Raw genomic sequence first — 72,089 nt, forward strand, 5'->3', positions numbered from 1 at the left:
CTTAGTCCCTTTTAAATTATTTTGTGGAGTACAACTCAGTAACAATGTTTCTTGCTTTACGAATCGTCTTTGCAAAAGAATGGCTAATGACCACAAATTTTTTGTCTAACTTCGTTTATATTATAATTTTGTATTGGCTTCCTCCACCAATCCCACTCATGGCAAATTCGGGTGTATGGGGCTGTTATTTGGTAGTCAGATTCAACCTTGGCTCACATCTCAGTTTTAAAGCTCAAAAAATGGGAAAGATTGAAGCTGGAGAAAGGTTTATTGTCTATGTTGTGGTACCAATGTGGCCAGAAGGGATACCAGAGAGTGGATATGTTCAGGCAATCTTAGAATCGCAATAAGAGGACAATGGAGATGATGTACACTAACACTATTCAGGCTCTTGAGGCTAAGGGAATACAACCAAACCATAAGGAATAATCATAGTCATTAGCTCCGTTTTCGTCTCCTCAAATTTCGGCTAAGCACCACGGGAACACAAGGCCCGATGAAGCAATTGTAAAAGCAAGGTAGATTTATGGTTTGTCTTGGTTATTATTATTACTATTATTAATTTTTGCTTAACTCATGTCCTTGATGCTTCTTTTTGCAGTGAATACCCATTGTCGATTATTTTAGTGGGAGTTGGGGATGGACCTTGGGATATGATGAAGGAATTTGATGACAATATTATTCGCTTCGAGCTTTTGATAATTTCAGTGTCGCTAGCTGGGCGACAATCACACCCCTTACTCTGTTTGATTGTATTGCACGTCACATATTTTATGATCACAACCTTATATCTCTCTCTTTTAGTTTGTGAATTTTACCGAAATTATGTCAAAGAATATGCCTATATCCAGAAAAGAGACGGAGTTTGCTCTTGCAGCTTTGATGGAATTTCCTGCCCAGTATAAAGCGACAGTGAACTTTAATATATCGGGGTAACAAGAGATGTCTTTCCTTTAAAGGTTTTGATTTTAACCGTCTGATTTTTTAAAGCATATTCCATATAAACATAACAACAATGCACTTACTCTAGAGGCATTTTTTAAAGCAGTTCTCGGAATGAGAAATTTGTAGAAAGGGTGCCTCTTTCACCACCGCTTTTGATCTTTGCTTCATTTAGCACAAAGAAACCCTCCCCGGGTCCAAATAGGTTTCTAGCACAAGTGTGCCACCATATAATCCCCAAGCAACCTCTAGAGGCACAACTCCACCTGAAAGTTCAACATTCGATAACAAGGTCAAACTTTCATGTTGCCATCTTATCTCTTATAACTTCTAGAGTGATTTAAGGGCCCTGTCATTGTAGGTTCACTTATTAATTTCGTTTGATACATTTTAGATGCAACATATTTTCCCAAACTTTGTGCACCAAACTATTGTTTATATATATATAAGAGCCTACTGACCCTCCTTTGCTTAGCTATAATTTGAGACTTTTAAATGATTAAGTCTTAAGAAAAACAATGTAGGTCTTCTATTTAACCTTTTGTTATTCTTGTGTAGGTTTTAATTATAAACATCAATGCATTTTCATTTGATTTTTTTTTGCGTGCATAATGTTTGTGTGCTGGGTGGTGATGACTCAATTCACTTGCCAACCAGATGTTGCATTCATTTATACTTGAGGAACTCTTAATTGTGTCTTTACAAAAGAAATTCTATGAACACAATTTTTACGATAGATTGTGTTCATAGAATCTTTTTTGCGTACTGTTAATCTTTTTTGTTCTTTTTGAGTTTTCATAGATTTTGTTGTGTTACTTTTGTACCAGCTCAATGTGTGTGTGTTTTTGTTACCAACATTGGATGAACAAATCATATTTTAGGCTTCGCGTTGGACTCTCCTAAATACATTACACTGTTAAAAAGAAAATGAGAAATTTCGTGATATAAGCCCTGTTTGTGTTTGTACTTGCAGAATGTACCAAGTGACAAAACTTGCAGAATGTACATGATGCCAAAATGATAATTGGACTAAAGGTTAATACTCTGGACCTACTTGGTGGACTCTATAATTTTCAAGCAGTGCTTCCACCTCCACTATATTAAGAAGCTCAATAACATCCACTATATTAAGAAGCTCAATAACAAGATTTTCCAATGCTTAACATATAATGACCTCTTAGGTCATATATAGTTTAGTCTACTATGTGCCGGAGCTAATATTTGATGTGTTTTTTCCAGGCCCAAGTGGTATGGTGGTCATTATGAAAGTGACGAATTTCACGACTGGATGCACTTTGTTTAGCAACACAACTTGGATGAGATTATGTTGACGTCGAGCTCAAGGTATCTATCTGTTTAATTGCCACTCAAAACACATATTGTGAATGGAGTTGATATAAGTGACACGTGTTTTGTTTCTTTTAGTTCTTCGTTTTTCATAGATGTTTTCCAGTTCTACCAGGCAATGCGAAGGAACTTACTGTTTTCATAGACTAATGTTTCAAATGTTTAAGAATTAACATACTTGACCCATCATAACTAAACTGCATCATGTTTTATAGGTAGTTAGATGGTCTTTGACATTAAAAAGCTTCTACAAGTTATTTATATCATGAAAAATAGCATATGTGATTATATTCCCGCTTTCTTCTCTCTTTTTCGGATTGTGGGTGACCTTTCTTTCCCTGAATTAGTTGCGCCCTTAGACCCTTTTAACTTCTTTTGTAGAGTACAACTTAGTAACAATGTTTCTTGCTTTATGAATTGTCTTTGCAAAAGAATTGCTGATGACCACAAATTTTTCGTCTAACTATGTATATCCTATAATTTTGTATTGGCTTCCTCCACCAATCCAACTCGCGACAAATTTGGGTGTATGAGGCTGTTATTTGGTAGTCAGATTCAACCTTGGCTCACACCACAATTTTAAAGCTCAAAAAATGGGAATATTTGAAGCTGGAGAAAGGTTTATTGTCTATGTTGTGGTCCTAATGTGGCCAGAAGGGATACCAGGGAGTTAAAATTGTTCAGGGAATCTTAGACTGACAGAAGAGGACAATGGAGATGATGTACATTGACATTATTCAGGCTCTTGAAGCTAAGGGAATACAAGCAAAGCCTAAGGAATATTTGACATTCTTCTGAACTGTCTGGGGAATCGGGACTTGAAGAAGAGTGGTGAGTATGTACCCACCTGAGCAAACGTAAACTCGACATGATTATACAGAGATCAAGCAATTTCGGAGTTTCATGATATATGTTCATGCAAAGATGATGATAGGTAAGTGAAGGTTTATTGATTACCCAGAAATTCATTTTTAACTCCTGCTAACTTTTATAATCGAAATTAATCATGAAAACTCTCCAAATCAGTTAACTTGAAGCTCATTTGTAAAGAGAGTTCTTTTGTCAACTCTTTGTACAGCACTATTAAGTTTTAGTGCTTTCATTTCTAATAACAAGTGGTGTTAATTTCTTTATTGGTAATATCTTCTTGCAGTTGATGATGAATACATAATCATTGGATCTGCCAACATAAATTGAGGCTTACATACCAACAACATATACTGTGTATTGTTCTTCTTTTTTGTTCATTTTGAATTTTGAAAGATTATGTTGTGCTACTTTTGTACCAGCTCAATGTGTGTGGGTGTGTTTCTGTGTGTTTTTGTATTAGCCTGCTATCAATAGTGAGTTAAATGTTAGTGATTCAAATTACCAGATCCGAACCTTTTATCTACTTTGTCGCTTCTTATTCCGTTCTTGCCTGCGAAAGTACTATTAAGCATGAAATTTGATTTTTTCGGTATATGTTCTCACTAATTACTCGAGTGATTTCCTTGAATAAATTGAGTGCCAAGTTTTAGTCAGTCAATTCTGGCTTTCAATTAATACATACTAAGCAAATGCAATTCACTATAATTAACGCCGAATATCAAACCGTGTCGTACAGCACGGATTATACCTAGTTTAAAATAAACCAAAGACGAACACTGATTTGCCATGTGGCCCAATTTTCATTTATTGATGTCTATAGTGTATAGTCTATATTCGTTTGCGTCACTACGTTGGAAAATTCTTCCAATCGATATCGTTCATGGGTGGTCTCATTTGAACTGTTAAAAAATTATAGGATCTGAATGTAAAAAGTAAAACAAATCAAGGAAGGAGCCAGGAATCTGAGATGAGGGGGTAGGAGTACAAAGTATAAACGTTCAAAATAGGCTTAGGAGTTATATATATGCTTAGGAGGGGAGTGCAAGCTGCATACGCTTAGGAAATGGTTCGTGACTTCTGACACTGCGTAGTCCAGATAATTACAAGTTAATTAGGCTTCAATTGGATAAACTGCACTAACCTGTCTCTTTAATCTACCTAGATGGACATTCTAATCAACTCAAGGTACAAGTAGAATTCCTTTAGTAGGCACTCTTAATTCTTTTTAAAGACTAAATTAACAGAGGAAGGAACTCATGTTCTTTGCTAATAGTAGGAATGCCATTGCCATGCAATCAAAGACAATTTTATCTGAGCGTACAGGACCAAATAAATTAGTCCACAACGACCAAGTACAAGTATCACTTCATGCTTCCTCCCAAACAAATATTTTCTTCCAGTAAGAACTGGAAGCAAAATCCCTTCAATAAACATTGGAAGATCCCAGCTCCTTTTGGTTGTACGCCTACTCTTGCCGACGGCAAGATACTGCAGGCTGCAAAAATGGGAGAGAGCTCCTTAGTAGACCAAACCTTCGATAGTATCTTGAGCGGAAAAAAAAAAATCAAGAGAGGGACCCAGATTTTTTAACTAGGGTATTCAAGTCGAAATTGACAACGAAACAAATTACTTAAATGTTCAGTTAAAAAAATTCATAGGCAAAAACAATTAACAATTACCAAACGAGTCAAAATGAATTTCATCGATCAATAAGAACAGTTGAGAACACTAGAGCCATACAAGTTTTGTGTACCATACACGTTTATGAATACATTAACTGCCATAAATAAGAGGGAGATGAGAAATGGAAGATGAATGGATGGAGAAACTGGTGAAAATAGACTAAAGAGAATTGGAGACTTCACGTAAGTATTGTAAAGTTTGTCTTTCAATTGTAAAGAAGTGGTGTGTGATGGACTGGTGATCCTAAGTTAAAGTTCGAAGGGCATCTCCATTCTCCAATTGGGGGGTAAAATTACACTTCCACGTAGGTGCCACTAGGTAAAGAACAACTCCCCTCATGTATTCATCCAAAATATACATACTGGATAGTCTCCACTAAAAATTAGTACGGTGTGTATTCTAAAACTTCGGACGTTGGTTAAAGTGACGTTTGAGAGAAAGATGTCTTGAAGCGCCACTAAAAATGGCATCCCTCCTTTTCCACGTCAACACCCATGTCTTGTTTCTAGTCAGTCAACCTCACTTTTTCATTTCTTCTTCTCAGCTTCTCAACCCATTTCTGTTCCTTGTTCTATGTTTTTATTTTTATTTTTTCAGATCGACCTCCCTCTCTCTCATTCTTCAACAGCTATTTGCAACTGATCATCATCATCAATCACTGTTTTTCATCAATTCACTGTTTTTTCAATACTAATTTTCATTCTGAGACAAGAATCTAGAGCTTATTGAGTTCAAAAACACCGAAAAGTGTTCACTTTCACTCTAAAAGATTCTCTTTCAATACTAATTTTCAGTCTGATACTTTTGAATTCATTTCACTCCAACTCGAATATATGATTTCATTGGCAATTTCCGTAATTTTGATTAGTGTGAAGTTTTGAGGTGTGATTGGGATATTTGAGTTGTTGAATCAGTGGTTTGATGGATTTTGAGATTGGTTGAGAGTGTTTATTGGATTTTGTTGATTTTGAGTTGTGACGAGTCAAACGTCCGAAAGTTTTTTTGTTCGGTCATTGGCTAAAGTCTCGCCTAAGTGTTTTAGCAACTAATATCTGGATAGGGAATTCCCCACCCCCTCTATTAACTACTAGTATATTACCTAAGATATACCACCCCATTGGAAAGAGTTTTTGACACTTGGGGTGTAAACTTTACAATATACGGTTCTATACAGTTTACACCTCTGATTGGAGATGTCCTAAGGAATAAGGATCCAACATGTTGAATATGAGTGGACTTTCACTACGAAATAATAAGTGCTGGAATAGTGGGCCAAGTTATATGTTATGGGAGTAGTAGTTTTACTTTTATGGAAACGCGTGGGTCCGTCCTTGGGAGAGACTGAAGTATACAAGAATGTGAAAAGTATTCAATTTTCAGCTAGGCGATAGCTGCAAAAGTTGATGACAAATTTCCCTTGGTTTTGAGTTTTTTCTGAGATAGAAAAAGATACATTGGACCGATATTGAAAGTAGGGGAAAAAACATGACAAAAACCAAAAGAAGTGGAGAATAATCAAAGTAAAAGTATAGACCTGGGCACTCAGATTCTCTCCCACTCGGATGGCATACTATTGACAATATGTAACTACAAGTATACAAAATATTGTGGCTGGTAAAAAAAAACGAAGTAACAGAATGCAAGTGTGACTATGGAAGAAAAATTTACAGTATACATGCTACAGACAGACAATTTAAAGATTGTAAGCTCCAAAATATCTAACTTTGTTTGGCAAGGTGGTTTTAAGTTCAAGGGAGTGCTATACTTTTTGAATTCAAATCAGTGATGAAATGAAAAGCAGAACACAAAACCACCACAACAACCGATCACCATCCATGACACGTACGACATATGGTGTGACGAAGGTATGACATGTTTTATAGCCCGCTTATCCGGGTATGATGACATGAGCTAAAGCTATAGGCATAATGATGCATGAGCATGGATTATTAATTAATTAGTAGTTTCTATTTTATTTGGTTTCCTAATTCAATTAGGATTAGGATTTAGGATGGTTTCTATTTGGTTTCCAATTAGGTTTAATAGTTGTTTTCTATATAAAGGCATCTAGGCCTTCATTGTTAGGGGGTTATTATTGATTATTAATTCATAATAATCTTTGTGAATTGTTCTTCATGTTTGAAGGTTTAAACTATAGATTTAGGTGTTTGTTTTATTAAATCTTATTGATGTTCATCCATTGTTGAAGCTTCCGCCAACAAGATACATCAAATTTGGTATCAAGAGGCAATCGATTTTTGGGATTTTTTTTTAAAGGAAACACAGCCTCTATAAGCTCTCGTGAACGACAAGCTTGTGTTGCCATTGATCCCATGACAGACAAACACACTGACCACCAACCGAATGATCCAAGGAATGCTTCAAAAGATTCTACTTCTACACCAACTGAAGATGATACAAAATCCCAGGCAGATCATGTGGTTCAGGAATAGTATCTTGGTAAGTGAGGACAAATCCAACCAACTTTCAGCATATGATACTGCTGTAAAACATCATCTATTCCCTTCTCGTCAACAATTATTATCAATTGAAGAGGAGAAACCCCTATTGGATTCTACAATGGTGCAATTTTCACCGGGGCCAAAAAAAAATATTACGAAAGAAGTTAAGAAAGATGAACTAGATGGGATTGATTTTCAAATTGCTAATTTGCATGTCATCTTTAATACCCCACTTCCGTCATCTCCAAGATATGGGAATTGTAGTGAGTTACGTAAACTTTCTACTCGATTATGTGGGTCCCAGATGTATCCAATTTCGAGGAGGATTTTGCTTGCCCCTACAAAGCAGTTCAATGTCTCTTTCGTGACTTCCACTATCCGTTGTGTTTCTCGACAAGAGTACTAGCAATATTTTGGTGCCATGTTATTTATTTGAGTTGATATTTGGGCAAAATTCGAGGTTGAATTTTCTGCCACTATGGGAGGGTGACGTATACGACTATGAAGAGCTTTTGTGCGTTGATGGATTTTTATAACTCCAAACTCGAGGACGAGTTTATTTCAAGCCGAGGAGTATGATGCATGAGCATGGATTATTAATTAATTAGTAGTTTCTATTTTATTTGGTTTCTTAATTCAATTAGGATTAGGATTTAGAATGGTTTCCTATTTGAGAAAGTTGTAAAAATAATAATAATAATAAGAATACAAAAATAAATACAAAATCTTTCTGATGTATCTTGTTGGCGAAAGGTTCAACAATTGATAAACATCAATAAGATTTAATAAAGAAACACCTAAAACTAGGGTTTAAAATTTCAAACATGAAGAACAATTCACAAAGAATTAATAATCAATAATAACCCCCTAACAATTAAGGCCTTGATATCTTTATATAATAAACTCAACTACTAAATCTAATCGGATTCCAAATAGGAAACCTCCTAATTCCTATTCCTAATTGAATCCTCCATAAATAATAGAAAGTACTAAGTAGCTATTACTAATTAATAAAATTAAGTAGCTATTACTAAGTAGCTATTACTAATCATTGAGGAGGATACAAGAGGAACAATCTATGTAAGATTTTGATTAAGGAATGCAGGTAGGGGTCCGCCTAACCCCATAGCTATCATTCAAAAAAAAAATTAATAAAATTAAGTAATCTTCTTCCATGCTCATGCATCACTTTCACATTTGCACTGATCACAATACAATAATCCTTACCCGGTTACCCATCAATATTACAATTTTATGTTCAACGAATTAGCATAAATCATGCCCTCACGGACAGAAATAGTGACTATTCCATCCTATCCAACATATACACTCAAAATAACTCCAACTACCAGATTATACCATCAAGACTTTACTTGGTGCTACTAAGCGGTTATATATACTTTCAAGTTTGCATAATGTAAGAAAAACAATTTTTTTCCAATAAGCACTTACCAGGGCACCACCATAGTTACTGATCATAGCATGAGCCAAAACCAATTGGAGGTCTCCGGGCATACATATTTTTACGGAGAGCTTTAACTCCACGCCGAGTCAACAAGCATCCAAGTATTCTAGCCGGGCAACACCATCACGCTTTATATTTCGGCAGAATTCTCTCTCCGCTCCACTTCCTACTGCAAAGAGAAAAAGAAATGAAGATAATTATATATCGTATCAATAATTCAATAGAGTTTTTAACTATTTAGTACCATGAACTTTCATTTTTATTCCTAAATGGTACCCTAACTTCTTTTCATGCCTATCAGTACCATGAACTTCCAATTTTTTATGATTTGATACATTTAGATATTTATCTGACCAACAAGAACCCGTGTGCAGAACTCGGATAAGAAATGATCCATTTTTTTAAAGCACAATGGAACATCTTGTTAGGTAAAAAGTGAGTCCAAAGTTGATTTATAAGTTATATTACAGGAGAGATACATAATGAATTTTTCTTTAAGAAAGGTGAGAACTTAAACAAAGAAAGCGACAATGAAGTGCTCAGTCTAACAAGTGAACGTTAAGATGACAACAACTCAGTCCCTTAGACTCTTAATTTCATCCTCATGTTCAAAGCACGAGTGTAACGGGGAATTAGAGTTTAACTCTATAGAGAAACCGAGTTCAAATTCTGTGGTAGTGTTGTAACTTATGAAGCACCGATACGTCCCTAAGGGTGAAGTATCCGTATTTGACATGGATACGCCCCGATACGCGTCCGATACGTGTCGGATAACGCGATTTGGAGTATCCGATTTTATAATTAATTTTTAATTTCCAACACTTGAGGGGGACAATAATCTCACACATACAAGAATTTTTTGGAACTTCAACAAAAAAACAAGTGAAATAAAATCTAAGTTATGAAGAGATGCAAGAGAAGAAAGATGAAGTGAATCCAAGTTATACATGTAAATTGCTGCTTAATGTGTTTGAATTGGTCATTTTATGAAGTAGAATTGCCATTTTAATTTGAATTTGGTGAAAAAAATATATATATATATATATATATATATATATATATATATATATATATATATATATATATATTATATTCAAAAGCGTGTCCATGACGTATCCGTGTCCTATATTTTTGAAAAATGCCGTGTCCTCGTGATCCCGTCGTGATCGGGTATCCGTGCTTCCTAGGTTGTAACTAAAACGTGCAACACTGCTTCTTAGATCCCAGGGATCACAGACCGACCATAGAACCCTGTTCAATATGTGGAATGCATTAGGTGTCTGCTCGTAGGTTGGGTCGTCAAACGACTGCAGCTTGCAGCCTTGGTAAATAGAATATCTCTGGCCAGAACTTGAACAGTCACAATCGAGTGAGGGAACTTTTTTAATAAGGTGCCCAAATGGGTAGATCTTATGAATTTTTCTTTCCGGACTTGGATCTCCTGAGAATATGAGGTCGCTAATACCAAAGGTAATACAAAGGAAAAATATCCTTCAGCAGCAGAAGAAAGAAAACTCATAATGAGGACTACAAATTATCTGAACGACGTAAAATCTAGACAGATAATGACAAATGACCAAAGAAGGTAGGGCCCCAAGTATAAATGGAACCCTATGTATTAACAATTTAACAGTCTTGTTTTGGGCTCGAGAGCGAATATAGGTCCGTAAGATGTCCATGGGAAAATCTTGAGCGAGTAGATGTGAAGTGTGAACTTCCCGTTAGAATCGGATAAACATCGAGAACTGCCAATAGTAAAATACACAAACTCACTACATGTCATTACTATAAACAATCTTAAGCTATCGTTTCATCTATTTATTCATTCTGTCTACAAGTAACTTCCCGTTTTTTGGTTGGTTCAGAGTGATATAAACTGACTACAAATAAATAACCACTCAATAGTTATTTGAATAAATGACATGCACACCTGAAGCAGCTGCAGCACGTGGCCATATTGTTTGCTGAACATCTGAGGGATCAGCTGTCTCACTCCACATGCAAACTTCTCCGCCAAGCACAAGTTTTTGTTCTAAAACGTCATTTATTCCTTCCAAAGGGTCACTGTTATAGACACCCTCCCAAGGGACATCCAAATGATCAAGGTACCATACACCTTGATTGCTAAAAATGCATCTGAAACCTTTTGCTACAGCTTGTGGGCAAACCCCTCCACCCAACCTGTAAAGATAGATAGATAACAATTTGTTTCCTTAACCTTAATACTGTAACACTTGAGAGTACTTCGAAGTAATTGAATTATAAGAGGTGGCCTCAGAAAACTAACCAATTATGCACCACGGTCCTTGGGTTAAGGTTTTCCTTGAACGTATTGAAAGTCTCTTCCCTGATATCAGATGACAAGGTTCAGATCTATAGTAAAAATTTAATGATTTAACTTTTTGTGTTAGTTGTTGCACCAGAGTAGCAGAGCTGTAATGAGACTTTCACAACTGTAATGCATCACATATATAAACAAATTTGTCAAATTGCCAATTTCTCCATAAGCTCAAACTTATGTAGAGGGGCAAATTCTACTTAATATGAGAGAGGAGGCCGGGGGGATAGAACATAGGCAGGATGCACCTAGAAATCGGAATTGGGGTAGAGTGACCTAAGCAAGAGTGAGAGCATGTAAGAATATTCTTCCTCACATCCAATCCTTCCAATATATTTCTACATATAAAGATACACATAAATTTAAACAATCAAAATAGCCATGCTCTAGCATCTCTCCTAGAGTCTCAAGTTTCAAATAATTATATTTATTTTTTCTTTTATCTGTAAAACAGTAACATTATTAATTTAAAAAGTGAGGGGACGTAGATAGAGTGAGTGAGCAACACTACTTTGCATTTGTTAGAGTTCTTTTTTATTTACGGAACAATTTCTCAAGGGCGTCCACAGGCCTAGGTGTGTCCCCATGCTGCTTGCGGATGGTCTATTAGGGGATCGGGGAAATCACTTCGACCCAAATTTTTTGGATGCAAACTGATGTAGATTAAACTGGCAAGGAAACTTCAATTTATCATAATCTACTCTTGAATTAAACAAAACAACTAAAACTAAAACAAATCTTTATTTCTCTTTGAAATATTCTCAATAACACAACTATCTTTTATTGAATCTCATAAATTCTCAAACAAAACAACTACCAATGAACCCTAATTACAAGCCCTTATTTATACTAACTGACAACAAAGCAAAACCAATAGGAATAAGACATGTGGCCACTACTAATTAAAACAAATCAAATTGGACCAACTAAATTATATGGGGGCTCGCCTATGCGACCCATGGGCTTGACATGACTTTGACTTGACTCATGTCCACATCATTCTCCCATGTTGAAAGAATTCGTCTCGAATTTTGAAGTTTCAAGAATCCACACAATCGTCTCCAAATCATCACACATCACCCTCCCAGTTTTGAGAAGAATTTGTCCACGAAGTTTTACCCTTGTAGTGAGTAAAAAAAAATATTACACCAAGTCGCCCTAGACATTGAACTTGAAAGATGAAGGAATTGTATTACTGCAGAAACATGCGCATCATAGTGTTTAACAAAACCCACCCATATTGAATTCACATGTAGGATAAATAATCTCCCGGGCACCAAAAGAAGTCTTCAAATATAAAATCAGAAACTCAGACTTTTGATCTATGGGTAAGACTTTTGCAGAGACAAAAACTTCAACTTGCTCCTCAATCACCTCCCAACACAGATCAATAGATGCAATCTCTAAATTAGCAAATTTGTAAGAAGTTTCACAAACAACTTCATCTCCAAAAATTGAATAGAAATCAGCAATACCATAAACTTCCAAGTTTTGAAATTTTGTTCGGGTTGTCTCATCTTTGTCTTCATCAAACATGCTAAAAAAATAATCAAATTCTTCTTTTTCCTTGAGACTTTTCTGTCAATCTACAACTTCAACAAGATCGTGCTTGATATTTTTAGCGATTCTATTAAATTTAAAACTTTTCCATTGCACGCTTCAATCAAATCAGTTGTTGAATAGTTGGTTCAGACACTTTCTCAAACATGTTGCTAACATAATCTTGAAAATACCGTGCGACTATCGTTGGAATTGGTGGGGTATATATATATTGGAAGAGGGTTGGGATAAGAGTAAGAATATGCATTAGGTTGCACATATGAAAATACAGAAGGATATGCATATGGATTTTGAAAACATGGTTGGTAAGAAACGACATATGGATACAAGTATGCCATGCCAAAATAAAACAAATGAAAACCCTACTTCTTGACAAAATCCATAAAAATGAAATCTTTCCTAAGAAATATCAAACCTTTTCCCGGATTCTTAGAAAAATTGAATCTTTTCTTTTTCCCAAAAGAGCGATTCGTGCTCCGATACCAAATAATGTAGATTTAAAAAATTTGGAAGAAGCAACAATTTAGCAATATCTACACTTTAATTCAAAACAAATAAAAAAACCCTAAAAGTCTCTCTTTTATTGAATCTCATAAATTCTCAAACAAAACAACTACCAATGAACCCTAATTACAAGCTCTTATTTATACTAACTGACAACAAAACAAAGCCAATAGGAATAAGACACGTGGCTACTACTAATTAAAACAAATCAAATTAGACCGACTAAATTATATGGGGGCTCGCCTATGTGACCCATGGGCTTGACTTGACTCATGTCCACATCACAAACCCTATTACTTTAACCACTCCCTGTGTACAATCCTGTCTTGTGGAAGTACCCCAGTAGGAATTTCAGCCTCACGAAAAAAAATTAGCTCGTTTGAATGTCGAGCAATATGAAAAAACTGAAAATTTGTAGACTGTTAGATTAATCCTAAAAACTTCAAATGTCATACACAAAATTTGATAATGTCATACACATTCAAATGAGTTGATCTTTTCTGAGGATGATCTTCACAGTGAAGAGGGTATATCCACAAATACTAAGTGCTGAAGTGTAGGTCCAGTTCTTTTTTATGGAGTGGCTCTAAGGGAGTGCTGTAACAAAGAGGCTATATCCTTTAATTGCCAGACTCGTTAATAATGCATGGAGCTCCAGCTTTAGATCATAATGCATGGAGCTCCAGCTCTAGATCTGCTAAATGAGAATAGTGTATCATCCACGCTCCTAAACCCACAGATCCGCAACTCAATGTCAAAAGAACCGTGAACTTTTCTCTCATTGAAGTGGGATCTCTGTGGTTTCTTTTCAAAAGTTTTATGCTATTATATTGTCTTCTTTATTGAAATACTGCTTTACTGAAAAGTTGTCTGTTTGACTTTGACTTCAAATGCTTTTACTAACTCCAACCTACCCACCTAACCCTTTAACCTCATGTTTCTACCTAAGCAGTTAAAATTGGTTTTCGGAAGTAATCGGTCTAGGAGCGGGATGCGATTGGTTAATCAGTTTTATATTATTATATACATAAACAATTATTTATACCTCCAAATTATAAAATAGCAAAACATATCACTAGCTTACCTACTTCACAGACAAAAAACAAAACATCTCTCTTAATCACTGCTGACCATTTCAAGTGCTTTCTCTTTTTGCTAAAAAGGTAACACACTAAGTAAAGAAAGAGAGAACTCACCACAAAAATCGATGAGTCATAAACAGGAAGAAAGGAATACCAACCATCTAGTCTATTTTAGTTATTTCTTTAAATATTATATTCTCCTTCACCTTTATCGCTTACTTCTCTCTTCGTTCTCAACTATTACCTTCAAAACCAGAAGCACATCCAAATAATTTTAAGCCCAAAAATTTCCCTAATCTGTAATATCTCAACCCAAATAGCACGAATAGTCTCAACTTTACAAAAGATGAAGATAAAATTTTGTTCTTCCCTGCGACTACAAGTGCAACAGCAAGATGCTCACCACCAGTTCAATTTCATCTTCTAAATTCTACTTCTAAATGAAGATGGTACAGGTACAAAAAGGAGTTTTTCTGCAACGACCTAGAATCGGAAGTTGATAATTGTTGGGTTCCGATAATATCGGTTTGATGGCATCTCTATTTCGCTTAAGAAGACAATTCTCTCGATAAAAGCTTTGTTATTTCGGTAGTCTAAAGTCTTCAAAAAGTTTAGAGGATGCTTCTTTGAGTCTTTTGTTGCTAGATGGGATCATCTTTATTTTTAGACATGGGGGTGATAGTGTATGTCCGGGGTTTTTGTTTTTCTTCTTCTTATGTTTTGTTTCATCGCTTAAATATTTATTTTTCAGTTGTTCTCTTGTAATGTAGGCCTTCTCAACCTACTTTTATTTTACTAATGGAATATCACTTTTTACCGAGCAAAAAAGAAAGATAATATCGGTGAGTTTTGCTCATTTGCCCGAGAAAATCGGTGTTCAATCACCGAAGATCACCGAATAAACCGCCAACTGAGTAATGATTGAGAAATCGGAAAATATAATATCGCTTGACCACGATTACTCACCGATTAAATTCGATTTTAACTGCTTAGGTTTCTACATACACTTTCTCCAAATATGTAATTCTCCTTCCATCAAATAATCATAGTCCATCCTTCTCTCTCCCATTCCATATTAACCACTCATCTCCAGTATTTCTCTCAAATTGATAGTCACACTTGCTTGTCGACGTTAGGCTAAAGTAGCACCAGATGTGAGGGAGCATGTTGAGATGTTCAATATAGTCCCGCACGGGACATTGAAACCCTTGCATAACAGTATATGAGCTCCTGGGCCTCTCCACTCATTTCCAATTGGTTTCGAATTGGGTGCCCAAGTTTAATAGAATTTTATTTTTCACCAATTTTCATTTATATATACATAATCCCCCGATCATTATAAACATTGGTAAGTTTTAAAACATCTGCCCCCATCCCACTCCCTCGCCCGCTTCTTTCCAGTAAGATCTATCCCTCCCCATATTTATATGAGAGAGGTACCTATTAGTAACGGCCCCATCTTTGTTTGATTCTCTTTAAGGAATAACAAACATACAATTTTACTGCATTGTCAGAGTTTGCACATACACATAATTTTTATAGACTTTCTTAGTGCGAGACAATGATTTTTTATCTTTAATTGACTGAAGAAGTAGGGTGGAAAAAAAAACACACTCGAAGAAGCAGAGTAAATGGATTCCTAAAATAAGGGTCAGGCGACATCAAGAGTAAAGCGAGAAAAATATTTGATAATTACTATAGAAAAATTAACACATACCAGTTTACAGGAGTCCAACTTCTAGCAATAGCTATCTCTTGACCTCTTAATACAAAGTATTGATATGCATCTTTGGCAGTCATGTTGTGCTCAAGAAGCCTGGAGTCAGTTAAAAACAAAATACATTGATGACTACAATCATGTCAAATTATCAAATTGACTAAGTAATCGAAGGAGTTCGTGTTAACAACTTTCCCACGTATCAAGACATGGATGCCTTCAGCTACAAGAAGTTCTATGTTTTTATTGTATACACAGTCTCTTTTATTGTTTTTGAAAGGGTCCTATAGTCCCCTGTGTGTATAAGATCTTTTGGTTTTTTTTTTTTTTGGGGTGGGGAGAGACGGAGGGAGACTGTAAATTCAATAAGACATAAATATCAAAGGCATCGGAATGACTAGTCAAGGGGTTTCTTAAATAGATCAGTTTGCATAATAAAATATGCTGTCAAAGGTGGTGCCAACACTACCAAGGTGCACTGGCGGCCAATGTGGTAATTTTAGTGAAAATAGTGGTAGGTCGTTGTCAAAGATGTTCCTAAGCAGTGCTAAGGCGGCCCAAGGCACTAGTTGAGAAATTTAACGCAGTAAAAATTGTATTGTTGTTAGAAAAAGTTTGGAGAGAAAAGAGAGAAAAAAGAGGATATGGCCATGAAAATAAGAGTTAACAATGACAGAAACTTCCTAAAAAACAGTCGGTCTACCGGCCCTAACGAAATAAGTCATGCGGGGACATCTCCCTCGGGGGCTTGCACCATATAGCTCCTCTGGATATGTCCCTTAGAACTTTAACAAACACATTGCACCTCACCTCGGCCCAGACAACATAGGTTACAATTGAACGGCCATTATAACTCTACAAAAGAAAGATAGCTAGCTTTCTCCCAAATATTCAATCAGCCTCCAAAAGGCAAAGGGTTTTGGAGAGTGAAGAAGAGAGAGATTAGCAAAGCACTTACTGAGAAATGAAAAATATTTTTAGCAATTTGACTAATGTGTCAGAGATGAATCTGAAAGAGAAAAATAACAAAAATCATTACATTCCTGGGGAGGACTTCTATTCGATCAAACAGTTCCTTTGGCAGGACTTCTCACATACTTTTCACGGTAAGTTGAAACCAAATATACCTAAGTTACATTGACATCGATACGAGTGTCGGCGTCCGATACAGATACGGAGTGTTCGACACGGCGTCTATATAAAGTAGAACATGGGGACACAGCTAATTAAAATGCAAACTAATACTATTCTCTAGCTACACAATGCTTGGGCTGAAGAGCTTTCCAAAGTGCCTCCTTACAAATAAATAGCTATGAAAGTGGCATATCAAGTTGAAACCATGTTACTAGATTATTGTCTTGGTCTTCTAGGTTTTAGAAGAAACCCCAGTTTAAAATCGTATACACAAACGTGTCCATGTGCCTGAGATCGACAAGGATTTTTTTTTTAAAGAATATGAAGTGTCCATGTTACTTAGCAATATACCAAAATGACATTTGCAAGAAAGCACTTCTAAATCCCAGCATTACTAATGAAGAGGGACATACCATTGATTCACGTGTGGAGTTGACTTCCAACAATCTGGCAAACATAGACCAGTTTTACCATAGTGAAAATAAATAAATAAATAAAATAAAATACACATTGTAGGCCAAGACTAATTAAGATACGTACTAAGAGGACATCCATGCATGCACAGGATAATAAATACTTAAACAGGTAACTCTAATGGTTTAATTTGAACAACCATGATAGCTTCAAATTCAAATGCTTTGCAAATTTGACGTTAGAAAAAAATCCAGGGAATTTGTTGCACGACTTTTCATTGCCATGACCTTTATTGTAGTCTAAAAATTGACATATACTTTACCCTGGTACCAAATCAATGTTACAGATTTTTTCCTTCTCATTTGTCCCCTCTCTTGTCAAATTTCAAATAAGTTATAATTGCAAGAGTTTTCTTATTGATAATGACAAGACAGTAACAGATGTTATATACTTCCAATAAACAGATTATCGCGCAATTTTGAAACAACAAAACCTTTTCGCAAATGTTGGATTTGGGTAGGAAATCCTGTTTGTCCATTCAATTCTCTCCAATACCAGCTTATTTCATGGAATAAATTCATAAAACGGTATCTTACAATTTCAATTTTTCAATAGTGCTAAATCAATTGTCAAAAAAATATAAATTCATGGAGGAATTTGCAATGTTAGTATTTGTGAGGGTATAGGTGAGACAAGACGTTAGTGATGTTTCACTATACTTGAGTGGAAAAGTACGAAGAGTACACTGTTCATATAGGGATAGACTAGGTGGATAATAGTAAACAAGTAGTGTATGGAGGAGAATAAAATATAGGCAATAGTAGTAAGTTTTATTAGCTTTTAGCTCTTTTGGCTCAAGTACAAAGTGAGGTACACAATGCCTATTTATAGGCTCCTTGTGAACCGATTTCACCAAGTCTCTCTAACATTTCTAGCTACACTTTTCACTTAAGCTAGTACATCCCTAGCTAGATACTAAAATAGAGCCTAACAGCTGTCACATATCTTGACACATGTTATCATGTTCTAAAATTGCCTACATAGCTAGATATTTCTAGCACTACATGCCTTGATATTTTTAGAAAGATACGAATTTCTCAAGAAAGAACAAACATGCATTATTTTTTCAACACTCCTCCTTAATGCTCTTTTGTGTTACACCAAGCATGCTTTGTAGTACTTCAATTTGTAATACTTCAGTTTTAGGTCTTGTTCACACCTTAGTAAAGATATATGCAACTTGCTCGCCTGTCTTGCAGTAGTTAAACTCTATCTTCCCTTTCCTTGATACTTCACGTATGAAGTGATGTTTGATAGTTATGTGTCTTGTCTTGTTACGAGACATTGGTTTTTTGCTATTGCAATAGCATACTTGTTGCAAACAGAATAGTTTTGTAGCTCTATTTTGACGCTCGCCCATGTCTTTGAAAATTCTTCTTAGCCATATTGCTTGGCTTGCTGAGCCTGCTATAGCTATGTATCAACTTTTGTTGATGATTGCGCGATGATTTCTTATTTCTTAGAAGCCCCCACGAGAACATACCCTAACAAGAATGTATACTCTGAAGTGCTTTTCATATCGTCAACTGATCCAGCTTGGTCACTGTCGGTGTATCCATATACAAACTAGGATTATACCATATACCATACTCTGATACTCCATCGTACCTTGTAAGTTTTTTAATAATCTCTTTGCTGCTCCATAGTGTATCTGACTTGGGGGTCTGCAGAACCATAAGTAACACATGAAGCAGAATAGATAGCAGCAGCAGCCTCAGCAAGCCAAGCAATATGGCTAAGAATAATTTTGAAAGATACGAGGGAGCGTCAAAATGGAGCTACATAAATATTCTGTGACAACAAGTTTGTTATCGCAAAAGCAAAATATTCAGTATCTCACAACAGGACAAGACACATTGCTAGGAAACATCACTTCATACATGAAGTATTAGGTAAAGGAAGATCGAGCTTAAGTACTATAGGATAGACAAGCAACTTGCAGATATCTTAACCAAGGTGTTAGCAAGACTTAAATTTGAAGTACTACAAAACATGCTTGGAGTAAAATAAAGCGCATTGAGGAGGTGTTAAAAAAAGTAATACACATTTGTGCTCCATAGAGCAGTTTATATCTTTCTAAAAATTTCAAGGCAAGTAGTAAAAGATGTATCTAGCTACGTAGGCAATTCTAGAACATGATAACATGTGTCAAGATATGACACGTGTTGTACTTTAGTAGAGTACCTAAGGACAAATGTACTAGCTGAAGCAACAAGTTTAGCAAGAAGAAAAGAGAGCAAATAGTCTATCTCACCTAGTACCCTCACAAATAGTAAGATTTCTTAGAAAAAACAAAACCTTGTATGGTATCTAGAAATCGAAAAAATAAAAGAGAGCACAATAATGGAGTTCTCTAACCAAATCCATGTTCCAAAGACAACCTGATTAACAATCAGACAACGCTAGTCACTGGTTCAAGGAAACCAATTGTGGACCCCGGTAGTTATTTATACTAGCAATAATATTACTCTAAGCAACCCCACCATGCTTGCACTATGTGCCAATACAACATAATAATATCTACATCCAATGGTATTGTAAATAATCTTCTTAGATGTTCCCTTGAACGATTGATTTGAGAATTTAAAGTAAGAAACATATTGCTACCACAGATAAAAGGTAAGTAAACTCTGCAAATACAACTAACCTGTATTAACCTCATCACCTCCCAAGTGGAAGAACTCAAATGGAAAGATTTTCCTCATATCTGATAGGAACATAGACTCTAATCAATATGTTATACCAGTACCACGTTAGATCCAAATGTAAAGAAATTGTTGTACCAAGGCCTTTTTCACAAAAAGTTCAAATATTACCGATAAAAATAAGGGAAAAAAGAGATGGCAAAGAAAACGTGAAAAATTAATAAATAAGACTAGGGGAAAAATAGAGGAAATAAACATAACGTCTAGGGAAAGAGCTCATACGTTGCATTGGATTCATTACATGCTTAAGCACTGTTACAGTTCAAACTTCAAATGACTGATTCCGATAGCTGAACTGTATTTAATGCAGATCCAGACACGGACTGCCAATGGAAACCGTTTAATGAGTCCCCATTCTATTGAAAACAACCTTTATTAATTTGATTATTTCTTCATGTTAGAGTTCTTTGTTAGTCATTAGATAGGTGGGGCACTAGATAGTCATTATATAGGCTTTTCATATTGTAAACAGACTATTTTCCTATAAAAGAAGTGAGAGAGAAGGCCGAAACTAACTAAGCCAAACTCTTGTTTCTCTCTCAACTTTCTTCTCCATTAGAATTAATATAATTTTACTCTTCATTTAGCTCAACTCTTAATCTGGTTTCTTATTTGGTATGGACATATGTGTTACTATTAAAATCTTGCATCCCTTCACATCTTCCAACTCAGCCAAAAAGCATCCTGAAGGGTAGTCCACAGGCCCATAGACATTAGTTAGAAAAACATCATTGTTGGTCCTTTTCCTACCCACGAGGACTAACAGAAAAGGTCCTCTCTAGCACCTCCTTATTCCATAAAGAAATTATACACCCGCATATCCGCAACGAAGGAACAAGGGGAAAGACCACATTACCCTTCCCTTCCCCCAAAGTTGCATCACCTTTCGTTTGTCCATACTATCCCACTTTGACTCTTATATCATAAGAAATCCAACCTTCCACTCCCTTCTCATTCTCCCAATCCAACTCCTCTTTCCTTAAATCCCCCACACCAACCAAAAAAAAACTAACATTCCATAACAAAATTGTCGGCTTCATTGACAACAAAAAAATTCCCCCAACCTCCTCTTCTGAGCACTCAAACTCCATATCAAGTAACGATTCCGAAAAATAGGACATAAATAGTTCCAGAAGCGCATCCCTTGTTTCCCCCACCTCCCATTCTCCTCCACATTTGCCAAGAGGTTGGAAAGTTTCTCTTGCTTTTTATTCCACCGCCAACCCCCATCTCTTCCCAAAGACCACCTAGACTCCCTCGGCGTATCATCCCCCCTTCCTAACTACTTCACACGAACGAGTACAAACTCCAACAACCAGACCAACCCTATTTTCACCAACTGCCCCTTTATTTCCCCCCTCACCAAGTACAAATACTTTTTCTGACTGCCACATCTGCCTATCTATTTTCTCCCTCACCACCCTTACTCAAACAGGTACAGACATTTTTTTTTCTAGCCATCACACCTGCCTCTCTATTTTCTTCCTTACCACCCTCACCCTTGTTGAGGATAGAGTTTGTTTAGTTTTCATTTCAAACTTTTGTATTGAGTGCTCTCTTTCCTCCCTCTCTATACAATCTTCCACCTTCATAAATAAAATTCCAGTTTGAAGTTTATATTGCTGTTAATCGATTTGCTTTACTTTTTGTAAATATTTATTAATTTTCTCTTAATATATATATATATATATATACCAAAAAGAGAAAAGAGATTAGGTAAAAACACTTGATAATTGCGGAAAAATCAGTCAGCAGCAAGAACACTCTTAAAACAAACTGATTTTTATTATATGGGTGAAAATATGTTACAGAGGGAAAAGAGAGCACACTCGATACTAAAGAAAATTAGAGCTGGAAATGAAAGATATCCCTCAACAAGGGTGAGATATCCCTTTATAGTAGTCAAATTTCAAAACATAATTTGAAGTCCGCACAAGAAGTTGGCTACATGTGCTGAAATAGTTGCAGTCGGCAGGCCACCTTGACAAAACATTATTGTCTTTTATTTCTACTGTAAAGGATAAAAATCCTTATCTTGAGCAAAATAATGCGTCTTAACTATTCACCTTTTAACTTTTGTGAATAATGCGGCTTTATGTCTGCTTCATGGGCCATAGGCACTAATTATGTTTGCCAATAAGAAGTATTATTGTGCAGAAGGCCTTATCTTACTGTGCTAGAAATTATTGTCCTTATCCCTCCTTATGTTTTAGAGGAAGTAGTCTTAATCTCCTGTTGTGCCTTATATGCCTTTTGAAAAATGTCCCATATAGTATCATAGTATCTTTAGTAGGTTCCTTTGGAGGATTAGAGGAAACTCGATAAATCTGGGTGAGGACTTTAGTAAGATTAAAATTGTCACCCAAATCTTCCTCTGGCTGACATTCTCCTGCTAGGCAAGCAAATTGATTTGCCTCTTGCTGACTATTATTAGAGGTCATAGAGACATCAACTTAACTTGCTGAGAGGACAATATTGTATTTTCTGGAGGTGACTTATCCTTAGTGCTAGAGGATGACTTAGCACTTGAAGGTGGCTTGAATGAAGTCATAAAATGACTCGAGTTTTTCCATACATAAGTCAGTAATTTGGCTCTCGGAAACATTAGGATTCTAGAATCGAATTAGATTCTTCATAATTTCAAAATGATTCCCTGAATCATCATTTCTGAAAGATTGTTTCTTGAAGTCTGTTCAATGAATGATTTTAAATCATTCTCAATGCTAATAATAGCTTCGTCTGTTGGAAACGTGATCCACCATCGGAAATAGAATTTTCTTTTGAGAACTGGAACTCGGAGGTGATTATATTAACATTTAAAATCCCATTTAAAAATCCAAGGTATACCATATAAGGTATAAAAGATTAAGAATGGGTAATCTCAAGAGAATCTTTGCTTTCCCCTTTAATTGAGGATAGTATTCTATCCATTTTAGAAAAATGTCTAAAAGTTTTTTAGGGAGAATTTATAGTTCAGGACCAAAACATTCCCACCATTGAAAAATCCAATAAGGGTAATTAGTATTAATTGACTGAGGACAGAGTTTAATAAACCATGAGTGTTTCCGGTGAATATTTTGATATAAAAATGTATTAGTACAAGCCGAAATATAATCCCAATAATTATAATATATGATTGTCAAATTTGACTTTTTGCATTTGTTGGGATCTAGACCCTATTCATTGTAAGAGATAAATCTCTTGAATATAGCCTTGTTATAAACAATAGGACTATATTCAGCATCAGGCTTCTGACCAGTGTGGGAAATTTCCACCGTAGAAGTAGCCTTAGATAAAATTTCCTCATAGGTTTTCCTCATAAAATTTCCTCATAGCCTTAGATAAATCTCTATGTTTACCGTCAATATCAAAATATCTTCGCTGAATTTCCCAAGGATCAGACATCCACTTTGTTGAAGATAAATATCAAAATATCACCTGGTTGAAGATAAATGACTGTTTGATCTGCCATTTTATTAGGGACATAAAGAGTTTGAGGAGTAAGAACAACCTCTTTCATAGACTTTCTTTTCTGCTGAGATAACATATAAAAAAGGAAATTCTTTTTCATTATTAAGGAAAGTATATTTTTCTTTATTTTTTCCTCGTCCTTTAGTGTTATAACCATTACCCCCTCTGCCTTTTTGAGAAGTATTCATGACCCTATGTAAAATTCTCGCGTTAGAAAATCTGGCAAAGAATTAAAATCACCTTTGATATATTCAATCTCAAAATCAAAGGCAGAGCAGATCAGCTTGCCATTTTGTAAAAATCTGTTTGGATGCAATATTTTTAATGTCTTTTTGCAACACCTGTTTAGCAGCACTACAATCAATTCGAACAAAGAATTTTTTATTTAATAAATCATCTTGAAATTTATGAATACATTTTACAAGAGAAAGAATTTCTTGTTTTATAGCAAAATAATTAACCTGAGCCTTCTTCCAAGTTCTAGAGGTAAAGCGGATTAATTCTTCTTTTTACTAGTAAGAGGGTTCTTGTGTTTTAAGATACGGGAGAAATTGGCCTGAAAACACATATCCTGCTTAAAGTGGCACTATAGTCCCTACACGACTTGGGTGACGTCCCAGAGTTACTATTACAAATAAAAAGAAACAATAATGATCTGGTAGAAAACTACAGTCTTGTATTATCAAGTATGAGATCAAGTAAAATCTTAATATTCATCTTTAGCAAGTTACTATTTATAAAACTGGAAAGGAAGAGACAGTAGTACTTCAAAAAACCGGCAGACGGTCTTGTGGTCGTTATCCGACCTTTTGCAAGTAGTCCCTCTCGAGTTTAACCCAGCTACCGTGTTCCTTAAACATACTGGGGCTATCCCTTACTCACATCCTCTAGGGAAAAAACAATTAAATATAATTGTAAGACATTTCCTCACCTAAAATTACACTAACCTCAATTTAAGCTGCCATAGTGATATCTTAAAACAGAAGAACCCTCTTACTAGTAAAGAAAAATTAATCCGTTTTACTTCTGGAACTTGGAAGAACGTCCAGGTTAATTATTCTACTATAAAACAAAAAATTCTTTCTCTTGTAAAATGTATTCATAAATTCCAAGATGATTTATTAAATAAAAAATTCTTGGTTCGAATTGACTGTAGTGCTGCTAAACATGTGTTACAAAAAGACATTAAGAATATTGCATCCAAACAGATTTTTGCTGGATGACAAGCTGATCTGTCTGCCTTTGGATTTTGAGATTGAATATATCAAAGGTGATTTTAATTATTTGCTAGATTTTCTAACGCGAGAATTTTTACAGGGGTCATGAGTACCTCTCAGAGAGGCAAAGGTCGTGGTTATACCACTAAAGGCCGATGAAAAAACAAAAGTAAATATACTTTCCTGAATAATGAAGAAGAATTTCCTTCTTTATCACAACATCTGATATCTTAGCAGAAAGGAAAGTTTATAAAAAGAGGCTATTCTTACTCCTCAGACTCCTTATGTCCCTAATAAAAAGGCAGATCAAACAGTCATTTATCTTTAACCAGGTGATGAGCAGTGGATGCCTGATCTTTGGGAAATTCAGCGAAGATATTTTGATACTGACAGTAAACATAGATATACCTCTGAGGAAATATTATGTAAAGCTATTTCTACGGTGGAAATTTCCACACTTTTTAGAAGCCAGATGCTGAATATAGTCCTATTGCTTATAGCAAGGCTATATTCAAGAGATTAATCTCTTACAATGAATGAGGTATAGATCCCAACAGATGCAGAAAGTCAAATTTGACAAACATATATTATAATTATTGGGATTATATCTCGGCTTGTACTAATACATTTTTATATCAAAATGTTAACCGAAAACACTCATGGTTTATTAAACTATGTCCTCAGTCAATTAAGACCAATGTTGTCAACTCCTGAATCGAAACGGGAATCGAGTCGTAAATCGTAAGATTCAAGCCAGATTATATATAGGGGTTGTAAAATTTTTACATATATAAATATACCATAAGAAAACTACTAATCACTTGTTTTTTCTTATTTGCACAGCACTTGAAGAGTCAGAGAATAGTTCTTCCATCATTCACAATGGATATACGCACATAGAGACCATTCCATCAAATCATCAACAACAAAGATAGTTTATTTCAACAAAGAGAATTTATGTGTTATTGAAACTAGTGTTGTAATGCTATTAAAGCTAAATGAATATATCATTGTAATTAAATTAGATTTTTCAAAAAAAAAAATTCAATTACTTCTTCTCAATGATATAGCAAGTTTTTATCACCAAGTCTCACAAAAAACAACAAAACAAGAGTTTGAGAAGACAATCTCTACCATAGACATAGAGTATTTTCCTTTTAAAACCACAAAAATATACTACTAAGTTAGACTTAAATAACCGTAAGTCATAACTCATAACACACTCAAAATTCTAAAAGACACTAATCATCAATTCCCAATTTATATATTCTTCAATCATCATCCATGCTAGACACATCCTCCTCACTTTCGACTCCATCATCATCTTCACTTGTGTCTTCTTTCTCCTTTTCAACTTCTTGGACTTTCTCCTTTCCTTTATCTTTCAACCTTAAATCTCTCGGCCCTATAAAAAGATTGGAAATGTTTAATTACTTAAAAGAACATTATAAGAAAGACTTAAATAGAAAATTTTACACTTCTTTACCTCTCTTTTTCTTCTTTGAACTTTCCCCAATCTCAAAGCATTCATGCATATCCATCCATGAATTATCGGTGGGAAGACACGGTGTTTCCTTTTCCGTGATCCATTCATCATCTGATTCCATATCTTCCAAAGAGATTGGATCATAAGAGTCTCCATTCTCAACTCTTGTCTCTTGCCTAGCTTCCAATTGAAGATTGTACTTTACATACACCAAGTTACTAAGTCTTTGTTGCTCCAATCGATTTCTCTTTTTCGAATGAACCTAAAAATATACAAAACCATTATGAGATATAGACTAAAAGATAGCTAAATGCCTATTGAAACACTCAATAAGTTTGGTTCTCACTTACATGATTAAAGACACTCCAATTTCTTTCACAACCGGTGGCACTACAAGTATAACTCAAAATGCGAATGGCTAAAGTTTGAAGTTCTAGACAACTCCCTCCATAAGTGTCCCACCACAATGCCGATTGCTTCTTATCCCTCAATTGAATAACCATGACACTACCAAACAAGTCTTCCGCATTGTGAAACTTCTCAAGTTGTCTATCTACCTTCAATCTCATTTGAGGTGTTGGACACATAATTTCAATGCATTGGATGAGACCTTTTTTAACTTCATGGTCGGCTAGAAAGGTAGGTGAATAATGAAATCTAAAAAAAAAAAGTATGCAACAAAATCCAAATAAGTGTTAACATAAGAAAAAACATTACCTTGTGCATTAAAACAAATATAAGTTATGTAGTTAACTTACGTTGGATTAAGATAATATGCCGCCGCATGGAGAGGCCTATGCAATTGAGTTCCACCTCTTTAGAACAATTTCCAAAACATCATGACATCTACTTGCTACTCCCTTGAAGTTGCTCAAAATCTTTTCTCTTGCTTTGTCCATTGCCTCATAAATGTAACCCATGGCCGGCTTGGCATCCCCATCAACTAGTCTCAATATTTTCACTAAAAGAAGCATACACTTGAGGCAATACTTGATGGCATCCCAAAAACGAGCATTCGCTAGAACTATTTGTTGGACATCATACCCAAGAGAACCTTTCTTGGAAAGAAGACTATCTTGCCATTCTTGACATGTAAACAATTGTTTTAATCCCTTCTTTCAAGTATGGATGCTTCTCAAAGTCAAGTAATTAGTTGCAAACCTTGTAACTCTAGGTATAAGCAACTCTCTTCCTTTTGTACACTTCCTCATCTTGTTTAGAACCCATCCATGCCTATATATGAACACCGTTATTTTCTTTGCTTTTGAGATAGTATTAACATGTGTAGGCAACTCACCAATATCTTGAAGCATTAAGTTCAAACAATGGGCGGCACATGGGTTCCAAAATATTGTCTTCCTCTTTTCCATCAACATTGCACCCGCACTAACATAAGCCGAAGCACCATCGGTTACCACTTGTACAACATTCTCTTCTCCAATTTCTTCAATAACACCATCTAAAAGCTCAAAAAGATAATCTCCACTATGAGTCTCATCCGAGGTGTCAATGGACTTGAAAAAGAAAGTCCTTTTGGGACTATTGACAAGAAAGTTTGTGATTGATCGATTCTTTCCATCGGTCCACCCATCCGACATAATGGTACACCCTTTTAGATTCCATTCTTTCTTGTACTTTCCCATCAAGTCCACTTTAATTATATTCACTTCTCTCACTAAGAATGTTGTCCTCACCTCATGGTAACTAAGGTGGCTTAAATCCATTCCCAAACCTAGCAACATTTTGCAACATCTTGATAAAATAGTGATTCTTGACCAAATGGAATGGAAAAGCATTAGCATACAACATCCTAGCTACATCCACACAAAGATCATCTCTATCTTGCTTCTTCCAAATAAAATTCAAAGTAGTTGTAGTACCACTTGATTTCTTTTTTAATGGTTGAAACGTTTGAGCAAAAGCATCTAAAACAAGTTTCCTTTTCTCACCTACAATTTCTGCACCCCCTTCTTCATCTCCACCAACATACTCATCACCTAACAATTGCTTTTTCATCTTATTTTCCTCTAACAACTTAAAGAAAAACTCTTTTACACCACTTTCAACTTTAGCACATGCAACACATTTTCATGAGTACAAGCTAAATGATGTTTAATTCTAAAAACACCTCCGAAGTACTCTTTCCCACAATAGTTGCACTTAAGCTTTGCCTTTTTCCTATCACCCACCTTAGTGCAATGCTTCCATATAACATCATTTTGGGTTTCTTTCTTTTTCTTAGTCATGTTCAAATAGAAAACTAAAATACTAAAGAAATATAGTAGGAAAAGAAACTTTGAACTTCACCTTAAGAGAAATGTTGAAAGTTTTGGAGTATAAGAAAGTAGAAACCCTAAGAGAAATCCCCAAATCTCCATTCCACACTAATAATACTCTAATTTTCGAAATTTCTGAAAACATGTAGACATAATGGTTGAAATTTTTGAAAAAGGCTGAAATTTCGTTGAAATTGGTCTAAATTTCGGAATGGAATATGGGCTAAAGTTATATGGACCTGACCCAGGTCTTATTAGGTTGGGTTGGACCTAACCAGGTCCATATAAGTGATATAACCAATAAAACCCTTCATGGCTTTGTCAAAACAAAAGAAAAAAGATTGAGAAGGAGGAGAGTTATCGAAAAAAAAAAAAAAAAAAAAAAAAAAACTTACCTGTAGAAGTAGAATTAGAAGAAGAAGAAGAAATAGAATCAGAAGTAGAAGAAGAAAAAGCAGTAGAAAACTTACCTGTAAGTTCTTTGATTTCTTTCTCTTTTTTCTTTTGTTCTTGATTTGTACCTGTTGCTGTTTTTTTGAATTGAAGGAATTGTTATTATTTTCGATTCCTACGATTTTGCGATTTGAATCCCGATTTTGTAACGATTTCTGTCATTACCGATTTGTTGGTACGATTCTGATCTTTTTTATTACAACTCGACTCGAGTCGTATGATTCAAGTCGAGAATCGTACTACTTTGATAACACTGATTAAAACTGATTACCCTTACTGGATTTTTCAATGATGGGAATGTTTTGGTCCTGAACTATAAATTCTCCCTGAAAAACTTTTAAATCTTTTTCTAAAATGGACAGAATACTATCCTCAATTAAAAGGGAAAGCAAAAATTCCCATGGGATTATCATCCTTAATATTTTATACCTTATATGGTATACATTGGATTTCTAAATAAAATTTTAAATGTGAATATAATCACCTTAGAGTTCCAGTTCTCAAAAGAAAGTTCTATTCCCGATGGTAGATCACATTTCCAACATACAAAACTATTATTAGCATTGAAAATGATTTAAAATCATTCATTGAACAAACTCCAAGAAACAATCCTTCAGAAGTGATGGATACAGGGAATCCTTTTGAAATGATGAAGAATCTAATTTGATTCCAGAATCCTTATTTTTCGGAGAGCCAAATTACCGACTTATGTATGGAGAAACTCAAGAGCCATTTTTTAACTTCATTCAAGCCACCTTCAAGTGCTAAGTCATCCTCTAGCACTAAGGATAAGTCACCTCCAGAAAATGCAGTACTATCCTCTTAGCGAGATGATGTCTCTATGACCTCTAATAATAGTTAGGAAGAGGCAAATCAATTTGCTTGCCTAGCAAAAGAAGGCCAGCCAGAGGAAAGTTTGGGTGACAATTTAAACCTTACTAAAGCCCTCACCCAGATTTATCCAGTTTCCTCTAATCCTCCAGAGGAACCTATTGAAGATACCATATGGGACATTTTTCAAAAGGCATATAAGGCACAAAAGGAGATTCAGACTACTTCCTTTAAAACATAAGGACAGACAAGGACAATAATTTCTAGCACAGTAAGATAAGGCCTTCTGCACAATAATATTTCTTATTGGCAAACATAATTAGTGCCTATGACTCGTGAAGCGGACATAAAGCCATATTATTCACAAAAGTCAAAAGGCGAATAGTTAAGACACATTATTTTGCTCAAAATAAAGATTCTTATCTTTTCAGCAGAAGTAAAAGACAAGAATGCTTTGTCAAAGTGGCACAGCCAATTGCAACTACTTCAGCACACATAGTCACTTCCTGTGCGAACTTCAAATTATGTTTTGAAATCCGACTACTATAAAAGGTTACCTCATCCTTGTTAAGGGATATCTTTCATTTCCAGTTCTAATTTTCTTTAATATTGAGTTTGCTCTCTTTTCCCCCTATATTTCACCCTTATAAATAAAAATTAGTTTGTTTTTAGTGTTCTTGTTGCTGACTGATTTTTTCCGCAATTATCAGGTGTTTTACCTGATCTCTTTCTCTTTTCAGTATATGGAATATGAACTCTACCTTATAGTGACTCCAAAGTTACTCCACCCCTAAAAGTGGACTTACAAGATGAATTGAGGGCTGAATTTTGGTGGAGGTATATATCTTATAAAGAAGAACACTCCTACAAAAATTTAGCTCAATTGAATTTGTTTAACTTTGTCAAAAGTTATATCGGAATTAGAATAATCTGGACAGTTAGATCATTCCATAACATTCCAAACAATTTTTGACAAGGTTGTACATTTTCAAATGAATTGATTTTGTTTTGAAGATGATCTCTATTGTGAAGAGAACATCTCCACCAAAAATCAGCCTCAAATTCATTATTTTTAGTTTTGGAGTTCGTTTTAGTGGAGTTCATACAACCATATAACCTAAATTGAAAATTTGAAGCGAAGATTGATCAACAACAAGATATTGCAAATTTTCAAACTGGTTTTTATATATCCGGTTGTATGATCGATCAACAAGAAGATATTGCAAAAACTTTCAAACTGGTTTTTATATATATGCATGGTTGTATATTACCAAGGGGGGGGGGAAGAGAAAAAGAGCACTCAATACAAAACACTCAAATTGAAAGTAAAATTTAGAGCTAAGAAAGTAAAATGTGTCCCGAGGTATCCCTTTTATAGCTATGGACTTGAAATTATAAATTTGAAGTCCGCATAGTAGTTGCGACGTGTGCTTGAATGATTGCAATCAAGCGAGCCACCTTGACTTAGATAATTTTGTCTTACTTTTGCTTTATGGATAAGATTCCATAATAGAACTATTTGCTTTTTGACATTAAGCAAAATAACTATTCACTTTTTGACATTAAGTGAATTATTGTTCTGCTTTAGACTTTAAGTCTCCTTCATGGGTCATAGCCATCTTCTTTTGTCTAATAAGTTCATATCTTCAAGTTTTTGTCTTCTTATGGACCACTGCCTTCTATTTAATATTTTGAAAGTACGAGTTATTTATGGAGAGAAGTATGAGTCACAACTAACTGCAGAAACTGCTATCATGCTTGGTGAAACAAGGAAGTCCCAGACCAAACAATCGCTAGGTTGTCGAGAACCTAAACATAAAGTCCTCAAAGGAGTGTGTCTTTCCACTCCTCCCAAAGTCCCAAAACTTCAACCAAAGGAAAATTATACCTTTGATCGATATAACCACCTCTCCCATGGATGTCACATGATAGCAAAAGCCCACATGATAGCAAAAAGCACGATGTTCAATAGTTTACACCCTTTCGGAGAATGCACCCATTTAACCCAAGAAACCAACACACATGTCAGTGACCAAGGAACAACCCAATCACCCTTGATTGTTCTAGAAAATGACTCCAATCTTCAACAATGAATGAGAATGTGGCGAACTGATTCTCTAATAGCCACACACAAAGGGCAAAAGCTGACAATTATCGCACACTAACTGAAAAAGGAGACATGACAAGGCACCAATTGGGAATAACAACTTAAAACCAATTATCACACCCCATGATTTACATATTTGAGTACAAGGCTTTAAGCACCCAATATAGGATTATAATCTCAGCACGCCCCCTCACGTGTGGTGTATCTTGAGCCGAACACATGGACAATTTTTAAACGGGTGACTTGGAGTAACATTGACCATTTGGGCTAGACAAATAGCATGTTCTAATACCATATTGAATTTGGGTATCTAACTTAAAACCAATTGGTGATAAGTGGAAAGCCCCATGATTTACATATTTGAATCATTGAATGCAAGGCTTTAGACACCCAGCACGGGATTATAATCTCAACAACTTCCTCGGAGATTAACAGAGGGATGAGAACAAAAGTAAAACTAGAATGATTTGGCTTAAAATCTCCCATCCTTGCCTATAGCTCAGAGACGACGAACTATATCCGGTCTCACGTCATGACGTGACGAATCACCTCCATACTTAGCAAGAGAGTGGCCAAACTCGCGATATCCGGATCTGTCAAAGCAACATGAATTCCTAGATCCAACCAAGATTTCCAGTATTTAGCCGCATGGATTCGCTAATAGTGCGATATTTGAAAACTGGGTAGTCTCAGGAAGACTAACTAAAATGGTCAATCCGCTACCCATTTATCATCCCAAACCTTGTCCTAGTTCATACTTGAACACTCAAGACCTCTTTGGACCCCTTCCAAAACTCCACACTTACAGAACCTGAAACCATTGTACTCGGGCACTTACAGTCTAGAATTTGAAAATGCCAAGAACTGTAAGGAATAAAAGGTTATTACAGTTTCACCTGTCAAAATGCCCGAAATCACATCAAAGGTAAAGTTTTTTGTGACATCAAGCGGCTCCCTACACGTACGAGAAGGCCAAAGATCAGGATATCCAGTGCCCCTGGCAAGGAAGAAAGAATCAGGTCACACAATTGAAATTAAAAATGCGCACAATCAGATAACTCAAGGTCAAGCACTAGCTAGTCGAAGAATTATTTCATTAGCTTAATATATGAACAACAGAAGTCAGAAGCTGAACTAACGAGATTTTCAACTTGTATAAGATTACAAATAACATCCTTGACCAGGATCACTCATTTTCTTATCTAGAGATAAAGTTAAAAAATAAAAATTCCATGCATCCTAAATTAAAAACTTATAGTAGGGTGCAGATGATACCACTAATATATGTTCAGACAAACTAGTTGTAAGAGCATCCCTTTAGTGTATTCATTTATATGGTATTTGTGTTTTATATATATATATATATATATATATATATATATATATAGTATAGTCGGCACATGCCATGCACATGTCAACTTATGTAAGTATTATATATATACCTCACGGAGAAGAATAAATCAATTCATTATTTTCTCTTAGACTTATTCTCTTACACTAGTAGCTGAACATGAACCCAACTTTTGTTTACGTATATAAGCACGTCCAATGTCATCTATACAGTAGTTGTCAGAGGCAGCTCTCGCCCATTCGGGAACTAAGTTCTTTCATTGGGTCCCAATTTTCATAGTGTCCTTGCAAAAGTTCCGTTTTTCCTTATGTTACATAATATGATAATAGTATTCCTGAGAGTTAGTTTGTTTACTTTTTATTCTTTTCATTGTAGTTTTTATTTCAAAATATTTAATTTCATCTGGCTGCTTTTAAGATACTAAACTTATTCTACTCGAAATCAAATGTTTCCAAATCTTTTAATCCATAAAGGACTCTCATTATAGTCTCCTTGTCCTCAACCTACACTGGGATGCCCCTGGTAGTTGGGTATTATGTGAAAACTAGTAAATTTTTCCAAGGGGGATTATTTGAGCTTATTTCCACCTCTAACATCAAATAAACTCTTTACTTTTTTGTTTATTTATTTATTTATTTTCTATTATTATTTTGAGCACCAATCTTCGTTGCTGTATCAAAGCACTAATAAAAATCCCATATGAATGAGAAACACTTTTTAAATAACTATTAGAATATAGGCTATGTAGTAAGGGTAGTAGGTATATAGACCAGTTGAATCTACGGTTTACACATTATCGAATAGAAACAACTTCACGGTATCAAAGCAAGAAACATTGTTTACCATGACTCTGCGTGGCCTGGAATATCTATCTCTGCCATAACATTAATGCCTGGGACAAGAACATATAAAACATTCAAGATGAAGAGAAACAAGAAATGATAATTTCCTAGACTCAAAGTGGGTTATTTCAGCTCTGATTGAATGCTGATCTTAAAGTTGTTTAATGATAGATAATCTGATCAGTTTGGTTCTGAGTTCTGACAATCCCAAGATCCTCCTAATTTAATTTAAGAAAAATCTTAACTAGAAAGTTCTTGGATTCAGGAGACAGAACATACCTCTCATTTTCGCAAAACTTCAGTGTACACATGTACCACAAAAAACAAACACAAAAAAAAATACAAAACATAAGTGAGAGAATTTAAAGAACACAACACATAATTATATCACTACTAAGTTAGGTTAAAATTTCCTGAAAAATATAATGAATACACTCCAGGTTGTCTTATGATCGTTAGACAACAGAGTCTGTGGAGTAAAGAATCTAATTAGTCCTGTCTTTCCTCTTACATTGTAAAATCTCATGGAAAACGTTTTGACTTTTGGAGGTTGATTCAAAGGCATAACACATGGGCAAAGTTTAATCTGTCAAATTAGCACCTAAGCTTTGCATTGAGACTGTTAATTTAACTAATGATGCACGGATACTACTGTTTACCTATTGCACTGGTGTCCACTGGGTACAATACTGGTACTGGGTACACTTCGGATATTGCTGAAACGTATTGTTCCATATCCTCACATAGCTATGAATACAGGGAGTACACACAAACATAGATGGAACAGAATAAATAGAGAAGGATGAAGAGGAACTCATACAGACTTCGTTGCTAATCAATAATCACACCACCACCTTATGTTTGAAATCATATTAAAATGCTATTTTTGCTAAGAATTTTATATTCCTCTATCCGTGCCCGTATCCTAGATTTTCAAAAATTGTACCATATTGTATCCAAACCCATATCACCGTATCGGTATCAGTGCCCATATCCATGCATCATAAGTAACGTTGCCAAAATGGACACAGGTGGAACACAATATAGACACGGCATTTCATTCAAAAAATTGTCATACGGGGTATGACTACTGTTTTGAAGTGTCCATGCGACAGAGGGCCATTACTAATTCATGCTTCGAACATGCTTCTCTGAAGGATAAAAACCACAAAAGCGTCCGAAATTTCCCCAGAGGGACTTCAAGTATTACATTAAAAATAATAATAACAGAAATGTGTGAGTAACGGGACATGAGAAGAGAAGAGCTCATGGAAATATGTTGTTTCTAAATAGTTTTGTAACACGTAGTTGAAAACGGAAATGACCCTACATCAGGAAAACCTTGGTCTTTTTCGAAACAAATAGTTTTTCGATACTCTCATACTCTGATATTGCATATACTCAAAAGCATATACACTGTTGAGTAAACTTTTTATATCACAAGGACAAATAAAATATCACGGGACTTACTCGACAATATCGTAAGCATCCTCAACTGTATATCGCTCCCACTTTGAATATGAACCTTTCCACAAGTCTGGATATGAAGGTACCTCCAAAGGAAATGACTCCTCGTCTATAATGTGCCAGTGAAGAACATTCTACTGAACGTGATTTTCAAAATCAGATATGCATTCAGAAATTTAACTGTAAAAGCAGGGTGTTAAGAAAAGAAGTAGCAAAACATTTTTTAACACTCTAGACGTAGTAAGGCTGCATTTGGTTATGCTATATTTATAATCTCTCTACTTTCTTTTTTTTTTATGGAGACCAACATACATCACACAATCTCCATTTTCTCTAAGAACTTGTGATAATTGCAGTCGTGAATAGCACAATCATTTATGAAATAGCATCCTCTAATAACTTTTTGCGACTGCAATTTGCATCTGTATGAGTTCATCAAAAAAGATGAGTATACTCTAACTGAAGTTTAGCTTAATTCTTTCAGCTCTAGATAAATGTGAAAGTCATTTCTTACAAGTTTAGCGTAAGACATAGACTCGATCACTTGTTTAATCACAGCAATTGGTAGATAGTGCCGCGACGTATCTGTGGAACAACAAATACACTATTGACATCAGCGAAATCGAAAAAAGGAATACGTAAAACATAACTTGACAACTTTTCTCTTTCTAAATAAACTTTGTTTACCAAGAAGAAGCCCACGAAATGCAAATTTTGGCTCATCTTGGATGTACCAAGGTGCCTTGTACACTTCAACTAATTTGGTTTTGTAGCTGAAAGTACAAAGTTGGCTGAATGTCTGAAAATGATTAAGAAAAAGTGGGTAAATGTATCAGATTATTGTACTGTTTACAGAACTTAAACTTCACATTTCTATCGAAGTATACTAAATAAACTATAAACGACAGTGTAAAGAGACATTTACACTAAAACATAATATATAAATGACCAAGATATCTGAAGCCCAGGTTGTGAACCCCAAAAAATATACTTTCATTAACAAATACTCATAATAGATAATAATAACAGACATCCTTACAGAGATTCTCATGACTTGTTTATAGGTGGATTTCAAGTACGGAGTTTCCAACATGGCGAAGTACCAAAACTTAAAGTATACCACATATTATGAGTGTGCATCGTGTCCAATACGGGTCGTGGACACATAACCGACACAGATTATTTTTGAAATATAGTGTGTCCATGTAACATAGCAAAAAACTTTATTTTTCTAAAAAATCCTTTTACTTTGGGCTTCTTGCTCTTTGCCCCCCCTTCCTTTTCCTAGATCCTTGTCTTTTTTTCCTAACCATGTTATTTGGGGTTCTTAAGTCCCTTCCAAGGCTGTTTTCTTTGTTTGGTGTGCTTCTTTGGGGGTATTTTTTTCTTTTTTGGATTGGCAAGCCTGTTTTAAATGAGATTAGTAACTCTTTGATGCTGGCGGGGTTCGAGCCCCAGACTTTTGGTATCATCACCCAAAGGTTTTACCGACTTTGCTAGTCGGCACCTGCAAATGTGTAGGCAAGCCTATTTTTAAAGAGATCAGTAACTCAATAGTGTGTAGTGGGGTTCGAACCCCAGACCTCTGGTATCATCACCTAAAGGTTTTACCAACTTAGAAGGCACTTACTGGGTCGTATTTTAACTATTGATAACCTTCAAAAGAGACGTTATAAGGAGTTTTTGATCAATTGTTGTCCTTTATGCTTGTTTGATTGCAAATTTGTTAACCATGCCCTTATTTTGTGTCTTTTCTCTTGAAGGGTATGGAGTGCTTTTATTTTGATGTCAGGGATTCATTGGGTTTGTCTAGGATCGGTGAAGTTGCTACTAACCTCTTGGAATTTATATGTTCACTCACGAAAGGGGAGGAGAAGTTGGAGTATGGTTCTCTTTGCCATTGCCATCTTGTGGGGATTATGGTTGGAGCGAAACAAAAAACACTTTGAGGGAGTTTGGACATCTTTGGAGATCATTATTGGTCATAAAAGGCCTTCTGTTTTTCTGGTCTAAGGTGCATGAGGAGACACATGACTTCCCGTTTGAGCAGCATTTCGCGTGTAGGTGGGAATCTTTCATGTTCTGAGTTGGAGATGTTTCGTGGAGAGATCTCTCGTTTTGTTGTTTTTTTAGATTGTTATGTGCCGGGTATAGTAGGAGTTGGAGGCGTGTCTTTGGAACGATCCTTTGTCTTTTAGTTTCTTTTTGTTCCTTGTATTTGTAGGATATCTCTTCCTTCATGTAACAATTTTTCTTTATTAATACAAATTCTCATTTTACCGATAAAAAAAACACTTTATTTTGGCGAAGACTAGGAGATTCTAGAAATCTTACAGAAATTGGAAACTAAAATAAGCTAAAACAATATACTTAAACGCGTAAAAGGGTTTAAATGCTCACATTCCCATTCTAATAGGGTTTTAGGATGGGAGGATTTTGAAGTACGGTGTCAAGATTTTGATGCGAAGCAGAGCGGAATCAGTTTGGGACATTTTAAGTCAAGTTGTGCGTGTGTGTGTGGGGGGGAGTGTTGTTATTTATGCATGTTCAAAATAGTCGCTGCCACGTCGCATATTATTATATGGAACGGTTCTAGCTGCAAAGTTAAGTTTGCAGTGAACAAAGTCATTCCAATATCCACTTCCCAATAGAATTTTTTTTTACTTTTTTTTTATTCTCAGTGAGCTAACTTTTGTATTAAAAAAAAAAGGAAGGGGGGAGGGGGGAGAAGTAGTGTACAATGTGGCTGTTATGCCTACATAAATGCTTTATAAAAAGCACTTCAACACCCAAACCAAAACGATCTAACTATCCACTCTGAAGTGGCTTAAGATAGTGAGCCTATAGACTGCACTGTCAAAAAAATCCAACTTCCAGCCAATGCGGGCTTCGTTCCTCTAGTCCAGCTATCATATCCGTAGCACTGGCTCCCTCCGTAGCTACTCTATCTGCTTAGATCTAGTGTTTGGTGGTCAAACATGGGACTGCTTCCACCCACTAGTTCTCTGGGCATTCTTCGCTTTCTTTTGTTCGGCATAGCCCGGATGACTTCTCTTTCATCTTCTTCCCTAGCCCCCTCGAGCCTTGAGTTCACCCACATGAGAATTTTTTGAGCTTCCTTGTCCACTTGCTCCTGAGCTGGAGCAACTCTACCAGTCTCAACAGATTGGGGCAGTGCAATTGTTGGGACCACTATAGAAGCATCCCCAAACAATTCAGATTCATTTTCTGACAAATCATCATCAAGTTCCTCATTTCCTGCAACTAACCCTTCATACTTGTTTCTTCCTCTGCTATAAGGTAGTTGGTCAAGAGGAGTATCGGTAGGCTTGTGACTCTGAATAGGTGTAACCATGTTATTCTTCTCAAAGTCTACACGGTTACTAAGAACACCACCTTGTAACTGTTCACCATCTGTTTCGACCTGAGTACATACCACAACTCCTAGTGAAATCAATTGAAAGTTGCTAGTAGATGCTCTCTGCATGTGAGGGTCTGAGGACACCTTTCTATTAGCTTGTACTTGACTAGCCTCACACACTCTAGCTGGTTGCACATCTCTTTGAGCTTGGAGCTGGGGTGTTGTCCCTAAAACACTAGGCAACAACCTAGGGAGTGGGCTTTGCACTTGACTGGTATGAACAACCATCGCAGTTACACCAATTGCCTCTTCCCTCACTAAGTTTGTCTCGATAGCCACAACACTTGGTGTAACAACTCTAGAGTTAGAGTTACTCTCGTCTTTGAGCCCCCTCTTGGCATATGTTTGTCTCTGTAACCACTTCAACAGGAGTAACACTAGCAATGCCAAAGAAGATGCAAAGTGGCTTCACCAGATTTAAGCTGTATATATTCATGTAAAAGGAGAGTGCAAAGTCATCTTTGTAACGGTGTCCTAGTACTTCATGGTGAAGCTTGAGGTCCAAAAGGTCTACGTTACAGTGCAACTTTAAACAGCAATGTCGCCTTTGAAGAGAAAATACATACTGAAGTGATACGAACTGGCCTTAATTTGTTTGCACTGCACATGGCCACATACCGTTTGGTCGATTTTGGTTGACTGTTGTCCTTTATCCGTTTTTAAAAGTTACTGTATAGTAGTAAATATGTAAACAAAATGGAAAAGGGTCCTTCTGTTGGGTATAGGCCAACATATTCACACATCCACATAAGATCTGTGAAATGAGCTTCCACACGGTGTTAAGGGTAAGCCTTCAGAACCCCTTTTTGGGGGTGACTCTCCTTTGCTTATAGTTTCCCCATTAATAAATGAAATCCACAAAAAATCAAATTACTTAGACGGCGAGAAACAAACCTCTAATCCACGCAATGCACCATAGACAGTATTTGCCTGTAGTAATTCAACGAAAAAATAAACAACATTAAAATCGCAAATACCCTTAAAAAGTAAACATAATTCATCAATTAAACAACTATAAACAATCATTCTACCTCAATCGATGCTTCTCCAACAATAGAAAACCCATCTTTCTTATCAACAAACAAAGAATAGCTCTCATCCACTCCATAATTAAGCTATCATCATCATCAAATAACAACAAAAAACAATCATTAACCCAAATAATTCCAAATCAAACTAATTAAAAATAACTATAAAAATAAAATAAAAAATAAGCTTCCTCACAGTTTCATTATCGGAATTGACAATGATCTTAAGTTCAGAAACATCATAAACAACATCCTTACTACTTCTCCTCAATTTAGAACGATGTTTAAATATAATCGACTTATATCTCTCAAAACCTTCTTTAACAATAACAGAATTCCCGCCAATTCCAGAAACAGCTAGTTTAAGATTCGGATCAATTGAAACTGTTGAGTTTCCATAAGTGAACTCATTTGGTAGTGGCCATAAATAAACTAGTGAATCATCCAATTCGAAATTCAATTTCAAGTTTCTTGATTCGATCAAAGAAACTGAGTAGAAACAGATGATTATCAAAAAGTGAATTGATGATAAAGCGGACATGTTGACGCGTGTTTTTCGGGTAATGAGGATTGAGCTCAAAATTGTAATTATTCGTCGTGGAATGAGTGGGAATAAATAATTTTGATGCTGATTGGAATCAATTAAAAAAAAAAGTGAGTGAAGAATGAGGCCGAAAAAAGTCTGGTAGTTTTGAAGTATTTATACTAGTATATACTCTATAGTGAAGTTTCTAAAGGTTAAATTTGTAACAGCACACATGTTTATGGGGGTAAATATGTAATACACCATGATTTAAAAAATTGCAAAATCTAGAGTACGCATGCTGCCATGTCTACTCTCCCATCTGGGCCTCCACCAGCAAAATGTGAGGGTGTATTGCCCTACAGAAGTCTTGAATCTAGAGTTCTGAATCTAGAGCACCGGTGCATCCAGCGCACTCTAGAATCGCTATTAAAAAATAATTAAAGAGAAAATCTAGTGTGCACATGATAGAGGTCACTACAAGAAAAATGACTTTTGGCCACAGGTACAAGTTAGCTTTAGCCACGGTCTATGGCTGTGGCAGAGTATCTACGATCTTTAGCCGTGGCTAAAACTTTTAGCAGCTGTGGCCAATTACGTATGTGGTTTTGAGTTTAGGTGAGTTTTTGGCCACGGTCCTGTTTCTTTTTTTTTGAACCGTTGATGTAAATCTGTGTTTTTTTATCCGTTGATCTCTTGAAAAATAAAGGAGCACAAAATAAAATGAAATGTATCGTTGCGAAATATTCATCAAAATATCATTAGGGTAAAGCCTTTCGCTCGGTTTTCTTCCCATCTCTCTCTCTCTCGCAATCACAGATATGGGCGGCAAGGAGTGGGTATAAGGTCGTCTCTCTTCTGTCTCCCCATTTCTTCTTCAGGTTGAGCTCTTTATGTTATCGCCCCATTTATTTTTCTAGAAGTCATCTTCTTTCTCCAAATCATCTCGTTTTTCAGCAGCGAAAACGACATCTTCAATTGAAGGTTTGACCCAGTTCTTGATTTTGCTTGGTTTAGTATTTGTATTGGATCAATTTGTTATATATCTAATTCAATTTTACTATTAGCTCACTTGTATCAGGACTTACCCCAGCCTTTTTGAAGTATCTTCGATGTAGACTTTCAGCTGGAGAAGGTAGTTGACTTTGATATCTCATATTCAACTTTGGGCTATTGATCGGTTCCTTGAAAATTTGAAGCCTCTAGATGTCTGGAATTCCTATTTAGTTAACTGTTGTGATTAATTTGAGTATTTGACAAGGTTTCAATTGTGAGTTCCAGTATTAGTTGTTCCTCTTTTAAAATTTACTACTTTTAGTTTTGTATGAATTGATATAGTTTTTTTTTTTTTTTTCTATGTAGAGTTTGGAGCTGCCAGTACTCCTGCAAAAGAAGAGACCATATCGGTCGCGACAAGATTGTCTATCTCTACCAAGGTGCGTATGCGGGTTATACATTCTTATATTCTGTTACAGGGTATTGAGTTCTCTAGTGGGTACTGGTGTATTCCTAGCAGTCAGATGGATTTGTGCAAGCAACAAACTGTCAGAATTATCATTATATATTTTCTTAGCTAGTGGATGATTTTCAAAAACACTTGCAACATACTTTATTTTATGAACACAATAGTCAAAAGCTGTGATCACTCAACCAATTCAGAATGCTACTTGGTTTTGTTCTGTGGAGTCATTGAATGTTGTGTTAATTGCTTAGGCATGTCATTGCATTTGCATGTGCAAATTCATTTTTTCTTCTTTTATCAGTACTTAATAAATGGCAGGGATTTTGACCCCTTCTCTTGACCCCGAGAAAAGAGCCCTTTAACAAGATTACTTAGTTGAGAGCTTAATACACTTGATTGATTAAATAGTTAAATTGTCTAAACAAATATTACTTTTTATGATCTCGTGAACTGTCTTTAAGTGGGTTAAGTTTGAGCAATCATCCCTTTGAAGTATGGGAATCGGATGACATTTTGAAGGTTGATCTTTCTAGAAATTCAATTCAATAGCTGCCAAAGGAACTTGTCTCCGTGCTTCTCTCCGGTAACTAAGGCTGACTAATTCGGTAGATAGCACGTAAATAGGATATAATAGGGTATACATAATCAGTAGTTTTGGAAACTGCCCCGATTCATATTTCCTAATAAAAGAATAGCCAAAAGGGACATCATCTGATCGTTTTGAGGATCAACCACAATGTATATTAGTATGATCCTGGTGAGAGTATCATGAAAAATAAAAATATTCTTTCCCCCTCTAACCAAATCCAATTTGGCCACACTGGAAAATACTCCACGCTTGTACTGTAGTTTCTACTATGGTATTTTTCAAAAAAGAAAAATATATTTCTCTATTTTTCACTTTTTGTTGTAGGATATTTATTTCGACAACCACCGCCGTACTTTGATTATCTATGTTATAATTTCACCTTCACTGATCCAGTATAAAAGAAAGAAGGAAAGAAAAACTCCATACGTAGTTAACTTAGAGAAAGTTATGGACTGTCAAGAGCAAAGTAGTTCCATTATGAATACCTTCCATATCTTGAAAACAGAGCTACTCCGAAAGGACAAGTAGTCAACACATTTACCTAAGGATTTTACAGATATGATAACATTCCTTATTTCCCTAGGTTTTGATGTTTTCAGATATCTTTATCACTATATTTTTTGTAAGGTGGCTTCACAGATCAACAGCTACCCACTTTATCCCATCCCGCAGAGATCGAGCCATACATGTATCTGAAAACAATGCTACTGTGAAGGAAAACCTAGTCAATAGATTCTCTAGAGGATTTCCAGATAGGCTTATTATTAGCTCACACCTAATACTTTGACTACAATTTTATTGCTAATCAATTTGATGTTTATAAATCTCCGAAAATGGTTGCTTGATATGCAAACTGTTTAGAAGTTGCCCATGCATTGGAAATCACTGCATTTAGCACCCTACTTCTTCTATGGTGTCAAATATAAATGTTATGCCAAGCTAACTTGGCTTGGCGAAGCTCTGTGCCAATGAAGAGTTTTCAAAAATTGATTGAAAAATATGTTTGCAAAATTTATGTCTTTGGTTTCATCTCAGTGTTTGTCAAAACTTGCAGGCTTTGATATTGTCCGGGAATAAGATAAAAGAATGGCCAGGTTCAGTTTTATGTTCACTTCCCAATCTCTTGTACTTAAAGCTTAACAATAACTCTTTCAAACAGGTAAAACCAAATCTTATTATTGATTTGTTAGTTGGATGATTTTCTAGTGACTATTTTAGTACTTTCTCTTCTTATACTTTTCTTAGATGGAGCAGTTTCTTAGAAGCAATGAAGTTGGAGTCAACGACTAATTACAATGCAACGTTTGGCTGGGATTAATTTGTACAACAATTTACAACATGTAATGGTTATTGCTTTCTCTTTCAATTGATATTTGCTATATCACAAGTTTTTCTGTGCGATTGGTCTGTCATTTTAGTTCTAATGGTTGGTTTTATATGGTTGTAGCTAAGTCTTCAAAGCCTACTCTCTAAGGTAGGATACATGATGATGAGGTACAACCAAGCGAACCTATGTATGCAGACTTTGATCCGACATAATTTAGGCGTTGTTTAGATGGCTAGGAATGCAGTCTTCGAGTTTAGGCATTATAAATGGTGATGTTTTCATTTTTTTTTGGGATTTTTAATAGTTTTTAAATTTCTTAAAGAGTAGTTAGTAGTATATTATCTTCTTTTATGTAAGTTTGGATTCCTAATTGGACCTTTGATGTAAAAATATTTCTGTTAAGTACTGTTTATGAAATTTTAAATTGTGGAGAATTATGATTTTGGGAGGTTTTTATTGAAATGGTAGATCTTTGTATGATATGCAGGTGTGATATAAAGGTGCTGGAACAATTTTTTTTAAAACAATTGAAAGCATTTGCCACGGCTTTCAACCGTGGCCAAACAATACATCCAGTACACTTAATGCAGACCCCCATGGTTCATATCAGCATTAGCCACGGTTTCTAGCTGTGGCAAAAGAGTCATTTGCCACGGCCCTTGGAACGGTTTAGAACTATGGGCAAAAAATAAGCTTTGACCATGGCTAAAAATCGTGGCAAAAGATTAGCCACATCCACATTGGCCACGGTCGTGCAACAGCTAATGACCGTGGCGAAAGACGGTTAATGGCCGTGGCTAATACTCAGTATTCTTGTAGTGGGTGTGCGTGAGAATCTAGGTCACTCATCAGGCAGGAGTGAGGGTGTATTGCCCCAAAAAGTGCTATAGGGTTTTTACCGATATCTCATGCATTATTCTTACGATATGTACAATTACGCTATATCACATGCATAAAGTAGCGCAGCGGAAACAGAAGATCGTGCCTTGGTCACAACTTTCAATTCGAAGTTCCAAGCTTTGATCTATCGGAGAAGTTGATGTTCTTGACACATTCAAGATCTTCTTCTTCTTAACTTAGCTAGAGTCAAGTTTCAACCACGAACGGGAAGCAACCTTTGTTCATGAACCAAGAACCAAGAACTGACAATGGCTAACAATGGAGGTTACCACCTATGGAATCTCCACGAAAAACTAGCTTCTTCTTTAGAAAATGTTGGAGGCCACCATTAAAGGGAGAGAGAGATTTGCTCATTTTTGGGATGATCAATATGTGGGTGGGGTTCTATTTATAGAGCTCTCCCACCTCCTCAAATTTGGCTAGGATAGAGTCCTATACTTATCCAAAATCGGCTAAGGATAGAGTCCTATACTAATCCCAATACCTGGTGGTTATCCTTATCCCGGTGGTTTATCTTTATCTTGGTGGGCGTTTATCCATATCAGGTCTAACCCGGCCTTATTTCCAACATCTCCCACTCGCCCACAACGGAGAAGAAGGTTTCTAAGAGAAGCGTTTAAGTAGAATGCTCAGCCATTCGTGTGTCTCACACGGCAAATGGTTCGTGTGACCCTAGCACACGTATCATGATATCTATGAAGTAGTAAGCCGCAATGAAAAGCACGACACAGTGATCTACCATGAAAGTGATATTAAAGAAGACGAATCCGGAAACCTAATATCCGAAGAGTGTGTGTATACCCCAAGATTTGTATGTTTCATCACTTTGACAAATAGCACTCATCCCTATGACTCCACACCATAAAGTCAAAAACGTATCACATAATTCACAATTATCATCAATTGTCCTGGCCAGGCAGAATCCCAGTGATTGTGTGATAAACCTTCAGTTCTTTTACCCTTTGCATGCAAGTCATTGTCGTCAGAGTTCTACCAACTTCCCAGTATGCATCCAGTCAGCCTTTTAGTAAAGCTTGTGGGGAGCAAACCAAAGTTACGAGTAGTCCTCTTATTTTCTTGACAAGGTCAAAAGTTCAAGGAGGGTACCATTCGATATGTCTTAAACAAAAAACCTATCAATTGAGCTCACATAGCAAGAATTTTTAGGGATATTTATTTTATTACTCTCAGGTGGTCAACTATACACATGTTGTGTGAAAACATGTTATGGCAAGAGTATCTAATTTGTTTACTCAACAATAGATATCTGTATGTCCACTTATACCATGTAAGTGTTGTCATCCCTAATGACAATTCCAAGGATACTTTGCTCCCACTTGGCAATAACCATTTGTAGGTTTAGACAGAATCTTCCTTATGAAACTTGTTTCTTCTTATCCAATTATAAGAAGGGGCATGACTCAGCACTAGGTCCACCCTTCCCATAAGGTTTAGTGACTTGCCAAGCTTAAACTCCCACTATTTAAAATGGAAGTGACTGTTCATGTGAGTGAACTAGTCAACCCTACTGACATACATATGAAATGATAAACAGTATAATGAGAATGTAATCGATCTGGAAAGAATGCACGTTTATTCATTAAACCATCAAAGTGTTCTTAGCATAATCACATCCTCTTTAACCCAAGCATTTTTACATGTGCAAGGAAGAGTTCCTTTGGAATAGGTTTGGTCAATGGATTCGCAACCATCTGATCAGTGGATATATATTGTAGAACCACTTTCTTCTTCAGTATCATTTGTCGTACGTAGTTGTACTTTAACTCTATATGCTTGGTTTTTCCATGGTACTTTGGATTTTTAGCATATGCAAGAGCAGCCATGTTGTCAGTCCAGATGTGAACTGGTTCAACAGCTCTTGAGAACACTGACAAGTGTTTGATGAATCGTCTGAGCCACACAGCCTCCTATGTGGCAGAGCAGCATGCAATATACTCAGCTTCCATAGTTGAAAGTGCTATAGAAGTTTGCTTCTTGCTGCTCCAGGATATAACACCTCCATTCATTATGTAGGTATATCCTGAAGTTGACTTCCTCTTATCAAGGTCTCCAGCCTAGTTGACATCGGAGTACCCAATCAGCTTAAGATCTTTCCCTTGTTAAACAAGCGGGTAGTCCACGGTGCCTTTGAGATACCTCATTATCTTCTTGATAGCCTTCCAGTGTGCGACCCCAGGATTTGTTTGGAACCTTGATACTAACCCAACTACATAGCAGATGTCTGGCCTTGTACACAACATTGCATACATAAGGCTTCCGACTGTGCTTGAGTATGGTACATTTTTCATAGCCTGAGTTTCAGTAGGATACTTGTGAGACATTTCAGAACTCACAGACTCTCCTAGACTTACTGGGAGATCCATTTGCTTGCAATCAGTTATGTTGAATTTTTCCAAAACCTTCTTGATGTATGTCTCCTGAGACAAAGATAACAAGCGTTTGGGCTGATCCCGAGTTATTTTAACTCCTAAGACATAACTAGCTTCACCCATGTCCTTTATTTCGAAGTTTAATGACAACCACTCCTTAGTGAAATTTATCAATGTCTTGTTGTTACCTGCTAACAAAATGTCATCCACATATAGAGATAGAATCACAAAACCATTTTTAGATGTCTTGACATATATGCAATGGTCCTCATTTACCATTTTGAATTTGTCTTGAAGCATAACTTCATGGAATCTCAGATTCCACTGTCTAGAGGCCTATTTTAAACCATATATGGATCTGTTTAGTTTACACACTTTGTGTTCCTAACCCTTGATTGAAAAACCAATGGGTTGATCCATATAGATTTCCTCTTGCAATTCTCCATTGAGAAAAGTAGTTTTGACATCCATCTGGTAAAGCTCTAAATCTAAGTGGGCAACCATTGACAAGAGGAGACGTATGGAGGCAAATCTCACTACTGGTGAGAAGGTGTCCTCATAGTCTATTCCTGCTTTTTGGGTGTAACCTTTTGCAACAAGCCTAGTTTTGAATTTGTTTATGTTCCCTTCCACATTTTTCTTGATCTAATAGATCTCCTGTTTGGAGGTAGATTAACTAAGTCCCATACTTTGTTTTTATTCATCGAGTCCAATTCTTCCTTCATAGCTTCCATCCACTTACTTGTATTGGACCTAGAAATAGCCTCCTTGAACGTTTTAGGTTCATCAAATATTTCTATAAGTGCATTGGTCATATTTATCTCCCCTTCAATCTCAAACCGACATTTGGGGATATCCTCTAACACTCTTACGAGGTTGGGATTGACCAATCAGTTGACCAATGCCATTGTCACTGGAATCAGGGTTGATGAAAGTTTCATCTTTGCCTTGTTCAACAGCAGTTATAAGGTTGTCAACTTCGTAAAGTCATAGATCCTTATCAACCTCACCCCTAATTGGGTATTAATCCTCTAAGAATCTGACATTACGTGCTTCTATTTTTGTGACATGTCCTTGAGTATCCTCTCCTAAGAAGATATACCCCTTAGAAGTCTCACTGTATCTTATAAAGACACACTTCTTTCAAGGAGCACTCAACTTCCCAAATTCTTGATTTTGAGAAGTGACAAAGGCTGCACACCCTCATGATTTAAGGTAGTTCAAAACGGGTTGTCTACCAGTCCATAGTTCATAGGGTGTTTTGTCAACAGATTTTGAAAGGAACTAGGTTAAGTATGTATGTAAAATTGTTAACAATGCATCACCCCAAAATGAGATGGGCAAGTTAGCCTGAGCCATCATAGACCTAACCATGTCTAGTAGGGTTCTATTCCTTTTCTCAGAGACACCATTCTGCTAAGGGGTATAAGAAATAGTTAGCTGTTTAGCTATACCCTTATTTTCACAGAGTTCCTTAAACTCATCAGAAAGATACTCACGTTCGCGGTCAGTTCTTAAGGCCTTTATTGTCCTATCAAGTTGATTCTTAACAAGGTTCTTGTACTTTTTAAAATAGTCCAAGGCATCTGATTTGTGAGACATCAAGTACACGATCCCATAACGTGTATAGTCATCTGTGAAGGTAATGAAATACAAAGCCCCATGCCTTGCTGTTACATTCATTGGTCCACAGATGTCTGAGTGAATAAGTTGCCCTTTGGGCTTTCCCAAAAGATTTCTTGGTGGCCTTTCCAGCAAGACAACTTTCACAGGTTTATATTTTAACAGATGTTAAGTTACCTAACAACCTTCCCCTTGCTAAGCGGTCTATCCTACTGTGTCCAATATGTCCTAGTCTAGCATGCCACAATTGGCAACCAACCATTTTAGACATAAAAACTTCAGTTTGTGCTTAGTGTAATGTTATAAAAGAATCCATTAAGTAAGCATGACCTATCAAATTGTTATTCAAAAAAATCTCAAGCGAGTTCTGGAAAAAATTAAACACATAGGATTCTTGAAGTAATTTCAAAACTGATAAAAGATTTCTCCTAATTGAGGGTACAAATAGTACTTCTGCAATAAGGATGGATCTCCCACTCGCAAAATCTAACCTACAAGTGCATGTGCCCAAAACATCAGCTACACTTTGGTTTCCCATGTGGACTCTCCGAGTTCCTTATGGAAGTTTCCGAAAATCTTCAAACAGGGACTTATCCCGCTTTTTATGTGATCATCGCACTGAATCTACAATCCAATATTGTGATGAATCGACAAAGATGACAAGATTTTTTAACACTTTGACGATAGATTTAAAGTAAAACTTACCTCAGGAGAAGGACATGCCCTAGCATAGTGTCCCATCTGATGACAACGGAAGCATTCAACACTAGTCATATATATCGACTTCTTAGGTTTCTTTTGCTGTGGGTCAGGCTTAGCCTTTTCCTTGCCTTTCCCTTTTCCACTTTTCTTGTTCCAAGGAGGCTTCCTCTTTTTGGAGTTGACAACATTTGCTTCAGTTTGAACAATAGGCTTTTCATTGAGAAGCCTTTGTTCCTCAAGCTCACATGTAACGCCCATATTTAAAATACATTTTTTTTTTCTATTTATTAATTACTTTAATTATTTATTTAAAAAAAAATCGGTTGGATTGGATTTGGATATGTGGGCCTGGTTTCTGGGCCCGAGTCTGTTTTGGGCTTGGGTTTCAAACCCAAGTATATAATCACATTGTTCTAGAGAATAGGGTTCTGGGAGGATAAAAAAAATAAAAATAAAAATGGAGGCAGAGCTAGAAACTCGTTTGCTAGAGCGTGGAGTGACGACGATTCGGAAGGAATTTCGGCCGAATTTCGTTTCATTCATTATTGTGAGTAGATATTTTATAGAATTTTTTTATTAAAGTCTCGTTACTGTCGGTTTCTTTTCGGTTGAAATTTGTGTGTTATTAAACTTGAAACTCTGGAAATTTTATTTGAACTGTTGAACTGTGATACTCTGAACTTAAACTGTTGAAACTTTGTTAAAATTGGTTAAACCGGTCGAAACTCTTTACTTGGGGTTGTTAATGGCGGCTAAAGCCTCAAAGCAATGAATCTTTTCTCGTATCGTTCTTGTGCGGATTGTGTGGGGGTGTCGATATATATTTTTTATTGAATCATTGCTATGCGGGTGGAAGAAGCTCGTTCAAGCTTTGAACAGCGTAAAATGGCGCCACCCCGCAGAAATCGTGCGGCATAGTTTTAACATTTTGTTGGTTGGGGTTTTTAAACTCCTTTTGTTATGAAGTGTTGGTTAAACTGTTGGTGGTGGTTGGAGGTTGTCATGGGTGCTGTCGAAGCTTTTAGAGGACGATAATGGCGGCCCAAATAAAGTCGCCAGTCTATGATTTTGGATCTTGATGTTGTATGTTGGGTTTTTGTTTTTGATTGGGTGATTGAGTGTTTCGATGGGTGCTAAGGGGTGTTGTTAAAGCTTGCACTGTCCATTAATGGCGGCTTGCCCAAACACTACAGTAATATAGTTTGAACTATATTTGGTCGATTTTGGTGGTTGAACTCTTGTGCTATGACTTTGTATTGCTTGGTTTGATGTTGGATTGGGTGGGGGCTGTCGAGTGGAGCTTGAAGAACCATTAATGGCGGCCCGAAATTATTTCCAGATCTAGTTTTGGAGAATATGGGGGTTTAAGAGTTGGGGTTTTAGCTTTTAGTAAAGTGGTAGGGGTTGCCGCGGGGATCAAAACCGTGGGCTTGGAATGGGTGGTCGAGTGGAGGTCGACGGTGGTCGATCTGGTGGTAGCAGTTGGAGAAGATGACGGCTTGGGCTTGGGCCTGGGTCGGTTTTAGTTCTTGGGCCCTAGCTTGTTTTGTTTGGGCCAGACCAATTCGGCTTAGTCTATGGGGCCAGATTCATTTGTTGTTGGGCCCGATTCTATTTTGTTTTGATTGGGGCGGTTTCAGTTCAATTCGTTGGGCCGAACCCATTTGTGTTTCGGACCAGTTTAATTAGTTTTCTTTGGGGCAGGGTTCTAAGGTTTCGGCTTGGCCATTTGGGTCCGAACCATTACCTTGGTCATGAGCCTATGAGCCATGCACATTGCCCTTAGCCATGAACCATGACTATGACCCTGAACCTGTCGAACATGGAAACGAGCAGTTTGACTTTGACAATGACAGTTTGACTTCGACCATGATGTGTTGACTTTGACCATGACGTGTTGACTTTGACTTTGACCGTTGACTGTGGAATGTTGACTTTTTTTTCCAGTTTTTCACATATTTGATTTTATGGACTATTGCAATAATGAAATATTGTCGAAAATTATATAACGTTGTTTGTCATTATCTAATTAAGATTTGACGTGAGTAGTGTGTAAAGCATATATATATTGGGCTTTGATTGTGGACTGTTGACTGTTTAATTGTGCTACATTTTATGTTGTAAATTCTATGGACAAATCAAATGCTAAAATGCTTGGAAGCTTGTATAAATTTGGTTGTCGAGATCTAGGAAAGATTTGACGTTGATCTTTGGTATATTTTGACATTGATCGAGATTGAACCTTTAGGAGATATAATATTCCTAAAAATGTGTCTATTTATAAAAATGTATGCGATACGTTTGAAACAATTGTGACACTATGTAATATGTGGGATATATATATTGAATGCAATAGTTTTGGAGTTATAGATTTATATAAATACTCTATTATTATATATGTGAGATGCTACTATGAGGTCGTATAGTATTGGTGAATATTTTCCCACGGGAGTGTGGCGTAGTGCAATAATATATTGGCACGTGATAGAATGAAATAGTTATGAGATATATTGAGATATTTCTAAATATTTTGGCTTAGTACAATAATGTATTTGACATGCACGTGATATAGTGAAATTATTATGAGTCATAAATGGATGACACCTGAATAAATTACGTAACGAAAATCCTAGAACCTAGCTACCACAACTCATGTGATTTGCCCCCGCGTGGCGCATGTGTTTTTGATTGGCCCTTCCGGCGCTTTCGATTGAATCTGAATGGCCTTCGGCGTAAGTAATTTGATTGGCCCTTCCGGGCGCTTTGATGAATCTGAATGGCCTTCGGGTAAGTAATTTGATTGGCCCTTCCGGCGTTTCAGTGAATCTGAATGGCCTTCGGCGTAAAGTAATGTGATTGGCCCTTCCGGCGTTTGTTGAATCTGAATGGCCCTTTCGGGCGAGCGAATAGTGGCTTGATTATTACGTTCGCAAAATAGAACGAGACGCGATATTTTATGCCGAATAGTGGCGACTTACATAATGGCTTTCGTGTGAGGGTTACGGTGTGCGGCATCCCGCTTCAAGGTAGTTATTCACGCGAGTGGTACATTATGTAAGGGGGGAGGCATGTGGATGTAAATGTTCGGCGTTGGGTAGCGATTGTGGTAGCCAGGGAAACTAGGTAAGACATAGATACGACGTGAATTTTAGGGACACACAAAGAAAGCCTTAATTAATCTAATTATGGTAATATGTTGGTTAATGATGTATCTTTAGATAGATGATTGTATATGCTTGGCTGGTTATAGTTTAGTTAGAACCTAAGGCGCCTCGATGGAGGAACTACATGCCTTATTTATTATGAGAATAGTTGTTGTGTGGTTAGTGGGAAGTTAAGGTGCCTCAGTGGAGGAACTACCGGCCTTAATTATTGTTCTTAAGGATGTTGTATTAGTTGTTGGGAGTTAAAAGGCTTCGATTGGAGGAACTAACTACCTTATGGATGGTGTATGTATATATATAAGTATATGTTGTATTTTAGAGCTACTCACACCAACATTTTTATAATGCTGACCCGATTTGCATGTTTGCTTACCGGGTGTGTTCATTAAATGAACACAGTTGATAAGTCTTGACAGGTTTAGTGTTGAAGAAAGTTGGCTGCTGCTGGTGGTTTGCGTTAGCATCGCATTTCAAGATAGGCTTTGGTTTCCTTTGAGGTGATATAGATTTTCAGTTGAGGCAAGGTTATTTGCATTTTCATTTGTGAATTTTTGTAATGAAGAAGACTTTTGTTTAAGTTAAAATTTTTATTGGTTTTTAATTATCCGCATATTTGAATTGTTTATGGGTTTTTGGAAGTTGAGAGTGCATCACACCTCGGAGATCGAAGAGTCGGGAACAAATAATGTTTTTCCGAATTCTGTCGAAATTCGGGGTGTGACATCACATTTCCTTTGCACCTGTGCAAAGTTTGTGATACTGTCATCATGCGTCAAGATAAGACGAAATTGTTCCCAAGTTTTAGGTAAAAACCTAATGACAGCTTGAATTTGTTGTTCATTTGACAGGACCTGTCCTGCTTGGGCTAACTCAGCAACCATGTTCCTCATCACCGTGCAATGTTGTGTCATAGAGGTATGAGGCAGCTTGATAAATTTGTCAAAGCTCATTTGTAGCCTCCTTAGCTGTGCAGTAGTCGTACCCCCAAGGTCCGCCTTTACTGCTTCCCATAGCTCTTTAGTCGATCTAAGGCCATCATACCGTATCATGAAGTCATTCCTCATGGTGCCAAGTATGACAATTCGGTCAACATTGTCTCTGCTTGTATACTTATTGTACTTCCTAAGTGTAGTAGTATAAGCAACTTGTGTTAATCCTTCGGCGGTAGGTTCTGCTTCTGTCTCAGTTATTACGTCAATGACCTTTCCTATCTGCAAGAATTAGCCTAACTTTCCTAGACCAAAGTTCGTAATTCTTATCGTTTAACAAGTCCTTTTCAGGTAGCATGGTAAACGGGGATTTTCCATCGGGTGCCATTCTATCAAGTTTGAATTCAAAAAAAATAATAAGATTCTACGACGAAGAATCATCTCTTAAAATAAATCTAAGTAATCCACATTTTTAAATATGAGATGATCATGATAATCTACTAGCATGATTCTAGCCATTAAATAAAATCAATGCATTTGACTATCAATAACATAGAATATGCAAAAAATCTACTACTTAAATTTCCATTTAATAAAATTGTTTCGACAAAAAGGAGTTTTCTATCTTCCAAAAACAATGTGGAACTAAAAAAAGCCAGTTAACCATGAACATAGAAACGTCCTGGGTGCCTAGGGGGGTCATCCTCATCCTCACAGTCACTATCAGCTATTTGAAAAATACTAGCCACTTCATCTTTTTTCCCTATGAGGTGGAAAAATAAACCCTGATGACACATCATATGGATTTGGTTCCTTAGCATTGTCCCATAACCGATGTAGGAGAGATTTAAGTGGTCGAGCCTCATTCCTATCCTGAATAGGACTAGGGCTCTTTGGTGTATATTCTGGTGATGGTGGCTCTGTCTTTATCCTATCAGATTTCAAGATAGTACGATTCAAAGCTCTCCTATATTGCTTTGCAGTCATGTGTTTCTTAGAAGCCCGTCTTCCAAGATCTGGCTCAGTTTTCCTACAAGTCTAGGGTCTATGTGACTTAGGCATTGTGCCTTAGTTTTCATATGACCGTTGATAGAAAATAGACAATTTTATTTACATGCAATAGTAAAAATCCAGATTTAAATAATTACTGCATGGTAAAAATAAACATCCTAATGTCAATTTTTAATCGTGAAAAAAATACATGTGAAAAATCCTAAAATTTCTAGAGAAATAATCTCAGAAAATAAATTTCCATGAAAAAATTTCTAAGGAAAAAAAAAATTCCCTAGAAAAAAAAAATTCCACTAAAATTTTAATTAAAAATAGCCAAAATATTTCCCATAAATAATTTATTTTGCAAAAAAAAATTTAAGCAATTTCTAATTAATTTTAAACAACCTGATTATTTAAAAATTAATTAAAAGATTTTGAAAAAAATGCAGTTTTTTAAAAAAAATTAGTAGATCACAAGATCAAAACAACAAACAAAAGCATGCAAACCATGGAAAACCTGGCTCGATGCCAATGTAGGGTTTTTACCGATATCTCATGCATGATTCCTATGATATGTACAATTACGCTATATCACATGCATAAAGTAGCGCAGCGGAAACAGAAGATCGTACCTTGGTCACAATTTTCAATTCGAAGTTCCAAGCTTTGATCTACCGGAGAAGCTAATGTTCTTGGCACACTCAAGATCTTCTTCTTCTCAACTTAGCTAGAGTCAAGTTCCAACCACAAACGGGAAGCAACCTTTGTTCACGAACTAAGAACCAAGAACTGACAATGGCTAGCAATGGAGGTTACCACCTATGGAATCTCCACGAAAAACTACCTTATTCTTTAGAAAATATTGGAGGCCACCATTAAAGGGAGAGAGATTTGCTTGTTTTTGGGATGATCAATATGTGAAGGGGGTTCTATTTATAGAGCTCTCCCACCTCCTCAAATTTGGCTAGGATAGAGTCCTATACTTATCCAAAATCGGCTAAGGATAGAGTCCTATACTCATCCCAATACCTGGTGGTTATCCTTATCCCGGTGGTTTATCCTTATCTTGGTGGGCGTTTATCCATATCAGGTCTAACCGGCCTTATTTCCAACAAGTACTGCAATCAAGGTCCCTCATACCTGCGTACAGGTGCAGTCTGTGTACTCTAGAACTGCTAATAATTAAAAGAGATAAACTTTTCCGCTTCAAATGAAGTTTAGAGCCATCTTTTCATTAACTTGTATTTTCTCTTTTTTGGTACCTATAAGCTCAATGATTTCTAACAAATTTAGAATAGATCAAGGTCAAACATATGGCGAGATCTTTATTGATATAACAAAAGGATATATATATATATCGGGCAGGCTAGGTAGACAACAAAAAAGGAAACAACCATCTTACAGGCAAAATCAAACCATTAGAACACGTTTAAATCAAAACACTGAAATATATCTAAACAAAGGGTTTTCTCTCTCCTATTCTTCTATTCAATTTCTCCAAATCCAAACCAACACTTCCAAATTCAACACCTCCAACTTTCTCCATGAGTTTTCCCCACGAAGAACCATGCACCCCTTCGTTTCGTTAGGTCCATGGTCATTTGGCAGTAGCGGGTAAGAAATCTCTCTCTATCAGTTGTAAATGTGAAATTGAAGCTACAAATTATTCTATTTGTTGATTTTGAACCTATTACTTCTCCAATTCATTGTTGCAATTAAAAGTTATAAGAAACCCTAGATGCAACACGAAAATTGGGGTTAATTTTCAATACTTTATACTTTTTTTAGCATTGAATGGTGAAATTCATGTTGAATTTTGCATAAATTTAGTGTTCTTCTTGGCAAATCTTTAAATCGATCCCTCTTGAATTTGCAAAAGTTTTATGTTGTTTGTTTTTAACAGTGCGTAGATTTATGATTTAGTCAATTTGGGTATGATTATTCATGCTTGATTTGTATGGTTGATTTCACGAACATTTCTCTTATATATATATATCGGGTCGGCTACCTTGACATACTATTTTGACATACCATCTTGACATACCAAGCCAACCATCAGATCTTGTTGAATCTAACGCTCTAGATATGCATCTAAAAAATAAAACCAAACAAATAAAAAAAGGGATAAAATTGACATTTCATTTTTCCACAAAAGAAAAACCCATGTCTTATTCTTCTTCTCCCCCCTTCACAATGTTTTTTCAAAGAAAACCTCGTTTACTTCCTTCACGTTTTTTTCCTCCCCAAAAAATAAGACACCAAAGAGAAGAACGAGTCACCATCTCTCAACATCAGATGTGCTAATCATTACTACCCGATCATCAGTTATAGTAATCCGATGTTAGCCTATTCTCAGCTGTATTCCCACCAAAATACTGTGCTATATTAAGAGTAGCCGCACCATTAATATCATATATGTTTCCTCACTGTCTTGCAAAGGATCGAAGGCATTAACAACTGCAACAGTTGCATTGATGGGGGGAAACCAACACCCAAGTCTGCAATAATGCCTACAGCCTCAACCAGAATACTTTCATCAATTGCCTCTATAACTTCACGAACAGGTTCCAGCACCACAAGAGCACCACTATGCATCTCTATTACCATGTTCTGGCCCCCAAGTCGTTTCATTCACCATCCATGCTAGCAGAAATGCAGAATATCAGTTGCATTGTTGATCTCTCTGTTAACATTTGTAGTTTTCCAAGGCATTTTATCAGAGCAACCTTACTAGCACACTTAGTTGTAGTGTGACCAAATCTGTTGCGTGGACACACATATGCAATAGACACCACTCTCCCATTGCCAATATCAAACTTACGAGGCAAAGGGAGTTTTGACTGCACAGAAATCTCAGCACACATTAGCATAGTTGAGCCTCTTTTTCCTTGAAGTAGCTTGATCTAGAAATAGGTTTGCCAACCATACTAGAACCGACTATAATACCTTTTGCTGACCACAATTGCTTGGGAAAATTGAACAGTTGGATCTAAATAGTTAATGTGCCTTCTTTGAGCTTAAATCTCCTTCGACCAAGGCAATCAAGAAAAGCATTCCTGCGATCAACAAAGGCCCTGATTCCAACACTTGTTTCTTAGCCTCTAAGCTATTAAACTTAAACAAGTATAGTTCTCTATATGTAGAGATCTCAACCATTGCCCTTTAACTTCCACGCCTTTGAAATCGAGCTTTTAAACAAAGTGAATGGCTAACATTTGTGTTAATGAAAAAACCCGACTACATAGTTACCCCATTTTAAATGGTGACTCGTTCTTCTCTTTGGTGTCAAGGTTTTCCGTGAAAAAACATTGTGAAGGGGGGAGAAGAAGAAGACGTGGGTTTTTCTTTTGTCAAAAAAGGAAATGTCAATTTTATCCCTTTTTTTTTATTTGTTTGGTTTTATTTTTTTAGATACATATCTGGAGCGTTAGAATCCAACAAGATCTGATGGTTGGCTTGGTATGTCAAGGTAGCCGGCCCGTATATATATATATATATATATATATATATATATATATATATATATATATATATATATATATATATATATAAAGGACCTTAAATAAGGACTTTAAATAAGGACCAAATCTAAAACAACCCACAACTTCACCTACAAAATAATTTAAAATCTAATCTTTTGTACATATGATCTACTAACCATAAAGAATATCTCTACAAAAATTCAACTCGTTTGATATCTTCTAATTACTTAGATAAAAATTGTTGTCCACTTTTGAAAAAATATAACGGTCCATAAATGTCTAGTTTTTGCAATCATCTTTTGCCAATGTTAAAAATTGTCAAACGAGTTGAATCTTTTTTGTAGAGATGTTTTTTTATGGTTAGTAGATAATATGCACAAAATATTAGGTTTTAAATCATTTAGTAGGTGAAGTTGTAGGTAGTTTTAGATTTGATTCTTATTTAAGGTCCTTTTAGGAGCCGGGCTGTATATATATATATATATATAGAAATGCTCTTATGCGGACTTCCCGTACCAAATAAAATCCAGACCTAAAAGAATCTCAATTCTATATCTAAATTCTAAACAAAAAACTGGACCCACCTTTATCTTCTTTTTTCTGACGCTCTCTCTACACCATAGTAATACAAGTATAATAATACCTCTCTCCTGTTTTTTTGCTACCCACTCTTCCTAACTTCCAACCCCACACACTCTTTCTCACCTGAGTCTCAATCACTTTTTCCATTTCTTTTTTAATCTCCTAATCACTTATCGACATAACAAAAGATTACCCAATTTATGATCTTGCAATGGGGGTAGTTTAGAAACACTTTCAACTCCTGTCAACCAAAACAAGCACCTGGATCTAGTGAGGCTTTACTGCAAACACATCCCAGTTTGAAATACGAACTGAAGTGATAGAATCTGAGATTCATGAGGAGGAAATGGTCATTGATGATTGATGAATTGAAGCATCATAGTCTTGAATATGAGAAAAGCGATGTTACCCGCGCTTTATTTGTTCTTATGTATTGACTGAAGGAAGTGTGTACGAAGTCACAGACAAAAAATGATGCATCTATTTGGTTATTGGAAGTGAAGTTTTTTTTTTGTTAGTGAGTCCTCCATACGCTTCCTTCAATAAGTCCAGAAGTCGGTCTTCAGATGCTCGGTTTAAATGGACTATCTCATGGTGGAAAAAAAATGGACTTTAATATCTTTAATTTGAGCACTCATCTTATCACCACTTAGTTTTCATATTGTCATATGTTTTGTTTTTGCTGTCATTGCACTTGCGTTCAGTGGAATCCGTTGAATCTTAGTTCTGGAACTGTAACTCTGAACTACAGTACTTTATGGAATGGAAAAAAAAATGTATTATAGCAGAGAGAGAGTGTGAGAAAAAAGAAAACAAAGGTGGGTCCGGTTTTTTGTTTAGAATTTAGATATAGAATTGAGATTCTTTTTAGGTCCGGATTTTATTTGGTACGGGAAGTCCGCATAAGAGCATTTCTGTATATATATATATATATATTAAAAACTTGATATAAACTGAACTTTTATTTATATATGTGGAATTATACTATAGAGAGAGAGAGAACCATATCTAAAGCAGGTTGATAATGATGGGTTAAAGTCAGACACCCACTACCAAAAAACGAGTTTACTGGATAGACTCAATAAAGATTACCCGACGGTTTAGAACCATAGGAAGGTACTGACGCCTTGCATCCTTCGGGTATTAATTGGCCATCCGTCCAGCAATTTCTCGGGGGTGTTCAAAATTTTTTGTGTCCGATGGTTGCATGAGAGTTCTAAACCGTCGGATAGTTCGATGAGTTTTAATAATTGTTTATTTCCAACAGACACATAACAACAATACAGTACTTCTTAACCGTCGGGATATCTATCCAAAATCAAACCAACCCTAAAATCTATCATCCCACTCACTCTAAACTTTAAGAAGGTAAAACTCTCGGCTCTTCCGTCCCAAGCAACCATCATTCAGTTGATTTGTTTAAAGCGATTGATAATCATGAGTGTTTCTCATTCTCCAATTGTTCATTATTTGATGTTTTCTAGTTTTGATTATGAATTTAATGTGTTTCAAGTGAAATATAATGAGAAACAATGGGAATTGGATATGTTAAAGTTGTTTTCACTTCGTTTTCCAGTTTTTCATCTGTATAAAAGTGAGTTTAATCCTCAAAATCTTGAGACAAGTTTTAAAAATCTTCACTTTACCTTCACTACAAACCCACCGCCTCATTTTTGTTATTGTATCAACTTGGTATTGCTGCTTGTGTTTTAAATGGACAAACTTTGCATTCATTTGCTGGTATAGGACTTGGGGTTGGTAATAAACATGTTTTACTTAAAAAAGTTGTTAAGAATACTACTACTTTAAAAAGATGGGAGAATGTTAAAGCTTTAGTTATTGATAAGATAAGTATGATAAGTTGTGATCAAAACTCAACAAGATTTTGATTTCACTTGATCTAGATTTCATTTCTAGCTGTTTTATATGGAGTGAAACTTGTGTTTGATTAACTTGAGCTATGAGAATATTTGTTGAAGCTTCTCAATGAAACAAAAACAATACTATTTCAACATAATTTTCCACATTTCCATTTGTTTGTAGTGATCTCACAAGGAAGTTTCAAGATGTAGGTATCTATAACTGCAATGGCTTGATGATGCAAACTAAGAAGGTGAAACTACTTCACAACTCGAATTTGTTGCTATTTTTAAAGTATTTGTTGCAATTTTTTACTTCATAAATACTAATTTTAATTTGATAATTTTGTAGGTTGTTTTGTAACATTTCATCAAGTTGAAGCCATCCAGGTAAATAGAAGTGGTAGCAATGGTTATTAACAATGCTGCCATTGGAAAAGAGTTTGGTGCACTTGAAGCATTGGTGTAACTTACATGAGTAGAAAAATAAAATAGAGTGGTTTGTGAGGCTATACTTGTTGGCTTCCTCTAAAGGTAGAATCTGATTGCTTTAACTTTCATATTGCGCGCATACCTATGTTGAAATTGATTTTAGAATGCTTGGTTGTTGATTATGATTATAAATTAGAAACTGAGTAGTACCAATAAGAACCCAGACAATATTGGGATATAAGTCAAATAACAGTATCCCGAGTAAGCGTGGAATAAAAAAGATGGGTCAGGATCAAATGATATCATGGAAGCTTAGATTTAGGTCTACACTCCCCTGAGCTCTGTACTTTTTGTCACCAATTTTCATTAAGGGCGTAATTATGTTGCTCCCACCTTTAAGCTTATACATGGGTACACAGTTCTCTAGGCTTTAATTTTAATTTGTTCGAGTAGATGTTATAGATAAATTGATATTGATCGTGCTGAAATTATGTGGAATGAAGTGGTAGTAGTAGTAAGGGGTTGAGCGGAGCTTCTATCATAAATCTTAAGATGGGAGGAATGATTGATGAGTGAAAACAAGAACTTTTTAACTTTTCTTTATTCATATTTTTCTTCTATTTTTAATGAGTATGGAAAGACTAGTGTTTAAAGAGAGGAAAGCATTAAAAACATGAAGTTTGTAGAATTAAAACATAAAAGAGTGAAGAGGAAAGGAGATGACTTTATCACCAAGTTACACTCATTGATGACTTCAATGAGTGCAACTAGTGTTCTTGATATTGAATGACAAGAAATGTAGAGCCAAGTGATTGGATGAAAAGATTGAAAACAAGGATTTGAAACAAGTATTGAAATGAAATGAAAACAAGTAAACAAGATAGATTGAAATAAGAAAATAACAATACAAGAAAATAAAATGCAATAATATAAATCTACCTAAGAAAGCATGATAAAATTGATCTCAATTTTTGGGTTGTCAAACCAAAAATTGGATAATGTTTTCTCTCCCTACTTTTTGCTTTTATACTCCTACTCGGGAGTTCACCAGATGTTACTTCTTCAAGAACTTTGTTATTGTGATTTTCCATAAGAGTTTCTTGAAGTTTACAAGAAGCTGCACAAGTATTCACAACACTAGAAACCAAGTTAAAGAACAAAACAATGTGGGTGTTATTTTTAGCAATAACAACTAGTGCTAATTGAAGTTGATGGGCAAAACAATGAACATAAAACACATATCTCCATTTTCCTTCAAGATAAGGGCTTTGAGACCATTGAACTCACCTCGCATATTACTAGCTCCGTCATAACCTTGACCATGCAATCTTGATATACACAACCCATGCTTGCAAAAAAGTGATTCAAGAGCTACTTTGAGAGATACGACGCTAGTTTCTTGAACATGAACTTACAATTCCTAAAATATGTTCAACCAAATATCCATGAGTATCTACAAAGTGCAAACCAATAGCCATTTGTTCTTTAATTGATATATCTCGAAATTCATCAACTAACACTGTTGGGGCAAAACATTTGCCCGATACTCTTAAGGTGGTTATCCTTTGGAGGATTGAAGGATGTGTAGATTATGGTTTCTGAGGAAGGAGAGATTTCACCAACGTATTGGTTGCCTACGTACCTAAAGAGGTATCCGTGATCAAGTCTCTAAAACTGTAGTTCTGGCGGCTGCAGAGACATCCGTATATATAGTGATCTCCTGCCTTGGCAGCTAAGAAAGTGATTCTCAGAGATTGCCTTACTAGACAAATCCTAGCATGATCCTACTTCTAAAAATAATATAATTATCCAAGATTTCCATGAGATTTGATTCTATCAATGTGCAAGATTGATGTTTTCTAGTTAACTAATCGGTCTTAAGTCTAATGAGAGTTTTACGAGGGGGAATTATACTACGATGCAACTACCCACAAGATACAAACTATAATTGATTCAACTACTGAAATACTATGTTGATTCTATAATAAGGAATAGGGGGATTGATTCCACCTTAACTCAACTTAACTCACTAACGACGAATAATCATAAAGTGAATTGAATGAGCTACGCAGTGAGAACAATTGGTTCTTCCTAATCCCTAATTACACATGACATTTCTACCAATTCATAACTAGCATGTGAGCGATTAAACCCATTCTCATGGCTAATTAATTGTTTCTAGAGTGGAATAGAAAAATTACGGCGACTCTACGATAATTGGAATCAAGCTTTCATCAAGGCTTTCAACCCCCTCTAATGGAGGTTTAGCCGAGAATCATTTCGCAATCATTTCCATATGAATCTAAACTAAACATAATATCAAGTTTCGAAATTTACTAATCTAAATTAAATAATAATTAAAATCTAATTAACAACTAAGAAATGGTAACCAACAATAATTAAAACTATATCTAATAGATTGAAATAACAAAAATGGAAATGACAAGAATAATAACTATTTTATTTATCTAATGAATGATATTTAATGATTCAAGAAATTAATCTAAAACAAGAAATAAAATTCTAAAACTAAGTTCTAAAACTCATTAATGGAGGCTAACTAATCTCATTCTAATCTAGGTCTAACTATCTACCATTAACAAACAGCTAAGCTTTTGTTTTTATACTTTCAGATCCAAAAATCGTGCATGGGATTGGAGCCATGTTTTGGGCCAGAGAATCAGGCCCAAAACCCAATTTCTTTAGTCCAAAATGGGCTCTTCAGCTGCAGTTGGCTTCGACAGATTTTTTGTCCACTTTTGTTCCTCTGATTGGGTCAAGGCTTGGACCATTGGAAAACTATTTCCGAGCCGGTCGTTTTGACATAAGGTAGGCCCAATTCCGAGGTCTGAGTCCAAAGATATGGTCTTTGGAAGTTCTGCTAACTTTGTGTGCTGTTTCTGCCCGCGTTGACTTTGACTTTTCAGCTTTGACCGGGCTTTAGAAAGGCTTTGTCTTATTGAATCTTGGCCTTTAATCACAGAACTCCTTAGCAACCAACCATTGCTCCTTTATCTCGCTAAAGTGGCACATTTCTGCACATAATGGACTTTGAAGCCCGAAATGCATAAAAACGAATCGGTATTAACTTTTACTTATTATTCACATAATTGGTCTAAAAGTATGATTATTAAGGGGTTAAAACTACAGTTTTGGGCTCTTATCAACCACCCCCAAACAGCATTTTGCTTGTCCTCAAGCAAATATGAGAAATTAGCATAAATGACCAAAATGGAGTTCTATCTACTCTCATTTTATTTGAGTGCGATTGCATTGACCATACGCAACAAGGCCTTAAACCACTAGGAATTCCCTAGTGGACGAGTTATAGCCTCGTGAGAGTTTTCCAGTGAAGGTACTCACAAACTTCATCTATACTACAACGACTAAGAAAGAAAACTATTGTTTCCTTATTCATGCTCCAAATTATCTATACATCTCACTAGCTATGAACAAGAATAACCAAGTCAAAAACCTAAGTTAATATATGTATAATAATCAATCATCTACAATAAACATATATACAATGAGTAATACTATGAAATGCAATAGCAAGTCCGTTTCTGAAACTCGGAATAGCGTCCTTAAGTAGGTTCTCACAATAATAGTCAAGATACAACACTCTAATTTTTCCACTCAAGTTTTGCTACTCTAGTCTTGTGATGGGCACACTTTACCTTACAATCTCAATGACACACAAGGAAGTCGGAGTCGATCAAACACATCTGCCACTTACTATCACACTAACCTATTCCTAATTGAGCTAGAGGTCTTTATTAGGTGTTTCGGGGATTAGGAGATGGTTTAAGAAAGAAGGAAATGGATATTCAAAAAGGACAAGTCTGAGATAATAGAGTCTTCATATTATGTAACTAGAGAAAACCTTGTTATTTACTTTTGCTTCTACACTTTGTTTCCATCCTTAGCCATATTTTCTTTTTTCTTTTTCTTTGGCTTTTGACTCTTTTTTATTCTATTTTTTGGAGTTTTATTTTATTTCTATTTCTATTTTTCTTTTCTTTGGATGGAAACTTATTTTTTTTTATTTTCTCAAGCAACTAACTAATTTTTGTTTTACGTGTTTTTTTCTCTTCTTCTTCCTTCCTCATTCTATTCTCGGACTTATTCTAAATTGGGTAGGTGATTTTTTTTATTTTGTTTTGTTTTTTGTAACAGGGGTAAAGGATTTGTGGTTTATGAAAGGCTAAAGAAAGGCTCGAGGGGCTTACTAGCGGAAAATAATTCATAGGTTTGAATTTCTGGCTATATCGATCCAAAGAGGGCCTAAATTCTCGCTTAGGATATGGTTTAGTGATCAAGCAAGTAGGCGTGTGATTTTCTATCCGATTTTACTTCTCCCTTGTGTCATTTATCAAATGTTTCACTCTTATAAGGCTTTAGGCTATATTCTCACGGGATTTGTAGAATAAGTACTCTAGCCTAGATTTCAGAAACTTACTGCTAACAATCATAGATACTCATGTAATATATTTATAGATAGATGCAAAGATTATTACCTACATATTAACCTAAGTTTCTAAAAATTATTTTAATGCAAAAGCTACGTGAGACTTCTAGATTGTTAAGAGCATAGAGAAAGAAAACAATATCAATATTCCTAAGTATATAGCATAACTTATTTATTTATATTTTTGAATTTTTGAAATTTTAACTAGAAAACAAGTGCATATTATACATATCTATATCCTAATAGATGCCTTAATTACACGTGTTTCTATGCCCACCCCCAAACAAGAAGCATGCTTTGTTCTCAAAGCATTTAAATAAAGAGGGTAGAAAAATACCATGGAAACGCGTGAAATTCTGGAACATCTGCAAAACAAGGTTAAAACATACTAATATAAAAACTGACGCAACTCTATAAGAGTTCCACCCATTATGGGGTTAACATAATTAAATTGCTTGGGACATAAGCATACACTAAATGGAATTAAAAACTTACCTTATCTCCGGACATGCATATTATCTACCCAATAGCACCATGGGTCTTGTATTTCAATTGGGCATGGCAAGTCCAAGAACAAATGCTAGCAAGAACCATAAGCGGTTCCGACTTTACGTGTGTGATCACCTCATGAGACCAAGCACCATAAGTAGTGCTTTGGAAAAAATCTTCGAAAAACTGTTCCGATATTATTGTAGGAGATGTCATCTCGAAACTATGCTCTGGAACAGTACTGCAAATGACCGAGAACAACCCAGAAAACCGGAAATTTTCTAGTCTCACGGAAGTCGGTAGCGGCGCTTCCACTTTAAGCAGTGCGCCTCAGGGTTTGTTTGTTTGTTTGTTTTTTTAACTGTGTTTTGGCCAGGCTCAAAAACTTCAGCAGGCTTTCGGTGCTAAATTTTAAAAAAATGTGTAGGCACGCAAGCGCTCTACTTTGGGTGTGCGAGTGCACTCCATGGTGCTGATGGTTGAAAATTGAGACGAACAACGGGAAACGTGAGAGTGAAAGGTGAGTGATGGAAGTTAGGTGTAGTGTGGGTTGTGAGTGTAGAATGAATGAAGTTTATATAGGTTTTAAGTTGCTAAAATGAATCGGAAAGTTGCCAAAAAGCTTTTCCGGCAATTTCTGGAAATACTAAAATTTTCGAACCCGAAAACGGAAACAACTCATATTCTTGATTCTAAAACAACCCTAATATCTTTTAGGTTGAATTTAGGATAGAACCTACCTATTTTATCGAGATTTCATCCTACCATGATATTTATTCATAGATATGCCTATTCGGCAATATTCTCACCCCCGACTCAAATAACTTCTAAAAAAGGAGGTCATATAAAAATCATCTTTGGACTACATAATACCACCCCCAAACAATTTGGGAAAGTGGGATCAACATTAAACAACCATGCACAATGAAAATAACCACATTATATTAATATTGTCATTCAAACAACATTTCACTACAAAAGTCAAAATTAACTACGGAATTTAACAACGTAACATCCTATCTACTAAATATAATAAAAAACAACATCAAAACAACAAACAAGAAGAAATCTAGCTATTCTTCAAGGGAGCGAGGTGGGGGTAAGAATAGGAATTTGAGTGATCAAGAATGGAAAAACCAACACCCCACCCCCAAACAAAATTTTTGAAAATAGGTTTGTAAAAATTTGTTTTAAAACGTGGGTCTTTTAAAGTCAAATTCCCGAGACTTGCTAGATTACTATTTTTATAGCTTATAACTTTTTTACTTTTTATGAATTAGGTTTAATATAAAGGAAAACAATAAGCAATAAAGACATAATTCACACCATTGAGAAACATGACTCAAAAACCAAGAAAATATGCAAGAGTGGAAAACGTGAATTATGTGAAACGTGGACTTAGGATCCGGTACTTACAACCACACACTCCATAGGGAGGGTCCAGTTACCTGAATGGTGCATTCACCAATATATGGAAATGAAAGGAAATGCACCAAACACAAAAATTGAGTCGTTTATAGTCAGATACTCGAGACTTTATCTAAACATATGTATGAATATGCAGTTTATCATATATCAACAACCGAAATAGTTGTGGATCGTTCCATAAATAAATATCACTGAAAACATATCCAAACACAATCAAGCACCAAGATTTCCTACGACGCAGCCTAGTGGAATGAAAGCAAAGTCGGATAGACCTATAACATAACCGAGCATGCACCTTATGTTTCATCTTTGAACGAGAGGGTGTCCTAGTGAATAAGTGTGGAAAAGTGAATGGTTGTGGAAGATATGGTGGATTGGGATAAGTTTTAGAGGAAAACATGGAAAAATGAGGATGTGGGTTTAGCACAAAACTCATTCATGGTGTAGTTAGGATTTGTCTCAAGTCCGAAAATGAAGGTGTCAAGTGGTTTATCCTTGGGAAGTATTCGTTTACTAGGTGGATTTAAAAAATCATGAAGCACAGGAGAAACTAAAGGATCGAGTGCAAACTCGAGGTTCCTTTGAAAAGGTGGAAGGTGGGGAATATTCGTGATGGAAGGTGAATGATTCTCAGCTAGAGCTCTCAAGTCCATATCATTAGAAATCTTGATATATGCAAGACATTCCTCAATAGGTGGGTCAAAATGATCACTGGGATAGAGATTGAAAAATTCATCTTCCGTCATAGCATCAAGGGATGAATGGTTGTTGGCAAGGGGGGACTCGCGAAGTGGTAAAGAAGCGGTGCAAAAGAGTTGCAGGAATTCTTCTTCGATTTCGTCTACTACCAGGGAGTCATTGTTAAAGTCAGAATTTCCGAAGAAAAGGAATTTGTTAATCTATTTCTCCGGAAACATGTTTTTGAAGTAATCTTGAGCTAAGCTCTTGATCATGCTAACCTCTCCATTTGTAGATGAATCGGATATCGCGTGTCCTCGTTTTGAAAACATTTACCTCAACGGAAAGATGGCCAAAGGACAAGGACATCGAACCATCGTGGCAGCTTTATGGCGTTGAGCCAAGAAGGGACGCCTAAAATGATAGGTACAGAGTCGTTAGTGACTTCGCGGTCGAGGATAACGAAGTAAATTTGGGTAGTAAAAATTTTGGACTTTAACCAAAGACGTTTTCAACCACACCCTTAGGATACTTAATAGACCGATCGCTAATTGCAATGTCATTTTAGTAGGTTGCATCTCCTCTAGACCTATTTGTTTATACAAATAAAAGCGGGGAGTAAGTTAACACTAGCCCCCGTGTCTAGTAAGCTGGGTCGTCGTGTGAGAATCTCCTAAGGTGCATTGTACGAAGGGGCGACCGTGGTCCTTGTACTTAACAATTCCATTATTTTTGGATAAAGTTGGGAACTGTTCAGTTAGAAAAGCGTCTTTAGGTATGTTGGTCTTACGCCTAGTAGTGCACAACTCCTTAAGAAACTTTAGCGTGGTTAGGTAGCTTTTTATAGCTTCGAGAAAAGGAAGGTTTATCGTTAGATTTTTGAAAACGTTCCTAAATCTCCTTAAAGTTAGTATATCCCCTGGTTAGCATGGCTAATTTATGAGGGAACGGTGGTTTAAGCTCTATATTTAGCGTATGGCTCGACTTGATGTGTAACCTTGGCTTCGTTTCTTAGGTTGTGGTTTAACCGGTACCTCTACGGTGGTAGGTTCTTCGGTTTCTATTTCGGTATCTAGTTCGATATCCGGTGTAAGGAGTATCTTGATGGGGTAACTATAGGCATAGTTACTTTGTTATCAACCACTCTTCCAAAACGGAGAGTGGTGATGGCATTTAGCTCACCTACGGTTGTAGTTTCTGTACTAGTATTACCGTTTACCTCAAAGGCTGTATTTGCTATTCTAGGGTTGGGTATTGCTTGGCCTGGAAACACGCCTTTTGGTTGGGCTTTCTCTTGGGCTAACTATTGGTTTAAATTATTAACGGATTGTAGAATGTGTTGGTTAGATTGAGCCATGGTTTGGAAAAGTTGTTGGCTCACTTGTATAAAGGTGTCAAGACGATCCGGTTGTGTGGGTGTAGTAGTCACGGGTGGTGGATTTGGAACTATCTCGCGTTGATTATTTATGGGCAGATTGTGATAGTTTTTTTTATTTTAGGAACGATATCTCTATTAGCATTATAATTATTATAACTACATTGACCTTGTGTTTGACCTTGTCGAGGTTTGCGCTTGGTTGTTATAATTATTATAATTACCCCGATCTGTCCTTGTTGTGGTGGAGCTTGGTTATAAGCGTCGTTGGCCTAACATATTGATTATTGTACCACCTGTAGGTGTGACTTGTTGGTTATTTCTCCAACCGAAGTTGGGATTTTGTCTCAAGGGCGTTAGGTTCACTATTAATGGAACAAGAATGTTCATAGGCTATAGGACCGATGGAGTCGGGATGCTCGAGGGCTCCAACAGAAACTACATGGATTTGAATTTACATTCATGATGGGGATATGCTTTTGTTGTACAGAAATGGCCTCTACCTTTTTTATGAGGGATTCAATTAGAGTTTTAAGCTCAGGACCTGATTTAACCTCAAACATACTGGTAGCCTTAACTGTTGAAGAAGAACTAGCAGAGCGGGAGTAATCGTCACTACCCCCCCAATTATTATTATGCTTAGTCTGATCTTCCAAAAATTTATATGCCTCTGAGGCTCATTTACTTAGGAAACTACCCCCATTCATTATGTCTAGGACTTCTTTATGGTGGTGTAGAAGTCCTTTGAAAAAGGCACGAACTAACGTGTCTTTGCTAGGTGATGGTGTGGACACTCTATAAGGAGATCGGTGAAAGCGATTCCAAGCCTCGAAAATGATTCATGAGGGATACGTCGAAAGAAGTGAATCTTGGAAAGCATTTCATCCGTCTTTAGGGGTGGGTAAAAATATTCCATAAACAGTGAACAAGTTTGGCCCACGAGTCCCACGAATTAGGGCTTTGGGCAGTTAACCAAGGCGCCTTTATCAGCTAAGGTGAAAGGGAATACCATCAATTTAATTTGTTCCGCACCAACCGTAGGATGGTGGAATGTTATAAGGACTTGTTCAATCCCTACGCGTAAGCCGATAAGGTTTTTCATGGTCTAAACCATGAAAACGGGTAACAAATTAAATATATTTGGGGGGATGCGGAAATCCCCCACTGGGTCTGCTAGAACGATGCAAGATTTAGGGCTATCGCTCAAGGCTTTATAAAAGTCAGAGAGAGGAGTCTCTCTTTCTTCAGCCATAATATCAGGTGGTGTGTGTGAAATAGTAGCTAGAGGTGTAGTGGGTGGGAAACTAGATAGACTTGTTTGTTGACGTTGCCGTGTAATTACGTTAGTTGTTTTTCTTCGACCAGACCTTAATCTCATGCAAGACTAAGTCTAAACACGACAACCCTCCAAACAATCTTGATATATTAGTATAAACCTCTAACTGGATATGCGAGGTATGGAAGAAAGGAATACCTGATTGCGTCCTTGCTTCGCTTATGAATAGCATCTTGTTTACGCGTGTTCAGTGTATATAATAAGTTAGAACACTGAAAAACTTAAAAAATTGAAGTTCGAAACAAACCTGTAGAAATCCGGAAAAATTTAGCTTAGGGCGCGAGGGCGCGGGTGCTCTCGCTTTAGGTGCGGTCGCGCTCCATGTAACTTCAAGTTACAGTGTTTTAGGGCTGGTCACGCTCAAGGTTCCAAGCGTTTGGGCGCAGGTGCGCTCGCTTTGGGCGCGGTCGCGCTCCGTGTTATTTTTCGCAAAACTTTTCAATGCTGAAACGGACAACCACAATATGAATCAAACAAGGGTGGGTGGGTTTAATGGGACTTAAAAATGACTAATTATACTATGAAAACAATGCTAAAGTGAAATTAAGATGGCAGCGGCGCCATTTGATAAAAGATAAAAGCTAATTTGATAAACATAAAAATGATGGTTTACCTACGAAATGAACGATGAACTCAAAACGTAAGTAAACTAAACTAATTTTACGGGAAGCTATCAAAGTTTCTACTCTCTTTCTATTGAACAGATATAGTGGAGTAGGAAGTTCGTTCCACTCCTAGTTCTTTAGCATGGAATGATTTCATAGTTAACTAATTGGTCTTAAGTCTAATGAGAGGTTTACGAGGGGAATTCTATACTACGAGGTGAATGAAATTAACAAGTTACGAATAACGAAATGATACTGAATACTGAATGTGAATCTATATAAAGAATTAGAGGGGAATTGATTCCACCTCGAATCCAACTTAATCACCTAGCATAGACTGTTGTAATCCAATTCTTACTGTAAGAATTGCTCGTTCTAATCCCTAATTAACATGACATTTCTACCAATTATAACTAGCATGTGAGGTCGTTTACCTATTCTCATGGAGAAACACGACCTTCTAGAATGGAATAGACTCTACAACGATTCTACACTTATACAACTAAGCTTTCATCAAGGC

At 36.1% G+C, this 72,089-nt stretch overlaps 2 protein-coding genes and 1 long non-coding RNA gene across 5 annotated transcripts; 1 reads left to right on the forward strand and 2 right to left on the reverse strand.

Annotated features, from left to right (window-relative positions):
• Positions 1 to 4,339: 4,339 nt before the first annotated feature.
• On the reverse strand, positions 4,340 to 40,911 carry HEXO1 (beta-hexosaminidase 1). Of its 3 annotated transcripts, none has more exons than XR_015206599.1 (16): positions 40,430 to 40,910; positions 40,237 to 40,320; positions 40,100 to 40,135; positions 36,472 to 36,583; positions 36,299 to 36,369; positions 35,788 to 35,918; positions 34,597 to 34,613; positions 34,319 to 34,367; positions 33,021 to 33,121; positions 20,226 to 20,285; positions 17,518 to 17,551; positions 15,971 to 16,069; positions 11,057 to 11,116; positions 10,698 to 10,950; positions 8,757 to 8,935; positions 4,340 to 4,647 (listed from the first exon to the last, which is right to left on the reverse strand). XR_015206599.1 is itself a non-coding variant. In XM_086581145.1 (15 exons), exons 1-15 carry the CDS (start codon positions 40,772 to 40,774, stop codon positions 10,396 to 10,398), a joined length of 1,569 nt encoding a protein of 522 aa, XP_086437271.1. In that variant the 5' UTR covers positions 40,775 to 40,911; the 3' UTR covers positions 10,368 to 10,395. The 3 variants fall into 3 exon arrangements, 1 of the variants encoding a protein (XP_086437271.1); XR_015206598.1 differs by having other exon boundaries at positions 4,340 to 4,654; XM_086581145.1 differs by lacking the exons at positions 4,340 to 4,647; positions 8,757 to 8,935 and adding an exon at positions 10,368 to 10,514 and having other exon boundaries at positions 10,700 to 10,950; positions 40,430 to 40,911.
• Positions 26,024 to 28,351, reverse strand: LOC147481448 (uncharacterized). Its single transcript, XM_086581146.1, has 4 exons — positions 27,216 to 28,351; positions 26,808 to 27,114; positions 26,458 to 26,719; positions 26,024 to 26,376 (listed from the first exon to the last, which is right to left on the reverse strand). Exons 2-4 carry the CDS (start codon positions 27,042 to 27,044, stop codon positions 26,243 to 26,245), a joined length of 633 nt encoding a protein of 210 aa, XP_086437272.1. The 5' UTR covers positions 27,045 to 27,114; positions 27,216 to 28,351; the 3' UTR covers positions 26,024 to 26,242.
• A 663-nt stretch (positions 40,912 to 41,574) lies between the features above and the next one.
• On the forward strand, positions 41,575 to 42,194 carry LOC147481449 (uncharacterized). Its single transcript, XR_015203736.1, has 3 exons — positions 41,575 to 41,740; positions 41,824 to 41,891; positions 42,119 to 42,194. It is a non-coding gene; the product is annotated as an uncharacterized LOC147481449 (long non-coding RNA).
• Positions 42,195 to 72,089: the final 29,895 nt, after the last annotated feature.

Source organism: Coptis chinensis, chromosome 8, assembly GCF_015680905.1.
Source record: "Coptis chinensis isolate HL-2020 chromosome 8, ASM1568090v1, whole genome shotgun sequence".
Classification (NCBI taxonomy): domain Eukaryota; kingdom Viridiplantae; phylum Streptophyta; class Magnoliopsida; order Ranunculales; family Ranunculaceae; genus Coptis; species Coptis chinensis.

Excerpts from the sequence above, each read along its gene's own strand:
- HEXO1 (XM_086581145.1), bottom strand. The coding sequence starts at position 40,774 with ATGTCCGCTTTATCATCAATTCACTTTTTGATAATCATCTGTTTCTAC. Across the intron at positions 40,321-40,429 it reads TCAATTCCGATAATGAAACT|CTTAATTATGGAGTGGATGA; the intron begins GTGAGGAAGCTT and ends TGATGATGATAG. Across the intron at positions 16,070-17,517 it reads ACTCCACACGTGAATCAATG|GCTTCTTGAGCACAACATGA; the intron begins GTATGTCCCTCT and ends AACTGACTCCAG.
- LOC147481448 (XM_086581146.1), bottom strand. The coding sequence starts at position 27,044 with ATGTGTCCAACACCTCAAATGAGATTGAAGGTAGATAGACAACTTGAG. Across the intron at positions 26,720-26,807 it reads ATTGGAGTGTCTTTAATCAT|GTTCATTCGAAAAAGAGAAA; the intron begins GTAAGTGAGAAC and ends GTATATTTTTAG. Across the intron at positions 26,377-26,457 it reads TTCAAAGAAGAAAAAGAGAG|GGCCGAGAGATTTAAGGTTG; the intron begins GTAAAGAAGTGT and ends ATCTTTTTATAG.